We start from the raw sequence: 72089 nt of genomic DNA, 5'->3' as shown, positions 1-72089 counted from the left end.
GGTATTCGGGCACTCGTCATCAATTTATCCTCTGTTTTGGCACCTCCTTTAGTGCAGGGCTGACAATCCTCCTTGCACACGTCGCGCTCATCAGCTAGTAACTCATCACACATGTAGAACATGTGCTCATCCTCCGCCTCAAAGTGCGATGAAGACGCCATAGGAGCTGCCGAAGTAGAGTCAATGGGAGGATCACCATGTGGTGCACCCAGATCGCCCAGTCGCTCTTGCCTCTGCTGTTCGGCCTTGCGCACCGGTGCACCACCACCGAACACTGACCAATGGGGCACCTCCTCAAGCGACGGGTGAGTTACGCTCTCATCTCTCCGAGTGCTTTTTCGAGGATGCCAAAGCCCTTCATTCTCCACGTGCTCCAAGGCAATGCGTCTCAAGCGAGGGATTGCCCTTTTGCACTTGGCGCAAGGACAAGGGAGTTTTTCCTTGAGCCAACGATCGCGCTCAGGGCCTCCAGGGAGACCACAATCATCACAATCAATATCTTGCACACTCGAAATGTTGTTTATTTAGTCACATGTCCTAAAAAAGAAATAATTAAAAAAACCCTGAATTCCATTAAAAAAATTATATAAAGTTAAGTTCCAAGAAAATAAATGACAATGAGTGCTAAGTGTATTTATAACTAAAAGAGAACTTAAAAAATGCAATTAATAAACATTTAAAAGTACTAGAAAATAAAGTATCTATAAAAAATTAAAATTTTTCATCAAAAAACTCAAAAGGCTAAAAAATGTAATAATGGATAACTAAGGTTAGAGGGGGTGGTTTGTACCCCCCCTCTCTGCAACCTCGGATTCACATGTATCAGTTTGAAATGACCGGACACGATAATAGACGTGGTAATATCCGCGGTAATGCCTGGCGCCTAAAATAGTCAAGAAGGCAGAGGATGCCGTGTTTTTGCTGCATACTTTGCCTTCTTCCTCTCCACCATTGCTCCCAAGCTTCCCCCCCCTTCCCCTTCCCCTCCCCTCCCCCACCCCCCCTCTCCCTTCCCTCTCTCTCCTTCTCCAAGCTCCCCCCCCCTTCCCCCTCTCTCCTTCTCCAAGCTTCCCAAGTTTCGTTGAAGGGGGTTTCCGCCATCATCTTTGGAAGCACAATATCGAAGGGGGTTTCGTCGAAGGGGGTTTTCCGCCATCGTCTTTGGAAGCTCAACCTAGCCGAAGCTCAACCGCGCTACAAGGAAAGAGGTAAACACAAAACAAAACGAATCCCCCCTCTTGCCCTATTATTTTCTACTACTACTACTACTACACACACACACACACACACACACACACACACACACACACACACACACAAATCATAAAAATAAATAAATATAGAATACATAACATACCTCGTTCATTTGAAAATGGTTGCTTGGATTGGCTTGTTTGGAAATGGTTGCTTTGCTAAGCTTGTTTGGAAATGATTGCTTTGCTCGGCTGTTTGGATAGAAATGTTAGATACAAATGTTAAGTTTGTTAGATAGAAATAGAGAGAGAGAGAGATAAATGAAGAAAGAGAGAGAGAGAAATAAATAGAGAGAGAGAGAGAGAGAGAGAGAGAGAGAGAGAGAGAGACAAAGAGATATACATTTAAAGAGAGGGAGATAAATGGAGAGGGATAAATAGAGAGAGAGAGATAGATGGAGAGGAGAAGGGAAATAAATAGAGAGGGAGAGAAAGAGAAAGAGAGAGAGATAGATAAAGAGAGTGAGAGAGAAAGAGAGAGATAAGTAAAGAGAGGGAGATAAATAGAGAGAGAGAGAGAGAGAGAGAGAGAGAGAGAGAGAGAGAGAGAGAGGGAGGGAGGGAGGGAAAGAGAAAGAGAAAGAGAAAGAGGGATAGATAGATAGATAGAGAGAGAGAGATAGATAGAGAAAGAGAGATAGTGAAAGAGAGAAAGAGGTAAAGAGGGAGAGAGAGACTAGATAGAGAGGGAGAGAAATAGAGAAATAGAGAGAGAGAGAGAGAGAGAGAGAGAGAGAGAGAGAGAGAGAGAGAGGGATATAGAAAGAGGAAAAGAGAGGAATAGAGAGAGAGAGAGAGAGAGAGAGAGAGAGAGAGAGAGAGAGAACAGAGAGGAGGAGAGAAACAGAAAGAGGAAAAGAAATTGAAAAAGGGAGAGAGAGAGAGAGAGAGAAAGAGAATGAGAGAGAGATAGAGAGAGGGAGATAGAAAGAGAAAGAGAGAGAGGGAAAGAGAGGAATAGATTGAGAGAGTGAGAGAGAGAGATAGAGGGGGAGAGAAATAGAAAGAGGGAGAGAAAGAGAGAGAGAGAGAGAGAGAGAGAGAGAGAGAGAGAAGAGAGGAAAGAGGGAGAGAGAGAGAGAAAGAGGGGAAAGAGGGAGAGATAGAGAAAGAGAGATAGGGATAGAGAGAGAGAGAGAGAGGGAGAGAGAAGAGAGGAGAGAGTGAGAGAGAAAGAGGGAGGGAGAGGAGAGAGAGGGAGATATAGAGAGATAATGAAAGAGGGAGGGAGAGGGAAAGAGAGGGAGAGAGAGAAATAGAGATATCTGTCAGCATAAAGAGATAGGTAGAGAAAGAACGATAAAGAAATAGGGAGATAAAGAGCAATGGCTGTAAACGGAGCAACCATTTTGTGGTGTGCATAGTGCGGGTATGCTCCTGCTTCTGTAGAGTGCTATGAAAAAGACCTTCTTTACGTGACATCGACAGACCCTTGGAAATTACTTTCTACTCACTTTTCCTTAACTTCTCTATCTTTCTCTCTATCTCTCTTCCTATCTTTTTCTCTCCACCAAATAGGCACTAGGTTGGATAGCTTTTAACGATATCGTACCTCAGAATGGAGGCAAAGTAATTCCTCGAATAAGGAGCTGCTGTGAAGAGACGCTGCGCAAGAAGCACAATAAAGAAGCTCTTTTTCATAGCACTCTCCAAAAGCAAGAGCACTCTCACACTACGCACAACACAAAATGATGGTTACATTTACAATCATAACTCTTTATCTCTACTCAAAACGATGGTTACATTACGTATATGTATATATATTTATGTGTACATATATTTGTTCATGCATGTATGTAGGCACTAACTAATGGGAGCATAACACACGAAGGTTAGACGCTTCCTCTTGGGTATAGTCCTTTTTTAATCGTGGCGTTGTGATCATTGATCCACTCATGCATGGATTACCGTGTTTTACCATGGTTGAGACTGTTATGATATCTAAAGAGGTGCACTTGACCTTTGGCACTTCTAGCTTCTACTTAGGTCTACTAGTATATATATATATCTACGTGTTTGTCTGCTAATATACTTGTGTACGTATTTATAAATGAGTGAGTAGGGTGGAAAGCTTAATCTTATATTGCTCTTTATAATGTAGATGTTAGACGAGAGACCAACTGGTGGAGAGCAGCCAACTAGCTCTTATTTTGGTTGGTTCACATCCGAGGTGGGCTCCCACCCCTTGTGCACATCGCCTCCAGTGGACCCAAGTCTTGAGTCGGTGAGAACAAGCAAAGAAATAAAGAATGTTTTTGGCTAGTTAACCCTAAACCATAAGTGTCATAGGTTTATTTTTGTTATTTGCAGGCATGGCCATCCTACACCTACTCTTCTCAGGTTCCTCCATCGATCGTAGATCCAGACCTACAGCGGGCTCTCTCTTTACGAGACTAGTATCTCTGAGAGAGAGAATTTGTTTGGTCGTTACACTCCGTAGCAGCTTGCGACCTACGATATGTCTCCGCAAACTACACCATGGGGGAGTCAGGGAGAGACTCCTGTCCACAAATCCTCGCACTGACGGCACCTCAATGTACAGTTCCTTCTTATCGTCCTACTCCCATTCCATTGCAGGGTCCCACTTCCATGGCATCACAGGGTCCTACGCCACTCCATTCCACTCCTGCTTCGCCAGAACACCGTCGACGAACTTCCTCTAGCAGTGCGCGTCGACGTTCGTCTTAGGACAGCAAGCGCCGTGAGAGATAAGGCGGAGAGGGATCTTGTGGTTTTGCCTGTTTTTGTGGTGACGGGGGAACGGAGTTCCCACTTTCAGAGCGTGCCGTCCCTAATGCAGAGGACGAGGATACTGACGCACCCGTACCAGACACGCATGGACGCTACTACAGGGTTAAATATGGCGGGGAGGTGGACTTCGGCATAGCACAGGACAGAGCATGTCGACGCTATCTACAAATTCTTATACATTCAACGTATAAGAACTGTTTTATAAAGTTTAGAGATCAACTGCTCGATCATGCATGGTACATTGAGAACTCTCTATTAGCTAGATTTCCAAATACCCCCGATCAACGTTTTTCACAATAGTGGTTGGAGGGCTACATAAAGACATTTTTGAAAACAAGCAGTTCAGTGTGCGGCACGCAGCAGCCAACCAGGTCAGAGATCCAGACAGGAGTTATCGCGGTGGCAACATGGCAGATGCGGAGTGGGAGTGGGCAATTTAAGAAAAGAGCGATCAAGCTGCGACGGGCTCATCATACAGACAACGACACGAGGCTCGCACAAGATAAACTCCCACGCACTATGGCTCAGGAGACAAGGGAGCTTGGAAGGACAAATATGTAAGATTGATTAAATTATAACATCGATCTGTGATTATAAAGATTGTAGTTGATAATTTGGTATTGTTATTGCTAACTTAAAAAAATATCACTCTCTCTCGACCAACCAGAGAGATGGTCAAGTATCAGGAGTGACATACGGAATTTGATACTTAATGATGGTTGTTCCAAAACAACCACATCTCTCGTGAGCAATTCGACGCGGCGGTTGGATCACTACAAGCGGTAAGTTTAAACAAGTAATTTTGTATCGATTGTTTTGAGCTGTTGATAATTGTTTGATTTGGTTTGGGCTTATGTAGAGTCAAAGTGATCAAACATACGTACCTCTGAACGAACGACGACGAGATGGAGGAGGATTAGATAGAAAAATATTTTGTCCAAACTTTCGTAAAGTCCCAATGTGGCACAATGTATACATTAGGAAATTTCAGAGGTCATTTGGAGGGCCATATGAAGAGAGAGAAAAATAGAGCGCGTCCAATGAGCACGAAGGCTACGTTACGTAGGAAAGTACGTGGAAAGACTCAAAAAATAAGAAAATAACATAAAACTTTCACGAATCTAGGATTGTAGCATCGTAATTTCCTTCCTTTTACCGAGCTTTTAGGTGCTTGCATGTGGTCCCACTTCTGATGTTCTCTTATGGTCATTAACGTACTGGAGGGTGACCATTAAGCCCGCACAAGATATTGGAATTCTAAAACACTTTCCCTCCATTAGAATGCTTTCAAAGTGAATCTCCCTCCACTAAAGCTTTTCTCTGAGAGCTATGGCTTCCACCTGTTCTTGCCCAAGAAGCTCCAGGTGTTTACTGTCTCTCACACCAACAACCAACATCTGCACTTTGCCTAGAAGGCCAAGTAGTAGCATATCCTCAATTACAATATCAACTTCAATAAGTGCAGAGAACCAATGGGTTGGAAAAAGGATAAACAAAGGTTCATGGGTCCTCATGCAACCAAGAAGACCCAAGAGGTCTAGTGGTATCAATGTTTACCGCTCAGCATGGAAGGCCAGAGTGTTGGATTTCAAAGTTGAAATCGGCAAAAGATCTGTAAAGGAAGTTCTTGTTCAGTATGTGTTTACCCATCCAGAGGTGATAGCAAACGGTGAAAATGTATCAGATATACATCAACCACGTTGCAATTGTAAGTACTCTTGACATGTGAACTTACTGATACTCTCATTATAACTTTTCTTATATATTTTGCAATGTTTCTCCCGCTTCTTATGAGCAATGTCTCCATTCTTCATAGCTCAATTACATTAGATTTGTCATTTTTACTTATTGATACTCTTAGTTTAACTCTTCTTATATATATTGCAGATGTTTATCCCTCTTCTTATGAGCAATGGGAGCCTGTGGAGTGCATAATAGGCCTTTTCCATGTTGCTCATGCCCACATTGGTTCTCTACAGTATTCAAGGAGGAGTAGCAAAAGCCTGGCTGATGAGGGAATATTTTTTTATGACCACTTCTACCAACTCAGCTCAGGGAATAAGAATGGCATGTTGGTGAAAGTGCCTCTACCAACCGATTGGAACACTGTGGACTGGCCAGTTCCCGAGGAAACAATGGTGGAGGCAATGCGAAGTAAGCTCTACAAGGATATACAGAGGTCTCTACGTAGCTCTATTCCCACCAAACTGGTTAGAATTGCAAACTTTTGTCCTGTTGCACTCTTCATAGAGTTGTTTCATAGCTACAACATCCGTGTTACGAAAACTATGTTCATGTGCAAGTCATTTCAACAGTCATCCTGTGACAAACTTCTTGACAGAGGATGGTATGTAAAGGAAGAGATTGGTTTACAGTGCGAGGTCGCGCTTGATACTCTAGTTGTCAAGTACATGATTGCAAGCCAATCACTGTTACTCTCGTTTTGGTATATGCAATTACAAATGCTCAATGGTAAGTACATTCCTATGGACCAGGTTTCTACAGGTTTGGAAGATAATCCTGCTGTGGATGTGGAAGTGATTGATAAAGAGCATGGCCTACTGTTGGTGGTTACAATAAGGGAGCTATGTAGTCTTCAGTATTTGCGGCATGACATAATTGAAGAGTCAATGGACAAGGACCTATCAGATTTTTCCTTTTTCCTAGCTGGCCGTAAGGTGATGCGGCGAAGGGAAAAAGATATTTTGTGCAAAGAGTTGGATGGTCGGGTTGAAGTAGTGTCAATGTAACATATATTCTTGTGAACCCAAGTGTATACAAATGACTTTCAATACATGAAGTTTATTGAGCTCATTTGTCAATTGTGCCCTGTGAAAAAGTGTGCTTGAAATACATTTCTTTACCATGTCAAATCTCTCTCTCTCTCTCTCTCTCTCTCTCTCTCTCAATGCTAGACAAGACAAAGACATGATAGAAGAGTCATCTTAATTCATTAGAAAGTACAAACTCGTCCGTGAACAATGGACTGAGATACGATTTCTGTAAGTATGGAATCAGAATGTCTTCAAGGTAAAAATCGAAGGAATGCCCCTCGAAAGAAGGTGGTGAGATAGTTGTTCCCGATGGATTTAGTTCTCCCTTTTCAGGAGTATCATCAATCAGTAGTGTATTAGTTGCATCAAAGGGTACACCGATTTGGCTAAACGGTTTGTACAAAAGAGGTAAGTGTGGTTTTTTAGGGTGGTAGTGGCCCTCAACGGTAACACATTTTCTTTGATCATACAAAAAGGCAAAATCTGACGTGTGAGCGCCACATACACTGCAAACTATTGTAACTAGTGGCGACAAGTTTTGCCTTTGCATTGAAGACCATATGGCAACTCTGAAGCGCGGAAGAAGAAACTGAATAAATTCCTTGGTTCCTGGACAAACCACGACTCGACAAGTTCCCATCCGAAACGTTTGCAAATCCTCAAAGGGTTCTGTGTCACCGAGAGGCACGCGCATTAGCAGCAATCCATTGACGTCCAAGATAATCAACCTCTGTAAAAGTTGACAAGTACATATAAGTAGATAGAAGCTGAACATATTTTTCCATACTTGAATAGACATTACCGGAACAACCGTATCTACAGGTAGCAAGGGTCCATACTGGATCTCTGTAGTGTTGATGTCGTTGTTGCTCTCCTCTGCTTTAGTTCCATCATTCACATCTTCATAGTCATCATTCACAGCTTCATCAGGGTCTCCCCCATGGCTCTTTCTACCTCATTCAAGGTTTCCTCCAAGGTCTTTTCCTCTCCCTCGGTTGACCGGCTTGCCTCATACATCCTTGCCTGATCCATATCAGTTTGCTCATCCCTAGGCCTGCTTTCCTCATCCATATCCTTTTGCTCATCTATAGGCCTGCTTTCCTCATCTTGGGTTTCATCCATAGGCTCTTTTGGCTCATCCACTGGCTGACTTGGCTCTTTCATTGTCTCCTCTGGTTGTACACTAGCACCTTCCATATGCTCATTTGACCTTTCCTCATCCTCGGCTCTTTCATCTTCTGCTGATATGACCCCCTCGGCCCGTTGTGATTCCACTGTATCGGATGCAGGGGTTTGTCGTGGTGGCACGTCATGTATTGTCATATCAATAGTGCGGTCATCCAAGCCACTATCTGTTGAAGATGATGAAACAGGAAACAGAAGGAAGACAGCAACTCAGAGTAGGAAGAAGATGGAGAAGGAGAAGACACAGAGCTTGTGTACGAGATCTCTGTAGTCTGTCTCTCTGTATTGGAATAATTGTATATACAAACTCAGAGCTACAAAGCTTATATGAAACCCTAAGAGATAAGGTGTCCTTTCACACCGGATGTCCAGGGGGAAAAACCCAGTGGGAGAAAAGTGCCCCTGGTGAAGCGCGTATACACACTAACACTACTACATGTCTACAAATCCCCCCTGTAGTGATAGTGTGAATCCGTACAAGGTAGCAGATCATCATGTGTATGAGAGTAAGCCCAAAGCTTTTCGGAAAGCTTCAAACTTTTCTCGTGATAACGCCTTCGTAAATAGATCTGCAATGTTATCCTGTGTAGGACAGTAAGTTAGTGTGATCTCCCCTGCATGTAGCCTTTCCCTGACATAGTGGTAGTGAACCTCTATGTGCTTTGTTCTTGCATGAAATACTGGATTCCTTGCAACTGCCATATCACTCTGACTGTCAGTGAAAATGGTAGTGGGTGCCTGTTGACACTCACAAAGATCTGCCAATAACCTGCGTATCCATACACAATCAACTGTTGCCGTGAAAGCTGCCCTGTACTCAGCTTCACAAGTTGATGTAGCCACTGTGGGTTGCTTCTTGCTTAGCCAAGATATACATGCATTTCCCAAGAAAAAACAATTGCCACTTGTGGAATGTCGTGTGTTAAAATCACCAGCTCAATCTGAATCGCTGTAACCAAGAAGCTGCATAGAACTGTGCTTTCCATACATATCCCCCCTTGGAAAGAACATGGCAAGATTAGGGGTACCTGAAAGGTAACGAAGTATGCGCTTCACAGCTTGCCAATGATGCATACCTGGGCTGTGCATAAATCTGCTTGCATTCTATGTTTAACCCAAAGTTTGACATTGAAGACAAAAAGCAATGGAGGAGATACCTCCCTTGGAGTTTTACAGACAAAAAGCAATGGAGGAGATACCTCCCTTGGAGTTTCTGCAAACCCCACCAACAAAAGGTGACCTCTCACTCTTTCTCTTTGTATTTCCAACAGTTGGTACAAATTGTGTGTGTGTGTGTGTGTGTGTGTAAACAAAGAAAAACCCATACTGTTGTTCAACACACACACACCTCAACACATACTTCCATAGACAGAGACACACACACACAAACACACACACACACACACATACACACACAGAGAGACATACACACTCTCTTTCTCCCTCCCCTCTCTCTCCCCGTTACTAATGGCACGCAGAGCCAACCAAACACTGGCTGCAGCTCTCTCCGTGCGCCTATAGTATAGTTATGACTCTCTCTCTCTCTCTCTCTCTCTCTCTCTCTCTCTCTCTCTCTCTCAATTGTTATTAAGGTGCGCGTAGAGAGTTGCAAAAAGTATGTTGTCGTCCTTGCGCGCCTTTAGTACAAAGAGACACATACACACACACAGAGAGAGAGAGAGAGAGAGAGAGAGAGAGAGAGAGAGAGAGAGAGAGAGAGAGTCTATGTGTATTTTTTAAATGTTCTTTGGAGAGAGAGAGAGAGAGAGAGAGAGAGAGAGAGAGAGAGAGAGAGAGAGAGAGAGACTTGTCATGTTTTCTGATGAATAGGATTAAGGTCCAGTAGGCAGAAGAGGCTGAAACCAGACCCAGAGCTTGTGCCAGGATTTCAACCTTTGCAGGCTCAGTTGCTTAATGTTTCTGCCAAAAGAACTGTTGACTTTTGTCAGCTTATATCTGAAGAAGAGTCAATTGGTGAAGATCAATCAGAGAGGTCACCAGGCCAAGAGGATCCCTCACCCTACAAGGCTCTCTCACCCTGTACAGTACTTGTCAAGAAAAATACAAGAAAGAGGAATATAGACTTCTCAGATGATGCAGATGTGCCAGAAAGTAGTCCCTGTGCAACTAAAGGTAAAGCCAAAGAGGATGTGTCTTCTCTGGAAGACCCACCTGCAACTGATGAGAGGCTGTTTGATTTTGCAGCATCTTGTGGTGCTGGGGACAAGTTTGATCTAGTTCATTCTATGTTTAACCCAAAGTTTGACATTGAAGACCTGTTAGCTCAGCACAGTAATTTCTTGCAGTCCTACAGAGATAAGTTTGAAGTGATGATGCAGGTAGGGAGGGTTGTTCTGCCCACTATGACTCTTGTGCATTTAAATGACTGTGGTGGAAAGGGACAGGGACTGAAGAAGTATAGGTAATTACCACCTTCTTGCCGACATTCAGCCTGCCCTTTGTACCAAAAAGAATGCAAACTCATTCAGGAAGCCTTTGGCTTTATGATTTACCTGAACAGCCTGTTTGGATTCCTCATGCAGAATCCTGATGAGGTGTTAGAGGAGCAAGATGCAGCACCAGATGAAGAATGTGAGGAGACAACTCATATACAAGAAGTCGAGGAGGTTGAAGATATAGTCGACCTTGAGGTTGAGGCAATTGAAGTACAAAGAAGTAAGATGCTCTCTGTGAAAACCACAGAAATCAAACTTCCATTGGATGTCAGTAACTTCATTGAGAAGCATGCTCAGATGATGTTGCCTGTTGTGCCTGACTTCAGGATTGGAGACAGGACCTATATCTTCTTACATGATGTGCAAAGCATCTTTTATTTAAGGGAGGATTTCTCCCTGGCTATTATTTCCAGAGTCCAAGAGGAGAGGAGTGGATTTGTTTCAGAGGATAGTAGTGATGATGAGGCAATGGAAACATCCAGCAATCCAATGGAATGCCTCCAAAGATGCTTTGAGAAAGCTGAAAAATACAAGGAGACACTACCTGATGAAGCCACCTTCCAAGCAATAAGACAAAGCCTAAGACCATCAACAAGTAACAAAGAAGTGGAGGATTGGTTTAACCATTCAGGTCAGGGGTCAACTACATCTGTAGACCTGTGGTAGGAAAACCTCTTTCTGCAGGATGAGAGCTTCATGGTAACTCTCTCTCTCTCTCTCTCTCTCTCTCTCTCTCTCTCTCTCTCTCTCTCTCTCTCTCTCTCTCTCTCTCTCTCTTTGTGTCACTTCTGACATGATATGTGCAGTCTTGGATTGCTGACAAGGATGACTTCCTTCGACGGCGGACTCGAGAGTATCGTGGAAGGGATGCGGCCCTAGCGCAGTACCTTTCAAAGCTTTGCGAGTCGCCGATAGTAGTTTTTCACAATTCCATGTCACAAGAGGGTTCAATAGCAACTTACACATTCAAGACACTATCACGCTTCTTGGGTGGACCCGTGCTGCCCAAAAGTGCAGATAAAATCATTCTTGTGGACAAAGTGTTTGCTAGAGATTGTTTTGGTTACTGCCCGGGCTATACACGTGGTCGGGCAGCGTATTACTACACCTACACAGCAATGGCACTAGCTCTTGGTAGACAAAACCCAGATGAACTTTTAGAGTATGGCAAACATCTCATGATTCGTTACAAGGGTGACGTGCCAAAAAACAAAATTGAACCTTCAAAATCTTGATACACTTCAAGTAGCAATTGTATAAGATCATGTATTACATAAATTTTGTACAATGTCATCCACTCAGAGTATCTTTCTCCACTTGTGATTCACATACACCATTGTCTCTCTCCACCTTTGTTGACTTTCACGAGCTCCGGAGTTGTTGTATGCCATTGATCTTTTAAATTTTTGTTGTTGTAAATGTCTGATGGCTTGTGCTGTTGCTGAATTTGCCAAGACTTCTTTTGCCCGCATTCGATGAATGATTCTACGATAGAACCATTCAAATAGTTCTCTCAAAATGTTAGCCTTGATTCGAGAGCCACCATGTCGTGTGTGCCTGAAATAAACATTTCTCGCCATGTAATGAGACTTTTCCATCCCTTGGGTATTCCATATTGCCGGGTTTCCATACTTTTGTATAAAATATGGTAAATGATTGAAGATGATGTGCTGGATATGAAAACAAATTAGTTAGAATGTTTTACACTCACATATTTGCACATAAGAGAGAATGAAATACACGATAATACCATGTAGTGAGTAATCTGGGTGTCTGTCCATGTTGTCTTGAATGATTTTTTCAGAAGGTTGAGATTCTCCTTGAACTTGTTCATATCACCTTGTGACCAGTCATCTTTGTTGCACATCAAAAATAGGATGTCTATTGATCGCCAAACCTCAGCCTTCGTGTTACGAGTAGTTGGTTCTTGGTCTTGCCTGTAATATGTAGCTTTTTCCAGCTCTAATAGTCTACCTTGCTAACATAAGATGTGTTATATATTTTTCCATGTTTTGTTAGCTTCGGATCTCTTGTACCTTGGGGTTTAGATAAAAACCTCCGTGCCTTCACCCCACCGATGGATGGTTTGCATGGGACATCCTTCTCAGTAGTTGATCTCTTTTCATCCCGCTGGATTTTCACATTGCCACCATGAAGCCCCATATCCGACAGTACCATTTCTAAGCACTGCAGGGCTACTTGTCGTTCTGCCGAGTTCTTAATATTCCAAGCAAACCCGATATATAAGTAGACCAATTTCTCCACAATTCTACAAAGGGCATGCATTGTACAAATGTGGACATTCACAAGTGGTATTTTCAAAACCGGTCGAAAAGCAGGATCCTCAATGTGACGTGTTGGAGCTTTTCTCCACCACTTTGGGTCCATGACCTTTGCAGGCTCCATGCAGAACAAACACGGCGACTTTGCCATTGCACCCATTCCACAATTATACATGCACTTTAATGTTTTGAGGTCACCTGCAAGATGCCACTGAACTTGAAAGTCTCCCCTTCCATCTAAACGTAGTACCTCTCCCTGGTTAGTCTGTCGATCAATCACCTCCGGAATATTAGTTCGATGGAACACCCAATATAGAATCTCATGATCTTCTTTCTTTACCTGCAACACAAAATAAATGAGACTTAAGTAGATGTGAACATTTGAGCTTACCTGAGAATCTCGCTTACCTCAAACGCACCAAGCCACCATATGTTAGATTCTGATTGAACACTAAAATATAAAGGATCATCACTGGGACACTTTGAGAGGGATCTATTCATTAAAGTAATAGTAACACGCTCTAGCTTTTTCTCTTTAACAAGCTCACACTCATCCAGTTTTAACACAAAATGTAATACCCCTCGTGACTCTTCAAATGTGATGTTGTAAAACTCCACCATTCTCTTCTGTAATATCCGCAGGTCCATAAAAATATTATTGAACTCATCATATGCCATGTTTGCTCCATGGCCACTGTAAGTTGCTTTAATATGAAAGGGCTGTCCAAGATAGTCTCCCTGTGCCTCGTTAAGCTGAAGCCTCTCTTTCCAAACACTTGAGGTTGATGGTAGAAGTTTGGATTTTATACCCTTCTTAACAAAGATGGATGAGACAGACTTTTGGATAGCCAAATATCCTCTTTTGCTTACACCAAGTGAATCAAGTGTGCCTTGTATCTCTTTTGCAGGCATTGAGTTCTCTGAAATAAAGCGGTCCACTACATTTCGTTGTAGGACCTTAAACTTCTTGTCATGTACTATATCTGCTGCCAGGCTTCTACTTATAAGTGGCTTCAATCTCTTTCCTATATTGGCTTTGGGGTCAATGTTTTCCTTGTCAGGATAGATTGAATCTCTACATGAAGGCAATGCATAAGTAAATAACACAAAATTTGCTTCACTAACACTATTTAGGGACATGAAAACAATGCATAACAAGAAAAAACAAAAAGATTACTTAACTAAGACAATGTAGCCAACCAAGAATCATCACCTTAATGCTCGGATTCTTTTCTTGAGACCTCCTGATGAAACCTGCAATGTTTCAAGATTGCGCAATTTCTTCTTTCGGATACGACCACCCAAGATGGTGTCCTTCATTTGACAACTTCGCACCTTTCCTTTCAGTTCTTGTACCTCTGTTTTATGTTGCAAAATGGTAACCTGATCTGTAGAATGTAAATGTGAAAGGCGAACAATCTCACATTGTTGAGCTTGGAGAATGCCCTTGTAAGTTTTAGCTTCTCTTGTAAGAGATTTACAATAACCCAGAAGGCCCTTTTCTCCATCACCAACAAAGGTCAATAAGCTTGTAGGATTGACAAACGGTGGAGACGCATTAGTCATTGGATTCTTAGGGTAGAGAGAGCCTCTCGTCCAGATATCTATGTGTTTAGCTCCCTGAGCTCTGAGCGTGTCTATAGAAGCGGGAGGTATATGTGTGTTTGTTTTACTACGCTTAATCAATGGTTGGTACTCATTGTCCAAATCAATGTGAAGGTGATATTTGGCTCGTTTCTGGGTAACATTTGTGCCATTTGAGGAGTGCATCATTAGCCAAATGTGCAGGTTTAATGGAAAGTGAATAGCGGCTGCGCCTTCGTCCCTCCATGTTAGCCTCATTCCCTCCATATTGACGAGGTTCATTCAATGCAACTGAAAAGAGGATTATCCCTCAATCACTACGAACGAATGTTCAGAAGAGTAAGGAATCTACTTAAAGTACATTTTTTGAACTTTTACTATGAAAGACCCAGCTCCATTATTTGCCATTTTTTCCTAGAGAGAGAGTGCAAAAAATACATTTTCTTAGAAGGCCCTCCAAATGACCTCTGAAGTTCCCTAATGTACAACTATTTACTTTTTATTGTAACTTTTTTAAATAGTTGATCTTCTACATATTAAATTGTCAAGGTGAAGTAAATTCAATTTCAATTTTTTGGTATTTATACTCTTTCAAAAAAAAATGACGTTTCATTGCTTGCATGCATGTTGGCTAGGGTAGCAGATAGAAGGCTGTCATACAGGATGCAAGAGTTCCAGTTTTTGAAGTTTTACTCCGCTAGCAAAGCCAAGGAAGTGGACGAATCCCAATAGATTTCGAGCAATAAAAGTATGTATACAATTCTTGAAAATAAAAAGAATGAACAAAACTTGTTAAGAGGAGCCGTAGGTCTTACAATTTTATTTTAGAGGAGCCATGGGTCTTACAAAAGTTAACAACAAAAAGAAAGAATGTAGCTTTGATATTAACAAAATTAATTTTGGCTTATTTCAACAAAATAACAAAATAAACCTTGATATTATTTGATATTAACAAGCTTATCCGAACTTATCGTTACCCTAACTTTTAGCTCTTGTTTGGCGACTTCGAAGCAGATCAACCGCATGCCGCCCATCGGTTCTAGAGAGCTCTTGACGTCGCACCCCCTCCCCAAGCGCAGTAGCACCTTGGCATCACCGTCAACGTATAGGGGCCATCATTGGCAATTTTGGCACCCACACAGAGTTGGCAGTGGTGTCATTGCACTGCAGAATCAGAGGACGCACTTGTTGCGAGAGAGAGAGAGAGAGAGAGAGAGAGAGAGAGAGAGAGAGATGTATCTGTATGTGTGAGGGATAGAGAGAGAGCAAGAGGAGGAGAGAGGCGCACCTATTGTGCCAAAAAAGTCAACTTGCCATTGAAAGATTGGCTCTTTTGGCATAATAGGTGCATCTCTCTCTCCCTCTCTCTCTCTCTCTCTCTCTCTCTCTCTCTCTCTCTCACTCTCTCTCTCTCTCTCTCACACACACACACACACACACACACACACACACACACACACACACACACACAGAGTGCACACCCGTTGAAAAATTATAGATAGGCTAATCCATCGAACATTTTTCCTAACCAATCAAAGTAAGGGGAAACTTGAAAGTTTCCCGATTTCCAGGTCAAAATTTGAAGCTTTTGCTAGTAACTACACCATAACTTGTGTACAATTTTTGGCTTTCTTAAAGGCAATCACAAAACCTAACCGTGATTTATGAAATACTTGCTATCCTTGCTCAAAGATGGAATTTCAATGTGGATATTGATGATGAGCCAATGAAATATATAGACTTTGTGGAGCAAGAACCTACATTACAACCACTCGAAACATTTTTCGACTCATTATACAATAGCTCTTACAACATGTTTTGATAAGGCTGTGGAACATTGTGAAGTCCTACTAAAAAAGAGATTCTTTTAGCAAAACAAACTATTAAGGACCCTCACTTTCTAAATGAAAAAGACAACGATGCAGAGACAAGTACGTTCCAAGATACTGTTCCAATTGTAGAAGAGCCACTAAACCATGAGAAGATTTAAGGTTCCATCAACATTTGGAATGAAAAACAACTAATCCATGATGAGAAGATCAGTACTGTAAATCTTTTTCACCTATTTTGTGGTATTTTTTTTGAGCTATTTGTCATATCTTAGTTTTATTTATGTTTCGAAGGTACAAAGCACACAAAGATGACTTTTTGAAGAGACCAAGAGGATCAAGGGCACATGACTTTAGTAGAGATGGAGCTTTAATTTCAAGTTTTATGTAAGAGAAATAACGAGTCCGTATCTTTTCATATTCCATTCAAAGTGTTCTGTGTGGATGCATACATATCAATTTTTGCTTTGAAAACATTGTCAAGAAATTTGGGTGGCTATAAAGTTCTTACAAATAGCAACAATCATTTTTCTTGAAAGGAATACTACAATTGATACTTTTGGGTATGCTCATGGTCTCCAAGGATCCTTAGCTGGACATTATCTACTAACATACACAGGATATGCGCTTTCCATTCAAGAAAAAGATCCAAGAAGGCTAACACGTGGTGGTAAAAGACATTTGCTATGACATTGTGAGTTTGAAAGATTTCAAGACCAACAAAATACCGATTCAAAGAATGCTTTGGAAGAAGATGAAGACATGAAAGTACTTTAAAAGATTCTGTAGAAAGCAATAAGTGAAAGTATATAGTGCATGTACATGCTTACACCATTTTTCTGTTAGCTGATCATTAAGAGCTCAAACTTTGCAATCTCTAGTTCTAGTTGATCTCCATAAATCTAACTTCTATCGTGCACTATAATTCTCCCAATGTTATCGTCTTTGAATTTGCTGAGATATTTTGATTGTCTGTGCTTGTCTTCTTTCTTTTAATACTTTGTTTTCTTGTTTTTGAAGGATAATCCTTCTATAAAACCAATACATAACCTCTTCATAAATAGATAACCTCTTCATAACTGTTGGCTCTAGTGGTTCCACCACCATGTCGTGTATAGCAAAAATAAGCTCCTTATGCTTGATAATGTGACTTTTCCATTCCTTGTGTGCTCCATATTGCAAAACATCCATATGTTTGCAAACCAATCTCACTAGGACTAGTGTTTGCATACACAATTATCGGTGCAAGACCCATGCGATAGTCAAGAGAGAATTCTTCTAACAAACTTCGTTGGAGGATGTCCAAAACTTTGTATTGCAATGCAACGAAGTTCCAATTTAACAAACATGAACATCTCAAGATTGGGAGGTTTTCTCCATCCATTGGATATTCTTGAAAGCATTCATTACCACTTTACTTGATTGAAGGGATAATTTGATGTGGTAGAAAAGGTGACCAAAATGGCAAACTCTAATGGCACAAAAGAAAGATACGACACACCAAATATAGCAAATATTGATTGAGCAACCAATTTGAAAAAAGTTTTCAAAAAGTTGGATGCCAAATGTTCAGTTGCTACAGCCCAACATCATCTCCAAATGACAATATACCAATTTGATCCTCCATGGCAAGCATCTTCAGTGTGTGTGTGTGTGTGTGTGTGTGTGTGTGTGTGTGTGTGTGAGAGAGAGAGAGAGAGAGAGAGAGAGAGAGAGAGAGAGAGAGAGAGAGAGACTCTTTTAGCTCAGCTTACTACGATTAGAATCTCCATAGAGAGAGAGAGAGAGAGAGAGAGAGAGAGAGAGAGAGAGAGAGACTCTTTTAGCTCAGCTTACTACGATTAGAATCTTTATTCCCATCTCATTCAATAGAGCCACTCTAGTCACCAAAAGCTTCAAGAGGATATGTTGCAGATATGTTGGACAAATGCTTGAAGTTGTCGGTTGGAAAAACCGGCAGCTTGCACGCTGGAGAGTGCAGATTGGCGGAGCAAAGCGGAGTGCTTGCACAAAACAAGTCCCTTTTCCCCTTCCATGAGAGCACGCACCACGCTCTCAACTTCTCGGCTATCTACGATACCTCCTTTGCTTGATGGGGCTTCAAATCTTAGTCCAACCTTCCAGACCTCAACAATGAATTTGGCATCTGTGTGCTGGTCACAAAGATAAGGCCAACAAAGCATAGGTACACCAGCTGCAATCGCCTCTATTGTTGAATTCCATCCGCAGTGTGTAAGGAAGCCTCTGACAGAGGAGTGATCCAGCACATGCACCTGCGGGGCCCATTCAACAAAGCACGAGCGGTCTCTTGTAGCTTCGACAAACTCTTGCGGCAGCATGTTCTCAATAGCCTCGTCTGTTGCATGTCCCTCTACCAGATCAGGTCTTAAAGCCCATAAGAATCTATGCCCACTGGCCTGCAGCCCGTTCAAAATTGCGACAAACTGCTGCGACGACAGCAGCATAATGCTTCCAAAGGAGATATAGAGCACCGATTGTGCGGGCTGTGCATCAAGCCATTGTAGACAATGGCTTTCTTCCTTCCACAGGTTAGTGATGCCCTCCTCTTCCAACACCTCCACCAGCGGACCTATTCCAAAGATAGGAGGCGTGATTAGCTGCTCTGCCATCGCCCACATCGCCTCCCCCTCAATTTCCTCAAAGGTGTTCACCAGAATTGCACTTGCCTTCTCATTTGAGATCCTCGACAAGTCTACCATGAGCGGAATGAGGCGAGGGCTCTCTTCCACCACATGCTTGTAGGAGGGCATATCCCTGTTGTAAAGGGGTGGCAACCCAGGAAGATCCTCTTTGAACAGTTCCATCGGCTTATCACGATCCATACTCATATGAATGGCTGCAAAAAACAGAGCAAAGGATCAGATTGTGGAGCTCACATACACACACATGCATGCTACAACAAGCACAAGAAGCTTTCTAACATTTTCCCGTGCGGGTTCACTTCACATGATTTGACCCTGTAGAGAACAACGACATGGGCTACTGCTCACGACAGACTGCATACCTGGCCAGGTATGGTTGGGGGCATTGACACACGGCCCCAACCCAGGCTGGTAATCCCCTACCCCCAACCACACCAAGCTCGGTACATAGTCCCTCCGTCATAATTCAAGCCGTCGGCATCATACAGGATGTCATAATGCGCATGTGTGTAATTAAAGCTTCTTGCGAAGGCAGCATGTGCAACAAAACACAGGTGTTCCTTGGTTAAAGGCTTTAACTTACCATCTTCAAGAGGTACACGTCCTGTGTGGGTGTAGAAACAGAAGATTCATGCTCTGGCTACAGGGGAAGTAGCTTACCCAGGGTATGCCTAGCTTCTCTGCCACATTCTGCACAGCACCAGACATGAAATTGTCGGAGATTAAGCAGGTGACTGGAGGGAAGCCGCAACCCTCTTCACCAATGCTCTGCAAGAAGCTCTCAAGGGGCTTGCTAAGGGATCGGGTAGCAATGAGAAAGTCTACAAAGGAAAGGCGGAAATCGTTCTCGAGGTCGAGGCCATTGATGGGGAGACTCACTCTGCGAATACGTAAAGGGGGGCTGCGCACGGGATGCCCATCTACAAAAGAAAAAATATCAGCAGATGCACCACAACTGCACATACATAGGTGCACGCAGAAGGGCATGAAATTAAGCAATTACTGGAAAGAAAAAGTGTCCTGTTACCTGCAGCATCTGGTCCTGTAGGGTTTTGCATGCAGTCCAAAATGCGATCGTGAATGGGCTGGATGTTGACGAAGGTGATGAGGAAGCCATGGCGGGAAGCAAGGGCTCTGCAGAGGCGCATGAGAGGATTGAGATGGCCTTGTGCAGGTAAGGGGATGGCGACTGCATGCAGTGGCCTCGCTGCTGCTGCTGATGCTAGGTGCTCTCCGAGTTCCATCGCTGTGTACGCGTGTCCCCAGGAAAAATGGTGTCGTGTTCGAAGAGAGGCAGTGTCCTCCTTATTACGAAGCTCTCGGTGCCGTCCTTCACCTAAGTTTCCTCGTACACGTTCAGTGGGTTGAATTGGAACCAGAGGAAATTCGAACCACGAATCGTGTTAGGATTTGAAGGGCCACCTATTCTTTCAAAAGATGGGTTGTAGAAAAATGCACCCTTCCTTATAGAAGGGTCTATTTTCAGTTTGTCCTTCCAATGAAAAAATTTCATATAATTTACAAGGCAAGATACTATATTTTGTCAATGAGTATAACCAATATACATATAGATATTGTAAATGAGCATTAATATATATAAAATGTTTTTTAATTAGCCCTTTCATTGACATGTATTCTATTTTTTCACCCTTCTCTATAGAAGGATAATTTTTGAACAAGCCCTTCCTATGACAGACTCAAAAAAACTTTGACCTTCATACGACCGACAAAATGCCTTAAGAAGGACAGATGGGCGTCAAATCCTATCACGGTCCACGATAATATTATCCGCGATAATTTTTTAAGTGGAAATAAAGTCCTCCCACCCCCCTCTCTCTTCTTTGACGAGCCCATTTTAGACTCTCTCTCTACAACCATGGTAAACGTTGTCAAATTTTCACAATGTCAAAGGGTGAAGCCATGATGATATGATTTGCGCGACTAGGTGTGTACTGAAGTCCAGGGTGGTCAGGTACAAACACAGGGCGCAATTGTTTTGCAGATTGGGTTAGTGTGTGTTCGTTCACTAGGGGATAGGTGGCTATGGACATGCATTTGGGTTGTGTGTTGGGTGTGTTCCCATTTCCTCTTTCCAGCGTCTAAAAGCTTTGTAGCTTAGCCTACTTATGGAAGTTGCTTCTCAAGCATGGAGTCTCAAGGCGCTTCAAGATACACACCTAGGATCTCTAGGGTGGTAGCATTTGCAGAGGCAAACCACAATCTGTTGTTGTTGTTGATAGGGCATCTCAAAATGCCACCTGACCACCACTTGTCAAGACGGTTGAATTCTGAGTGCTCTATATCTCAAAATGGTGTAGTAGTCGGTGCTGCCATTCATGAGTCGCACCAATGGCTGTGTTTTAAGATGCAATGCCTAAGGTGGCATAAGATGCCACCGGTGAAGTACCCTCCCCACCTAGCCGCCTAGAACATCGCGATTCACTGGTGAAGTCTCCTCTTGGTAGCATGTTTAAAAACACTACAGGACCAAAAAGTCAATCTATCTTTGCCTGTAAAGAACCTGCACTGCCACACGAACTCTTCTCAAGGCATGTTACCACGACCGCGTTGATACCATGTGTAACATTTAATGGCCTAAAAACTTGTGTGTAGCGGAAATTAGCTTGAACATAGTGGGCATTTCATTAGAATAGATTCCTAATGAGAATTACAAGAGTGCTTGGGTGGAGAGAGCAACAAAAAGCATAACACCTAGTTAGATAGCATGAACAATACTTTCAAAAGAGAGAGAAATTAAGCTATTGACAACAGTTGAGGACCGGATTTGCATGGAGCCGGTCCCCCCTCCAAAAGGCTTTGTATTATGGTTTCTCCCATTAAGAGAGACATTGTACAATACAATTCTTTGTGTTCCTTCAAGACTAGCTAGTGCAATGAAGATGAAAGCTTCATGCACTAAGCAAAACACTTAGCAAACACAACATTAATTATCCCTGTTCTCAGACCCAAGACCTCACACACCTTCGAAGATGGTGAGAGCTAGCAGGGTATGAGAGTAGATTGAGAGGAAGAAGGAGTATCTTACGAGAAAGATGTACATCTCCTCACATAATCACTCATATTAGCATAGCTTAGCTTAGTAATTAGCATGGTAGAGGAGATGAGCATGCATTGAAGCTTGGCTCTTGGTTGGATTTGCATCACAAAGCCAAGAGTTGTTGGTGTAGGCCTCCCTTCTCACAAGCTTGGAGTAGGTGGTAAGCTTTCCATTAAAGCTTGAGAAGGAGAGAGAGTCTTCTTTTCTTCACACATGAGATTGTGTGTGTGTGTGTGTGATAATCCCTTGCAAAAATCAGCCCCCTCTCTCTCTTGGGCGAGCCCCCTTGCTATTTGCTCTTGCTGTCCTCCCATTGGACCTCCCTAGGTCAAGCCAATGACTATTAAGCAGCATAAGTGATAGCCTTCTGACATGTGTCCCCCTTTCCCCTTTTGTGAGAGCTTAAGGTAATTTAATAATTCAACTAAACTCTCATTGGACCCCTTGGCCTCCTGGCCAATAGGAATCAGGCAAGCCATTGGGCTGCTGAATGCTCATTGGACCACTTGGGAGACTGTCCAATAGTCTTCTAGAGGACTTAATTCTCATTGGTTCTTTTATTAAGTGTTCTATAGTCGACACATAGTCGATACGTGCCGTCTTTCTTTTGCACTAATAGCACAGGTGAGCAAAATGGAGATGAGCTAGGCCTAACCATGCCCTTCTCAACTAACTCATGCACTTGTCGCATAATCTCCTCTTGTTGAGCTTGAGAAACTCTATAAGGAGGTTTGTTAGGCGGTGAACTTCCTGGAAGAAGTTCAATTGCATGGTCATCATTACCTCGTTTAGGAGGTATCTCACAAGGGATGTCGTCAATAAAAACATCTTGAAACCCCTTGAGAAAATTGGATAACTCTAATTCCTTTTGGTTGCTTTTATTTTCTTTTGCTAAAGCATTAGGTTCATTTTGAGAATCTTTAACTAAAATCATGTACACGGAAATAGAGCTCTTTATTGACTTGTTGAAAGCTGGTGTATGTACAATGGGGATAGTGTTACCCATTTCCTTAGCATCTATATACATGTCTTTTTCACTGAACTTAAAGGAGATTCTCCTTTCAGGAAATTTAACATTGGAAGCCAGGCGGTCAAACCATGGTGCCCCTAGGATTACATCCTCATGCTTGAGAGGAGAGATAAAGAAGTCCTCTTTGTCCACATAGCCTTGGACATGAAGCCTCAATTTCCCGATTAAGGGAGTGACTGAAGCTTCTTGCCCCTTGAAGGCACTGTCTGCGGGTAGGACATCTCCCATCTCGTAAGCTTGTATGCCTAGCTTGGTGGCCAACTCTATAGATATAAAATTGTGAGTAGAACCAGGGTCAAAGAGAATAAAAGCATCATGTTCTCTTACCTTTCCCCAAGCATGGCATAGAGGAGATCCTTTGTGGTGAGTTTGGTGAGTCTCCTCCTCTTGGATTTCAACCAAGGAAGCTCTAGGAGGATCTTGGCGGTTGTTCTTTTGGGGACACGCGCAATACGCATGCCCTTGTTCGCCTCACTTGAAACACTGGTTATCCTTGCGATAACGCTCAAGCTCTTCAGGAGAGAGTTTGTTTTTACCTTTGTAAACTCCTTTCTCTTTAGCTTTGTTGGAGTTGCCCTTAGGAGACTTTTGGACATTGTCCTTCCCCTTAGGCTCGTTGGAACCCTTGTTTTCCGTGGGCTTATTATTTCTTTTAGCCCCCGTTTGTAAATTGATTCGAGAGGCCACCATAGTATGGTGTATTACCGCCGATATGGTACGTGGCCTTTGGGAGTTGACATACTCCGCCATTTCTTCGGTTAAGCCCGCACAAAATTATTGCTTTTGCTCTCCAAAATCCAACTTTTTGAAGACAGTGGCTTTGAGTTGTAGGTCCCAAAACTTGTCTACATATTTGTGGATGGATTCATAGGGAGAGAGCTTTAAGCTTCGCCATTCGGTGAGTACTTTGTCTTTGGCATCGGTGGCCAAAAACTGCTTCATAATGGAAGCTCTTAAAGCTTTCCATGTTCGTGGAGCTTCACTGTTGGCTCGTAGGCTAGACCACCATTGCATGGCGGACTTTTGAAAGTGCATAGCTACATGGCGTAGCTTAGAGGACTCCGTGAAGCCCTCATCTCCAAACGCCGCATCAAACTGTTGGATAAAGGACAAGAATTTGTCCGTAGCACCAAAGGTGCCATCATAGGTAAGTAAAGAGATGCTTTTCCCTCCCTCTTTGAACTTCTTCAGCTTGGATGAACTCTTCCATGCGGCATATGATTTCCTATGGCCTCTTCTTTTTGATGGTTCAAAGGTTGCGCCATCACTTTCTTCAGAAGGTGAAGAATTTGAAGAAGGTGGAGAAGAGGGTGACCTCTTTCTCGCCTTTTTCTTGTCTTGATCTTCGTCGTCTTCACCATCACTTTCATAAGAGGAAGAGGATGAAGAAGATGGAGAAGAGGGTGTCCTCTTTCTCGCCTTTTTCTTCTCTTGCTTTTTATCATCCCTCTTTGAATTATGGTGTGGAGAAGAGTGTGATGGTCTTCTCCGCTTTGGTGGTGATGGAGAGCGTTTAGCCCGCCGTCTTCATGGAGCCATCTCCACCGAGGTGGCGGGAGACTCACTTCTTTTTCATTTCTTCGGTGGAGGCTCTTGAGTTCTCCTTTGGGAAGGAGATGCATCATCAAGAAGTAAGTTCTTGAGCCCTTCGTATGGATTCTCTTCTTCTTCCCGAATCGGAGAGAGACCTCTTTTGGGAGTCTCACAAGGAGGCTTCCTAGGTGTTCTCTCGTCATGGTGGTGAGCTTGGAGAATCCCGTGAGCATGGAGCTGCCGTTGCACTTCACTCTGGAGAGATGGATTGCCCATGGCTTGTTGAAGCCTAGAAACAAGATAGCTAACAAGCATCCGAGCATCATTAGTAGCTTGCTCATTAGCAAAATCAAAGTTATCAACATTAATTTCACTCTCTTTACTATTGTCAGCCATTCTAACAACTTTTAGGTGTAAACTTTTTAGGTGTACTTTGGCACTTCAAGCCCTAGTTGCTACTCCTCTTTACCCCTTAGAACAAGCACTCAAGTTACTGTACCCGTGGCTCGAATACCATTAATTGCAAGGAATAGAAGAGAGGGTCTTTCGACACCAAAACAACACCGGCTCCTGTCAAGCTTCTAATAGTTCAATAGTGGTTAAGCCGTAGGCAAGCCCCGTAGGACTCCACTATTACGACCATAGCTCTCGACGGTGATGCCCCGTTAACTGCACGAAGGCAGGCGCACTGCAAGGCTGAAAAATCCCTATTCTACTTACTCACATGCAATTAATAATACCAACCATTTATAGCTAGCTTGAGGACCTCCCTTCTTGAGCAAGAAAAGAGAAACCTTATGCTCTGATACCATGTGTAACATTTAATGGCCTAAAAACTTGTGTGTAGCGGAAATTAGCTTGAACATAGTGGGCATTTCATTAGAATAGATTCCTAATGAGAATTACAAGAGTGCTTGGGTGGAGAGAGCAACAAAAAGCATAACACCTAGTTAGATAGCATGAACAATACTTTCAAAAGAGAGAGAAATTAAGCTATTGACAACAGTTGAGGACCGGATTTGCATGGAGCCGGTCCCCCCTCCAAAAGGCTTTGTATTATGGTTTCTCCCATCAAGAGAGACATTGTACAATACAATTCTTTGTGTTCCTTCAAGACTAGCTAGTGCAATGAAGATGAAATCTTCATGCACTAAGCAAAACACTTAGCAAACACAACATTAATTATCCCCGTTCTCAGACCCAAGACCTCACACACCTTCGAAGATGGTGAGAGCTAGCAAGGTATGAGAGTAGATTGAGAGGAAGAAGGAGTATCTTACGAGAAAGATGTACATCTCCTCACATAATCACTCATATTAGCATAGCTTAGCTTAGTAATTAGCATGGTAGAGGAGATGAGCATGCATTGAAGCTTGGATCTCTGTTGGATTTGCATCACAAAGCCAAGAGTTGTTGGTGTTCGCCTCCCTTCTCACAAGCTTGGAGTAGGTGGTAAGCTTTCCATTAAAGCTTGAGAAGGAGAGAGAGTCTTCTTTTCTTCACACATGAGATTGTGTGTGTGTGTGTGTGTGTGTGTGTGATAATGCGTTGCAAAAATAAGCCCCCTCTCTCTCTCGGGCAAGCCCTCTTGCTATTTGCTCTTGCTTTACCCTTATTGGACCTCCCCAGGCCTAGCGAATGGTAATTAAGCAGCATAAGTGATAGCCTTCTGACATGTGTCCCCCTTTCCCCTTTTGTGAGAGCTTAAGGTAATTTAATAATTCAATTAAACTCTCATTGGACCCCTTTGCCTCCTGGCCAATAGGAGTCAGGCAAGCCATTGGGCTACTGAATGCTCATTGGACCCCTTGGGAGACTGTCCAATAGTCTTCTAGAGGACTTAATTCTCATTGGTTCTTTTATTAAGTGTTTTTAAAATAATTAAACTAGATTTACTCTAGCCTAATTCTCATTGGTCCACCTCCAAGGCCATCCAATAGGAATTGGGTACACCTTGTGGGCATCTGGGCTAGGGAGCTGACATGTGTCCCTCATTCCGTTTGTGTAAAGGGAGCTTGTGTGTGTGTGTGTGTGTGTGTGTGTGTGTGTGTGTGTGTGTGTGTGTGTGTGTGTGTGTGTGTGTGTGTGGATTTCTCTCTCATCCCCTACATGCAAGGCTCGCCCCCTCCTATGTAGGGATGTGCAAAGACTTTTTTGGACACACACAAAGCATCCAATTCCCCTATGGTTGACCTTTGGACACAACCTTTGAATTTTGGAACCTTACCATTTTGGAAGTCTTAATGGGCTGATGAACCTTAGGGTCTTTTTAGCCCATTGTTGCACATGGATCTTTTGCAGATGGCCCCCCCTTTGGATCCCTATTTTCCCTCCTTTGGATCCCTACTGTGGCCGGTCTGCTAGCTTAACCAATATTCTAGCTTTTTCTCCCTTGGCAATTCCCCATATTAAATGATCAGTTTAACATGATAAAATCATTCAGGAGAATTAGATATTGATTATTATGACACCATGTCAAAGTCGACGATGCGTAGGGGAGGTGTAGGGCGAGAGAGAGAGAGAGAGAGAGAGAGAGAGAGAGAGAGAGAGAGAGAGAGAGAGAGAGAGAGAGAGAGAGAGAGAGAGAGAGAGAGAGAGAGAGAGCTAAACCAACCAATTGGGCAAGCATACATGAATTGAATGATAATAGTACAATGGGGGCTGGGTGCTTCTTTTATATTTCTTAGCTTGGGAGCATGATAGCCTAACATGAATGACTTCATTAGAATCACTTCCTTATTATTCTGTGAAGAATTTGATCAAGCATCATGGTATGCTCTCGAAAGCAGCTCCTTCGAGAGATCCTTCAATTTGGCTCGAATAGCTCCGTTGCTGAACTCATTTATCGCATTGAGCTTGTGGCAAGCCTTATTATAGGTACTTGAGGAACCCAAAATGCTCCTTAAGCAGAAGACAGCAGGCTTCACACCATCTTCATTCATTAACATGTCAGCCAAAACCTCCACAGCACCGGCTCTCACAGCCTCGGCCTTTACATTGGCATTATGATTATGAGAATAATAAACTAGTCTTGCTTGGTGGGCCTTTGCCGTACATAATCTGATAAATTTTGGAGCGCAACTGGTTACTTGGTTAGTTGGTTGTGATTGTTGTTGCCTTGGGTTTTGTTGTGGTGACATAACAAAATGAGTAGAACCTATTGATAGGCACCAATAATAGCTCAGCTTGGGAAGAAGCAAGTTGTGTCCCAGAGTGCTCCATATACGACAAAGAGCTACGAAAGAGGGTAATTGAATCGAGCAAAAGGGTTGCAACTTAACCTACTTTGTAGTTATTTGCAGATTGCACCAAACAACCTAGTATTATCGACCATTTAGTCTCTAAATCGTGGAACCATCTTTGAGACACCCATCTTATTCTCAATCAAGCATAGTCAATTAACAAACTATAAGAAATGAACTACACTACCGACCTGATAATTGTGTACGAATGTCATCCAATTGTGCAAGCCAACGAACAATGTTTGAGTCAAGCTACAAAAAAGCAATGTGAATAGTTAAATATATCGTCTTGCAATGAAATGTCACAGAGTGAAACTGCAAAGTATACAATGCACGTCATGCAGAGGTGCCATACAAAAGTATGGTGGAGAGATGCCACTGTGGTCTCTCTAAAAATTATAAGAAACGAAAGCCGTGCCCTACCCCATAGTGTTTATGTGTTGTGCCAAGCAAACACATAGTCATGGGGTGCTGGATGCAGATAACAAACCTTGTAGTGTTGTCGAGTTAAAGTCGCGCCTGTGCAATTGAAACATCCACTGTCATTAGGAAATTTCCGAGGCCATTTGGAGGGCCTTCTAAGAAAAATAGAATTCTGAATTTCTCTCTCTAAAAAATAGGTGTGGTAAAAGCAAATGTGAAGTTGGAATAACCATTCGAAAAGTGTACTTACAAGTAGATTCTTGCCACAGTGTCATAACGGCCGTGATGATTGAAGAATAAATCGTTTTCAGTTGCATTTAGTAAATGTCCTAGAATTGGAGGGAATTTCCTGTACATGGAATGCATGAGTAAAGGAAATAGGACGTATCCTTCTAAACCTGCTCTCTCCTTACTCTCTCACTGTTTGTGCGCTGACCTTAAAAAAATCCTCTCTTTCTTGCCTTGTTGCACACATGGCTTCTTCTTCCACCCCGACAAAATGTCCTCCTTAAAAGACCCTTCTATCATCTACACATTGACCTGGATCCCCAATATACGCCACTGTGTAAGCGAGGAAAAACTAACATCAAAGTGACACCGATCATGACAGAGAGACTCATAGCAGAGGGAGCAAAACACTTAGATATTTGGACAAAAGGCTCACTCTATCCATTGAATCCCATGACAAATGCTTTCCCAGCATTCTCAAATCCCAATAACTTATTGAGCTTTGCAGATAATGGAGAGAATGGATTGCTTGGCTACTGTAAATCTCTAAACAACAAATCAAAAACTTATAAAGACATGGTGAAGCACCAAGAAAATGAGATTCAAAGACTTTCAAACTTGCATCATGAGGACCAAAAGATTGTAATGCAGCGCACACAAGAATCATAGGTCTTGCGAACAAAGGTAAGGTCATCACAAAACAAGAGACAATGTTAGGCACTCGTGTGGGAAAGAAGAAACTACAGAATCTTGAAACGTTGAAGGTAGGCTCTGATAGCCTTAAGAAAAGAATCCAAGCATTGAGATGAGCATTGTAAACTGTCTAATTTATTTAAATTAATCTAAGTGTTTGTTTATGTTAGATACGCTTTCTTTGTAGAGATTCCATCTATCTAAACAAAGAAAACATAGACCCGAAGGCCAATGTAGGAAAGCACTTAAAGCCACTGATAACTAGTGGTCTTGCAAAGGATATCATGCATGACAAAAAGTTTAAGGTTTTGCAACGAGATGTCGTTGACAGATTCATTTCAAAGAATGGAGTGCCTGCCAAGCATTTACAGGGTACATTGAACTCCCTTGGAGTTAGTAAAAGAGGTTACTCAGCTATTCAACAATCTATCTCTTCCATGTTTGTGAAGAAGGGAATAAAGTCTAAGCTTTTACCAATAGCTGCAAGTGTTTGGAAGGAAAGACTACAACTCAATAATGAACAGACAAACTTCATTAGATGTCCATTTCTTATTCAAGATATTTATAGCTCACAGGGAACTACTGAACTTATGATGAGTACAACAATATCTTCATGGACCTCACTTTGCTGCAAACTAGAATGGTAGAGTTCTACAATATCACATTCGAAGAGACATGTGGCGTTCTGCATTGTGTTTTGAAGCTAAATGAGTGTGAGATTCTTAAAGAAAAGAAGCTAGAGCGAGTTACAATCACATTAATGAATAGGGCCCTTTCCAAATGTCCCACTGATGACCCTTCATATTTCAGTGTTCAATCAGAAACAAACATATGGTGGCTTGGTGCATTTCAGGTAATCCAGTTATCTCCAATTTTGCAGCTCTAGCAAGCCCTCCATTGTACCTAAATTTTAGATTTAATTTTTGTATCTCATAAGGATTGATATTGCAGGTAAAGAAAGAAGAACATGACATTTTATTTTGGGTGTTCCATCAAACCCCTATTCTAGATATCATTGATAGGCAAACGAATCGAGGAGAGGTATTGGTTGTAGATGGGAGAGGAGACTTTCAAGTTCAGTGGCATCTTGCAAGTGACCTCAAAACACTGAAGTGTATGTAGAATTGTGGAACGGGTGCCATGGCAAAGTCTCCATGCTTGTATTGCATGGAACCTGCAAAAGTGATGGACCCAAAGTGGTGACGGAAGGCTCCTACTCATCATAATCAAGACTCTAATTTCCGACCAGTTCTGAATATACCACTTGTTAATGCCCATATTTGTACAATGCATGCTCTCTGCCGAATTGTAGAGAATTTGGTATATTTGTACATTGGGTTTGCTTGGAAAATAAAAAAGTCATCTGAACAACAAGTCTCTCTAGAGGCTTTGGAACTAGTTTTGTCAGATATTGGTCTACATGGGGGCAATGTGAAAATACAGCGGGACGAAAAAAGGTCAACCAATGAGAAAGATGTATCCTGCAAACCATCCATAGGTGGGGTCGAGGCACGCTGTTTTCTATCTAAACCTCAAGCTATGAAAGATGTGAAGCTAACAAAGCGAGGGAGAGTATATCACTCTACCTTGGCATTAGCAAAGTTGAATATATGCACTGGGAAAAACTTCATTTAGTAGTGAAAGACAAAGAGCCAACATCTCGCAATGCAAAGGATGATGTGTGGCATTCCATTGACATATTATTTCAAATGTGTGAGAATGATGATTGGTCATAGGATAATCTCAGCAAGTTTAAACAAAACCTTCAGCTATACTGAAAAAATTCTTCAAGACAGCATGGACTGATAGTCAAATCACTCATTACATGGTAAATTCAAAGCGCTTCATATAGTCTTAGTACTAAGTGTGTGTTTAAATTTCTAAATAAATTTCTTCTTTTGCAGCACATTATTTTTAATCATTTGCCATACTTCGTCCAAAAGTATGGGAATCCAGGTATATGGAACACCCAAGGCCTGGAGAAGTCTCATTACATGGCTAGAAATGCCTACTTTAGACACACACAACATGGAGGCTCTTGAAATAAGGCAAACAGTCTAAAGGAGTTATTTCAGTTATTTCAGTGGTTTTATCGCAGAATCATTCATCGCATGCAACAAAAGCAAGTATTGGCCTCTTCAGCAAACCGTACAGGCAATCAAACATTTGCAAATTTAGAAAAGAAAGCGAGTAGATGCATTCAACAACTCAAGTGCTCTTGAAAGTCAAATCAAGTGGAGAGAGACAATGCAATATGCCAATCATCGGTGGAACAAGAGAGTTAGAGTTTAGACGATCGATGTACCCCAAATGCCTGCAGAATTAAATTCAATATGTACCACAACTATTTCAACATTTTGATGATTTGCAAATATCATTTGGAACCTCGTCCTTGTATCTCATCATTAAATGTTTGCCATACTGTAAGAGTTCAATAGGGTTTTCTTTCTCTAAAGATAATGCCATTGCTGTATATGTGTAGTAATATGCTGCGCGGCCCCCAGTATATCCTGGCGAGTAACCAAAACATTCTCTCCCAAAAACTTTGTCGACAAGGATTGCTTTGTCAGCATTTTGTGGCAGCATTGGACCACCTAAGAAACGAGATAATGGCTTGAAAGCATAGATTGCAGTATTCCCCTCTTGTGACATTCCGTTGTGGAAGATTAGGATGGGTGCCTTGCATAAACTAGGACGATATTGTCCTAGAGCTGCATCCATACCACGAAATTGTCTTCTTCGATGATGAAGAAATTCATCCTTTTCAGCAATCCATGATTGTAAACAAAAGAAGTGTTTGCGTATGTGTGAGAGAGAGAGACAGACAGAGGGGGGGGGGGGGGGGGGGGGGGGGGGGGGGGGGGGGGGGGGGGGGGCAGGAATTTATACCATGAAACTCTCATCTTGCAAAAGAAGCTCATCCTTCCATAGGTTAACTGATCCGGTTGACTCCTGTGCTGGTCGCTTAAACCAATCCTCCATATCCTGTTTACTAGTTGATGGCTTAAGATTATTTCAAATAGCTTGAAATGTGGCTTTATCAGGAAGACTTTCTTTATACTTTTCTGCCTTTTCAAAGCAGTGTTTAAGGCAGTCCAGTGGGTTACTGGAGATCTCCATTGCCTCGTCATCACTACTGTCATCTGAAACAAATCCATTCCTCTCCTCCTGATACTTGGAGATAATGGCCAGTGCAAATTCCTCCCGCAAACAAAAGATACTTTGTATATCATGGAGGAAAATGTACGACTTATCTCTAAATTTAAACTCTGGCACTCCTGGTAGCATTAAGGTGGCTTGCCACTCATTGAAACCTGACACATCTAGAGGTAGCTTGATATATGAGGTTTTCACTCAGAGAAGATTGCTTCCTTTCACCTCTTTTGCTTCTTCTTCAAGATCAATGGACTCCTCTATCTCTGTCACTTCAATATATTCCTCATTCTTTTCCTCTTTTTCATGTGCTGGTAAATCTTGTTCCTCCATGACCTCCTTAGGATCTTTCATAAGACTTGTAAATAATCCATTTAAAAATATTAGAAATCCAAAGGACTCTTGAATCAGCTTGCACTCCCGATCATGTAAGCCGCACCAATGGGGCTTGTACATAAGAGGCAGCTGATTATACTTCTTGTAAGACTGTCACTTTAGGATCACAGTCTTTTAAATGGACTACCACCATTTCACCAACATTAACCCTACCCTCTTGAGTTTGAAGATCAAACTTCTCTCTTTCCAGTTTCAAGTGTTCACTTTGTTCAGCTATAAACACATCAAGATTAAATGGAGCATTAAAAATGCAGGAGACCAAATAGAACTTATCACCAGCCCCAGAAGAAACTGCAAAATCTAAAAGCCTTTCATCAATCACTGTAGGGTCTTCATAAATAACTGTCTCTTTTTTCTTTTGGATTGTTGCAATATACTGGGCACTCTGCAAAGTAGGTGTTGAAAAATCCACTTCTCTCTTAAGTGAGTTGGGTACATAAAATTTTGGAGTAGAATGGGATTCCATTTCTACAGATGGGTCAGTATCAGGCTCCTCCAACCTACTGGCGGGCTTTGCAATAGTTATATCAATGGGTTCCATGAAGTCTACATTCCTCTTCCTTGATGCTTTTAACAGCTTCGGCAGTCTTCTTTCAAAAGGTTTCCTTGGCCAACAATGCGCTCATGATCTATTTTCTGCCTCTTCCTCCTATGTGATCTAAACCTGCCATTTATTTCATACTCACAAATATAAGTTTCACTGAGTATATATAAAAAGAAGAGCACCAAATGATCATATAAGTTTTGAACCAACTATAATTAGGTATCTCACAATTGTTACCAACTAATCATATAGTCAATAAAATAAGATGATTTGTAACATTTAATGGCCTAAAAACTTGTGTGTAGCGGAAATTAGCATGAACATAGTGGGAATTTCATTATAATAGATTCCTAATTAGAATTACAAGAGTGCTTGGGTGGAGAGAGCGACAAAAAGCATAACACCTAGTTAGATAGCATGAACAATACTTTCAAAAGAGAGAGAAATTAACCTATTGACAACAGTTGAGGACCGGATTTGCATGGAGCCGGTCCCCCCTCCAAAAGGCTTTGTATTATGGTTTCTCCCATCAAGAGAGACATTGTACAATACAATTCTTTGTGTTCCTTCAAGACTAGCTAGTGCAATGAAGATGAAAGCTTCATGCACTAAGCAAAACACTTAGCAAACACAAAATTAATTATCCCCGTTCTCAGACCCAAGACCTCACACACCTTCGAAGATGGTGAGAGCTAGCAAGGTATGAGAGTAGATTGAGAGGAAGAAGGAGTATCTTACGAGAAAGATGTACATCTCCTCACATAATCACTCATATTAGCATAGCTTAGCTTAGTAATTAGCATGGTAGAGGAGATGAGCATGCATTGAAGCTTGGCTCTTGGTTGGATTTGCATCACAAAGCCAAGAGTTGTTGGTGTAGGCCTCCCTTCTCACAAGCTTGGAGTAGGTGGTAAGCTTTCCATTAAAGCTTGAGAAGGAGAGAGAGTCTTCTTTTCTTCACACATGAGATTGTGTGTGTGTGTGTGATAATGCCTTGCAAAAATCAGCCCCCTCTCTCTCTTGGGCGAGCCCTCTTGCTATTTGCTCTTGCTTTACCCTCATTGGACCTCCCCAGGCCTAGCGAATGGTAATTAAGCAGCATAAGTGATAGCCTTCTGACATGTGTCCCCCTTTCCCCTTTTGTGAGAGCTTTAGGTAATTTAATAATTCAATTAAACTCTCATTGGACCCCTTTGCCTCCTGGCCAATAGGAATCAGGCAAGCCATTGCAATGGCTGCTGAATGCTCATTGGACCCCTTGGGAGATGTCCAATAGTCTTCTAGAGGACTTAATTCTCATTGGTTCTTTTATTAAGTGTTTTTAAATTAATTAAACTAGATTTACTCTAGCCTAATTCTCATTGGTCCACCTCCAAGGCCATCCAATAGGAATTGGGTACACCTTGTGGGCATCTGGGCTAGGGAGCTGACATGTGTCCCTCATTCCGTTTGTGTAAAGGGAGCTTGTGTGTGTGTGTGTGTGTGGCTTTCTCTCTCATCCCCTACAATAAAGGCTCGCCCCCTTCTAAGTAGGGTTTGCAAAAGACTTTTTTGTACACACACAAAGCATCCAATTCCCCTAGGGTTGACCTTTGGACACAACCTTTGAATTTTGGAACCTTAGCATTTTGGAAGTCTTAATGGGCTGATGAACCTTAGGGTCTTTTTAGCCCATTGTTGCACATGGATCTTTTGCATATGGCCCCCCTTTTGGATCCCTATTTTCCCTCCTTTGGATCCCTACAGTGGCCGGTCTGCTAGCTTAACCAATATTCTAGCTTTTTCTCCCCTGGCACTCCCCACATTAAATGATCAGTTTAATATGAGAAAATCATTTAGGAGAATTAGATATTGATTATTATGACATGATTACTATGGATTAAATGCAAAACTGGGCAAAGCTGGGTTATATATGTGAGGAGTAAAAGCCATACAAGTGGATAATGACGCGAAGAATACATAAAAACATATCCATACAACTATAGGCGCGTCGTGATCCACTTAGTGGGCTTTCAGATAATAGAATAGCTACCAATACATCAAAGCAATTGTACTTTCAGAAAAAACGTTTGTACAAAAACAAAAGAGGATCACGGCGTGTGGAGTATGTAAATTAATGTTAAAAACACTGCTGGCGCGCCGTGATCCACTTTGCAGGCTTTCACGCATTGAAATACCTACAATATTATTATACAAAAAATCCCGTTGTGAATATTAGAAGAGGATAACGACGCGCGAAGTATGTAAACGAATCTTCATAACATAACTGGCGCGCCGTGATCCAAATATGGAATTTGAAAGGTGAAATGATCGTTTACATTTTGAAGCACACTCACAAAACACAACTAAACTAAGAACATTTACAACTAAAGAGATTGGCTTTACCTTTGCCAGGACTAGACATTGTTGTTGGAGTAGAGGTTTTGGACTGGGAATGTAGTTTTGAGTCTTCAAGCTTCTCATTTCTGCACCTTGAAGGAGGCGAAGGCCTTCTTAGGTGTATCTTTCCACCTTCCTCACTTTCTCTCTCTGTCTCTCAAGGCTTTATCTCCGTCTCTTTCGAGGTCTGTAATTAGCTTGACCACACCAGTTAATCTCTCTCTCTCTCTCTCTCTCTCTCTCTCTCTCTCTCTCTCCCCCCCCCCCTTTTCATGCAATAATAAATATTACCGTTGGCGTTTTTTACGATGCGAGCCACATATATTGAATGCGTGTTACAAGGACATGCATTTAATAAGCGGTACGACCAAAAAAGTGATTTTTAACAACCCAAAAATACGTGTACATTTATACTAACAAATGCACACTTGATTTCATGATAAGAGAGAGAGAGAGAGAGAGAGAGAGAGAGTGAGAGAGAGTGAGAGAGAGATATATATATAGAGTGAAATACAAAGAGAGAGAGGGAGAGAGAGAGAAAGTCTGCATAGACGACCTCTGCGAGAAGGAGAGGGAGATAGCCAATGAAAAAGACGACCTCTGCGAGAGATAGAGAGAGATAGACAGACACCTATAGCCGAGACATGCAACAGAGACGCAAGGCTCCTACACGCGTTTTCTTCCATTTGAATTCCACATAGAGAGGTATTTCCATAGTGATTTTTATAGATAAAGAGTCAAAAAGAGAGAGAGAGAGAGAGAGAGAGAGAGAGAGAGAGAGAGAGAGAGAGAGAGAGAGAGAGAGAGAGAGAGAGAGAGTGAGTGAGAGCTAGAGTTGCTGATAGTCTGTCAGGTTTGGAAGCTAAAGACAAAGAGAGATCGATGGAGAGAGAGTGAGAGATAGTATTTTTGAAACTTTGCTTGGTTTGAAAGAAGAAGAGACAGAGACAGAGAAATACAAAGAGAGGGATGTCATAAAATGGATCACGACGTGCGGTAGAGTGTTCTCTTTGCTTGGTTTTGTGTCCGCGCGCCCGTGATCCATACAGAGAGAGAGAGAGAGAGAGAGAGAGAGAGAGAGAGTATCAACCTACAAAACTGTTGAGGCTTGTTGCTTACAAGGCATGATATAGATTACAAACTTTTCTCGATCCTCTTGTGGATCACGACGCGCGGACAACAACTAGCCTGGATTAAAGATGAACCCGCGCTCTGTGATCCACAAAAAACGGGGTGGATGGGTGGGGTGTTAGGGCGGTAGAAGGTGACCTCCTCGTACTGTGGGACCAGCAGTGTGCTTGCTAGGCTTTTGGCTGGAGAACAAACACTACAAGAGGTTGTGTGCTCTTGTGACGCTATTAGCGACGGAAATACATTGGGTTTTTATAACCCCCGGCGTCGCTAAAACCGTCGCTATGAGCGTCGCTACGAGAGCGTCGCTATAGACGTCGCTATAGGCGTCGCTATATGCGTCGCTATAAGCGTCGCTATATAGCGACGCCTATAGCGACGTTTACACAGAAGACTATAGCGACGCTCATAGCGACGCTACAGAGCCATAAATAGCGACGCTCATAGCGACGCCCGAGAGAGTATTTTTTTGGTGGCAGGGCATTCACCCATCAACCATATTGTACTTGATTCACTTTTTAAAAAAAGTGCAAAGGTAGATAATAGACCCAAAATAGTCACTTACAAGACGCATTGTTTGCAAAATTGACAATTGTACATATCATAGGCAAAATGAATTGATTGGCAAATGTAATAATGACAATTGTACAACATCATAGGCATAAAGAATTGATTGGCAAAAGGAACTGCGGTGACAAATGTAATAATATACATGGTTCAAAAAGACGTATAAAATCCGTCTCATGATACATAAGCTATGAGAAACCCTAAACTAATGCTATCTAGCTACGGCTAAACTGACGTTGTCTAGTCAGACGTCTCATCGCGTCCAAGCGGCGTATCTGTTGGATTCTGCAAAAAAAGACAATAAGACAGCTTTCAGTAAGTATAAACATATAACGACATTTATAAAACAATACAAAAAATAAAAAAGAGTAAACCCTAATACTAACCATGCCGCCGCGAGAACTGAGAATGTCCATCAGGGCGTTTAAGCCCTTCCTGCCTGCGTACTCGTGCTCGTACGGTGTGGGATCACGTCCTGTCATCGACCACTGTCAAAACATACAAAGATTTCATTATGTTAGAACTAAAAAACTCATAAACCCTAAACTATCGAACATGCATAAAGAGCAATGTGAAAAGACTTACAAAATCGGCCAGAAATGATGCCCATCCACCGCTCCCCAAGTGGTGCGAGCTCCCTGCCTCTACTCGCGCTCTGGCTGCATCCTTTTGTTGCTTCCACTTGTCGGGATTCTCGCGCGCTGCTTTCTTCGCATTCTTCCAATCTTCTTTGGCCAGCCAATTTGGCCTGTTCCACCCATTCTTGATTGCTTTTTGCACTTCGGAACGCTTGTGTTTGCAGTATTCGCGCATTCGAATCTTCATCAGGTCTTCATTGAAGCGATGATCCCGTGTTGGAACGGGAAACTCATCATGAAGTATGCTGATGACTCTGTTTTTTAAATCACTTGGTACTTCACTCCATTTGTTTAGTATGTAGTGTCTAAACAGCTGAGAGCAAAGACCACGCATACGCGAGATCACCTTCTTGCCGTCATCATCCATGATGATGCCGCCGCTAATGTCGACGGAGTAAGCCAAGCCCTCTGGCCGGTGACGCGTGAACCTGGGTGTCCCGGCAGGGGTCTCTAGCGGCGTGTCGATGGGGGTACGACGTCAGGTGTCTCCACCGGCGTCTGGGCCCCGAAGCGAGGCGTGTCGAGTGGGGTGGCTCCTGGCGGAGTAGGTAGAGGTGTGTAGCTTCTAGGAACAGTCAGCCGTGCAAAACCTGGCGTAGATGGCGATGCTGTGGCTGGTGTGGGGGCGGGCAAAGAAGGGGAGGGTAAAGAGCCTCGTCGAACACGAGGCGGTGTGGAGGCATCGGTGGCGGAATCCCCACAACAACCGCCACCGCCACCACTAGAGCGGCGGTGTCTAGACGAGTGTGAAGCTCGTCTCGTCGACGTCGAAGCTTCGGAGCGCGCCGAATGCTCCGAAAGAGAGGGAGATGCGGATGGTGTAGGAACGCGCGATGATGCGCCAGAGCGATGACGCTCCACGTACCACTGTCTCTGCTGCGGTGACAAAGAAGAAAGAAACTCCTCATCATCCATACCTGCATTAAACACACGAATATTTAAACTTTATATTGAATGAATGGAGTAGACAATGACGCAAAGACCATTAAATACAATGACGTAATGACGCATATAAATACAATGACGCAATGAATCGAGTGATAGAAGAGGCAAGTCGAAAACTCAGAATTTTCAATCAAAAGATGTGAGCGCGAGTAGAAAAGAGCGTTATACACCATGGAAAGTACTTAGAGAGCCAGAGCTTTTACAACACGGAGCAAAATTGTTCAAATACAATATTTGTGGCTTTAAGAGATCTCTCTCTCATCCTCGCATAACTCAGCATAACTTCCTATATCTATATAGAGCTCTCCGTTTAAACACATATCCTCTGTTTCATTTTGTAGCTCCTCTGCATGCACCCCATATAGAGTAGTAGCATCTTGATGCTCGTCTAGCACCACCGCAGCGGCTTCTGATTGAGCATCTTCTCTGATCTCCTCCATTGATGTTGTTGTGATTGGCACATGGTAGCCTTCATACGTCCTTGCACTACGAGGGGCTACCTCTATGACGTACCACCAGTTTGATGTAGACTTTGTAGGATGAAATATTACCTGCCAGAGCCACATAACTTACATGAGAGCTTTCAAGCACATAACTTGTAAAAGGGGGATGTTAACTATTTACATACTTACTTGTTCACAATGCTCGGGTAGTACGAAAGTGTCTCTTAGGTCAATCCATTTCTTAGTAGAATCCAAGTCAAGAAAACCAGACTCTCCTCTACGCACAGTAGCGTTGCGACCCTCCATGATTATCTTGAACCATTGCACGTCGAACAAGTCGACAAAAAATCCTCTGTAATCGATCCTCAAAATCTCTTGCAGCGTGCCGAAGTAAGCGAGTTCCGTCACCACAGGATCTGCATCAGAGGAACGTCGTCGACTAGACTGTTCAAATTTTGCCATGATTCCACAATCTTGAGGAAAACGCTTTTTGTCGATTCGTTCCACCCTAAAATGTCGACCTTTACACCATGCTGCCGTGTATGACTTATACTACAACGAACAAAGATTATGAGTGGCCGTTCAAACGTTTATAAATAAAGTCACTTGCTAGTCGTACATTGCAAACTTACCTTGGTCGCACAACCCCGAGAGTACTCCCACTCTTCTTCAGTCACTTCGTCACCGCATTGTTGTGCGCTTTTCAATTGGTTGTGCAACCATCTTAAGCTCATGAAGGTTGGTAGGCTCTCCAGAACCGCTGGATAGTGCATCGGTGGTCGTCTTCCCCGTCTCCACTCGATTCGTGCCCTTTGTCGTTCTTGCTTTGCATCCTCATATTGTGAAATCCACTTTTGTATCACTGGATTGTGAAGCATGCAAAACCGGTTGATTTTAGCCTCTAGATCTTCCGTCATCTTCTTCTCAACACCGAGATTGCACATGACAATCCCAGATATGCGCTCATCATCTATGGTTCGCCATAGCGTGTGCCGGGATTTATCAAATCCGTCTAGCCACTCTCCAATGTACACTAGGGACTCTGATACCAACCAACCTTCTGCCATGCTACCCTCCGGACGTGCCTTTTGACGCACATATCCCTTAAGCGTTTTCATGAAACGCTCTAAGAAGAACATCCATCTGGAATGAACTGTGCCAGCTATTTCCACCTCATCAACTATGTGAACAAGAAGATGCACCTGAATGGTTAGCATTGTAGTAGGAAAATGTTTCTCAAACATGCACACAAGCTCCGCAGCATTTAGTTTGGCGAATGGTATGGAGTCTACGTTGATCTCCTTTTGTGAGATCCATTGCACCAGCTTTGCAAGTTTGTAGATTGTGTTACGGATGTCGAGAGACAAACATCCCTCAATGGCAACCGGTAAAATAAACTGTAAAGTATGTGCAGCAATGATATTAAAGTCCACATTTTATGCAATGATATTAAAGTCCACTATGAACGTACCTGACACATTTTATGCCAATCGTGTGACTTCAAACCGGTAAGCTTTCCTTCTTTAGTAAAACACGTTCGGAGCGAGTGCATTACACCAGTGGGGGTCCGCAAAGATCGAATGGCCTCTTTTACTTTGCGTTCTTGGGCTCCTGTGAAAATCCATGGTGCTTTAGGGAGTTTTATCGATCCATCAGACGCTGTTTGCGGCCAATATTGCTCCATACGATCCACATTTCTAAGGTCAACTCTGGCTCCCAAAGTATCTTTCTTGCCGGTCAAATGGTCCCATAGTAGATTACCCACATTCTTGAATATGTGCATTGGATCGAGCAAGTGATTGATCATGAGTCGGGGCCATATGGTAACTCGTACCATAGAGATAGTCTCTTCATCCCTGGAGGCAATCCGTCATCGCACATCTCCTTCTGCTCTAACCATGCTTGTGCAGACATCCTTGGTGGCTCTCTTCCCAAAAAGCCGTCGCGTAACACATGATTCTTTGGAAGATACGCTTGATGACCTTCGTAGATTTGCTTCTTCAGTGAGGGTGCCCTACGTGCATTCAGTCTAGGTCCACATGTGACACATGCTCTGTATCCGCTTGTTTGAAGCCCTGCATGTATACACATGATAATAGATCAACTATGGGAAAAAACAAGATTTACAGTGTCTGAGTGAGGAGTGTCAATAGATCACCTGAGCATTCTGTTAGCCCGGGATAGTCATGCATGGTCCACATTAGAATGCTTCTGATCAAAGCATTCCGTCGTCCTGTGTGTCGGCTCATATCCACCACCTCTATGCCAATCCACAATTGTTGTAGCTCTTCCAATAGTGGACGAAGATACACATCCATATTCCCCACTTTATATCGCCCTGGCACAATCAAGCTTAGCCATAGGTGCCCCTTCTTCGTAGTCAACCACGGGGGAATGTTGTAGTTGACGATGACAACGGGCCATACACTGTAAGATGTTGATCTTTGACCAAATGGATTTACGCCATCCATAGCCAGGCCTAAGCGCAAATTTCGAGCTTCCCTGGCAAAATCCGACCATGTTCCATCTATATGTTTCCACGCTACGCAATCTGCAGGAATTCGTAGCACACCATCCGAAGATTTATTCTCCTCATGCCATGATGCTAGGGCGGCCATGGACTTACATTCGAAGAAATGCTTGATGCGAGGAAGCAGAGGAAATGTCGCAAAACCTTTTGTGGAATTTTTGTCCCGTGGAGATCTACTCGATATCTTTCGGAATCACATTTCGGACACTTCTCCATGTCTATGTATTCCCCTCTGAAAAGAATGCAGTCATTAGGACAAGCGTGGATAGAATTGTAATCCATCCCCAAGTTTCGAAAAATCTTTCTTGCTTCATCTCGGGAATCTGGCATCACATTGTCAGCTGGTAGTATGTGCTCTTTCAGCAATCTACACAACATAAAAATATGATACAGTCGTGTAAAAATCTATCAGATCATTGTACATTTAGAGTTCTATTAAAGTAAACTAATTGTAATAGATCACCTGAAAAGCGCTGTGACGCTAGTGTCACTCCATCCAAACTTTGCCTGCATGTTGAGAAGAACCAGGAGTGCTTTCAATCTAGACATACGTGCTCCATTATACAATGGCGTATCGGCTTCACTTTTCATATCATCATAGATAAGCCTTTCTGAATCCATGATCGTCTCGATCATTTCATCCATCTCGGGCTCAAACATTGTCTCGTTGGGAATGTGCTCTGCATGATCATCCCCCGAGTTGTCAGAGGCTACATCTTCTGGCCTCACATATGCTGCTTGACCAAAGCGCTTGCGAACACGTCTATTGGGTTGCAAGATTGCTGCTTGTTGGCCAGCGTCAGAGTCCGACGAGTTATAATTGGCAACAACTCGATCTATAATAGATGGATCGAACTCGCCAAATTCGCGAACGTGCTGCAAAAAAACACGTCTTGTCCGTCGCACAGCATGCTTGCATTGATTACAAGGACATAAGACCCTCGTTGATCGGATAGGTGTTTCGGTTGGACGGTCCCACATCCTTGTCGCTACTCATAATGAGGATAAGAAACTTATAACCTGGACAACAAATTTAATATTCTATTGGCATTCTTCGTCTTATCTCTCTCTCTGTCTCTCTCTCTCTCTCTCTCTCTCTTTACCTCACATTCTCTAGTCATGTCCAATCCCCGCACACCTCGGTCTAGAGGTGCACGGAGATCAGAACCACCGGGTTATAATCTCGTCTTTATTGGTCAATACCTATATTTGTGGGTACAAGAAATCTACACACCCACGTCTACATGATACTGCATGTAGTGGACAAAACCCCTTTGCCTCTTCTCTAGCTGTAGCACTTCACTTCATCTTAACATCTTTTCACAGTAGATCTTTTCACTGTTCGTCTAACTCTAAACCCTAAACCGTAAGTAATTCTTGCGTGGACTCGATCTAACGTAAATAAGCGTAAATCTAAATAAACGTAAATCTAACTAAAAATAAAGCTAAATCTAATTTAACGTAAGTCTAATGACTAGAGGTTGTCTAGATGGTCATTGTGTCGGGGATGTAGTGACTCTTGCCGCCCTGAAGATCCACCTTCTTCCCTATCTTCTGAAGACATTTCACCAGTACTTTTGGATCGACGGAGCCCACCATGAGTGAAGGCAACAATACCCTATATTCCATTGAGGGCTTTCTTCACCTGCTTCATGCAGGCATCGCAGTCTATGGAGACCTAAATCTAATCTAATATAACGTAAATCTAAATCTAGCTTAAATAAACGTAAATCTAGTTAAAAATAAACCTAAATCTAATTTAATGTAAGTCTACATATAACCTAATCTTTAACGTCTTTTAAGATAGTTTCCTACGACGTTATAACTCTCTTCTTCTTGTGTGTGTGCGCGTGTGTGCCAATAAAAAGAGATAAATGGTATAACCTTTCTATCACCCATGCCAAGTATGATAGATTGATTATGCCATTTCCCTCTTGAATAATAGGTCTTGAGTTCAACTCCTCGTCGGCTAGATCTTTAGGTCTTTTAATTTTAATTAGTTTCCTACGACGTTAAATTAGTTTCTCTCTCTTTCTCTCTCAATGTGTGCGTTTTTTTGGATTGTATGCATGTTTTCTCTCTCTTTTCCTCTCTCAATGTGTGCGTTTTTTGTTTATGCATGTTCTCTCTCTCTTTTCCTCTCTCAATGCGTGCGTTTTTTGCTTATGCATGCTCTCTCTCTCTTTTTCTCTCTCAATGTGTGTGTGCATTCTTTGTTTATGTATGTGTGTGTGCGTTTTTGTTTTTGTTTGTACTCTCTCTCTCTCTCTCTCTCTCTCTCTCTCAAAAACACTATGTGTGTGTGTATGTGTGTGTGTGTGAGAGAGAGAGAGGGAGAGAGAAAGAGGGGAAGGGAACATGAGAATGAGGAGAGGGAAGGAGCATACCTGGCTCTCCTTCCTCTCCTCGTGTGTGTATGTGTGTGTGTGTGTGTGTGTGTGTGTGTGGAGAAGAAAAAGAGAGAGAGAGAGAGAGAGAGAGAGAGAGAGAGAGTGAGGGAGAGCGTTACCTGCTCCTTGCTTGAGGGCGCCGAAAAACTCAGATCTGAGATCTGAGTTTTTGGGCGCGCTCGGTTATTTTTTTACCCCAGCCGGCGTCGCTATGAGCGTCGCAAATTTATTTTGTAAATTTGCGACGCTGATAGCGACGCTTATAGCGACGCTCATAGCGACGCCGGGAAATTTTTTTTGGAGCGTCGCTGTGTGAGCGTCGCTAATATGAAGAACCTCTTGTAGTGAAATACAACCTTCAAGAGAATTATAGCGCTTCAACAAGGTCTCCTATGTCAAATTCGCAGTGGTGATGGAGCAAGGGGGCATCATCATGTATGCCTCCACACTGTTCCCTTGTCTTACAAGGTGGTGGGCTTCTCATCCATAGACGATAACAACATGGCAATTGTCTCTGTCCACTACCCTTCTCGCTGCACTAGCATCACCTTGACATACAACAATGAAGGGGGAGTTGTGATCTTTCAATAGACGCGCATCAGAAGAAGCATGAATGCTACAACTCCTTCAACATTTCTGTAGGATCCAATGACAACAACATTGACATTTTCTTCAGGTTCGATTAGGATAGGAACTTTTGCCGTCTGCATTGCCAACAGTCTCATAGCATCGGCAAAAACATGTGGTGAACGGACCTGCGAAGGCAATGAGTTTTGGTGATTCGACTCCACATTAGGCCAAATGATCATCAATTGAAATCTGATATCTTCTGTCTCAGTAGCAGTAGAACAGACCTCTGCCATGGGTAGACCACACGAAATATATGATCTTTGAGAGTGCTCACAAGCATCCGAAGTACCTTCCAGCTTGATGATTTGCGAAATATAAGTAGGGTTTGAAAGGTCTTCGGTACTCTTTTCCGTTTCTGCTCGGCTTGTTGTTGCTGCACTGGCAAACTGCTTGGAAAAGAATTGGTGTGAATCTTGATTTGAATAAGGCATGGGGACCTACTGAATATCATTTCCATGAACATTGAAGGATGGTCGAGGACACAGGATTGTTGAATCTGCATGAGCTATACTTGGAGTGGCATAATGCTGGCCATAACTAGTTGCGCCTGCAAAGACGAGCTGAGTAAGGTAGTTGAAGCTGGACATACTGTTTAGCTAGCCACTGGGTCTTGTTGCACATAAAGCTACTTAACATTGCTACTCGGGGAAGGCACAGGTAGGCTTATAATAAGGTATTGACACTTCACTACAAAAGAAGGCCACAAACAAACCTACATAAAAAGCACCGAGCTGCTTCGGGGAACCTGCGAACTGCTTGTGGAGAGCAATCAAGCAACACAGATTGCTTTTTTTTATTTTATTCACTTGGTAGCTTTTCACGCGCAGTTTTTTTTTATTTAGAACTTTTCATTGCAACGATGTTTTTTTTAAACTTTAAATCTACTACCACGTGGTGGCTTCTGCGTTCAGATACTGGTGAAAGAGCCTTGGGCTCACCAAGTAAATAGATGGTCAAGTGCCCATCCTGCACACTTTATCACAGGGTTATCTGTCTCATGCAGGATCTTCAAATGTGCCACCAGATATGGTATAACAATCCATTTCAAAAGAAGAGCTGCATTATTTTCCATGTGTTCAGCCGTATGGTTCTTAGTAGTGAGTTCCTCATCGATATCTTCGCATGCCCATCCAAGATTCTGTCTATCGACTCTCTCTTTCAACACTTGCGCAACCTGCACTTAAACACCCTTATGTCAGCCATAAGGGAAGCAAATACTTGTGGGGTTGCTAATGTGATTACGTAGTAGGCCTAGCTAGTGATCCTAGAGCAGACTTTGAAAAGAGGTGATATTGGGTCAATGTAATTAGTCGGTACCAGCAAGAGGCGAATGTCCGACAGAAGCCGATGTTGGAGTTCACATCACCAATGCTACTTGCAATTTCATGACCACTCTTTGACCTGATATCATCTAAGGCAGTGATCCATCTAATGGAGGTTTTATCGGTGAGGTGGGGATGCAGTTGCCTCCATTCTGCAACTCTGGCATCACTGTTGTGCGCGGCGAGCTTCACATCGTAGAACACCGGCAGAATGATTGCGCGAGTCTCCTGGAAGGCGCTGATCAGTTCTTGCATGGGTCACCAACGACGAAGAAAGCTCTCGGAGATGAGCACCACCGCTATGCGGGATCATTTGATGGCGTTGTCGATGTTGGGGGGGAAGTTTTGGCCTGCAGGCAGGCTGTTGTGTTTTGTATCCAGGAAGTTGTTGAATCCAGCCTTCCATGAGCGGCGCCGATTGCAGAGACGGCTGTCGAGCTCTATGACGAAGTCTTTCTGTTTGCCACTGGGAGACCAGAACACATCGAACTCATACTCACCCCTGCGTGCAATTATAAACCGATTAACCTGGAAGAGAATTATACAGCTAAAGACATTTGATTAGTGGGGAATGTGGATTGAGTCACTGAGTTAGATACTTATGCAGGTTAATTAATACTTGCCTGTTGGTCATTCGCGATAGAACTCACAGCCAGTCTGATCAACGATCGTAGCCCCTTGTCTGAACGCTCTGCTGTACTACAGCAGCCAGCTGCGACAGTTGTGGTGACTGTGTGTGTGTGTGTGTGTGTGTGTGTGAGAGAGAGAGAGAGAGAGAGAGAGAGAGACTCGGTAGTCGGAGATATATATATATTATAGAGGGAAAATTACCAAAATACCCCTCTAATTTGTCGAAATACCCCTCAAATTTCAAAATTCCCAAAATACCCTTGTATCTATTTTGTCCCGATTGTTCACGATTTCCTAATCTTTATTCTTTTTTGACAATGTATATCCGTTTTTTAGTGCTTAGCATGTAATTTGTCACAAATTACCTCCCAAAAAAAGATAATTATGTCTAAAAATAATGAAGCAATTCATCTCCAAAGCTTACATAACCAACTCAAATTCTAGTTTTAGTATTTTGTATTCATAGACAATCAGTCTTCTTATGAAAAGCTACAATTTTAATCTTTGGATAAATTTACTCTCACAACCCGGGGTATATTTTCGGAATTTTGGAAAATTTGAAGGGCATTTTGGGAATTTATGACAAAATATGAGGGATATGTTGAGAATTTTTGAAGCTTGAAGAGTATTTTGGGAATTTCCACAAATTAGAGGGGTATTTTGGTAATTTTTCCTATTATATATATATATATATATATAGATAGATATAGATATATAGAACTTAAAGATAGGATATAGCTGTTGAACTGCTCATCTCTCATATGACTAGGTCGCACACGGCAAGTGGGTCCCTATTACTTCTGGTAGGCTCTGACTGCCATAAGGACCCATAACCAAGGCTCAACTTACAAGATTCACGCCAACAAAATAAAGCTGCCAGCTGCATCGCTTGCAGTAAAATAGAAGACTCAACCACACCCACACAAGAAAAGAGAACAAGTGAAAGGGTCACGATGTCAGAAGATATGTGTTCGAAACGTGAGCCGGGCAGACGTCGGGTCTCTGGCTGTGGGAGGTGTGAAAGAGAACAAGGAACACAGACGCATATGGCTTTGGCAATCACCGTAGTCTTCAATTAATCAATTCAAACTCTGAGTACAATGTAATTGGTAGCCAAGGCGGGTAGTTAGCAGCACCGTCACTCGGATCAGCTGAAAATTAAGAGTTTAAGCTCTCTTTCTACAAAATTAACCGGGCCGTTAATGACACCGGGGCTTAAGATGGTGATTAATCAACCTTCGGAGTGATGTCGGCTCGGGGGGTTCACTATGTGTAAAACTACCATATCACGTGCGTTCAAGACATGTTTGTAAAACCCTTCGTCTGTGAATTTTGTGAAGAATATAATGTACACTTTTCTTTTAAAATCTGTAAGTTTTTTTCAAACTTGAAAAAATAATTCCCTTATGTATATATATTTATGTAAGTTTCCAGAACTTTAAATACCCTTCTGTTAAACTCACATGATAGGTTACATTTTTATTAGGTGACCTCCCCGAGGATGTCTGTGATGAAAATTTCCTCCTATCGCTTTATCTACCTCATCTACACTCAAGATTCTCCAAACTTTATTTAAGTTCACTGTGTCAGTCATCATGCTTCAATTATTGCCAACTGTCTTGCAGCTTCTTCGTTTGTGTGCTTTGCACTGGCTTAATTGTCATTCTCTATTTTAGCTTCCTCCTACTCTTCAATTGCTATCTGAAGCTTTATCCCTTGCTTGGCCGCTACACTTGCTTGGCCTGCCTTGTGTTTTCCTCTTCCAAGCTGATCCCACCTTCATGCAACAACTCCGAGATCCTCTCCTTCTCAAGCACGAGAGAGAGAGAGAGAGAGAGAGAGAGAGAGAGAGAGAGAGAGAGACTTCGTTTTCCTTTGTTAGCCGAGGACGAGAGAGAGAGCGGGCTTGCCCTTCGACTCCTTGCTCGTCTCTCCCCTTTGCCAAGGCCTTGCTTTGCTTCTCTAACCCAAGACAGAGAGAGAATACTCCTTGCTTTGCCCTTGAGAGAGAGAGAGAGAGAGAGAGAGAGAGAGAGAGAGAGAACGCTCCTTGTGCAAGCGGGGTGCAAGCTCCTTATGCTTCACAGCTCCAACCTCCATTCTCTCCGTTCCCCACAATCAATAACCTCCTCTTTGCATGCCCTAAAAGCCTCTATTAATAGCCTTTTTGCCTCCCTTAGCAACGAGGCGCAGTAGTTGCTAGGGAGCGCAAAAACGGACCCTTATGACATGGCGGGCTGTTGGCGGACCTTCCGCAAATCAGTCGAGCGCGGTGCAGAATAGGCTCGCCATGGCAAGCTGACCATTTTCCGCTTCAGGCGCGCTCTCATACGGGATTTCCACAGCTGGGCGCGAGCCCTTTTCCTCTCTCTGTGCCTCAGCTCGCTGATCCGCCTCCATGCCTCCTATTTTCTTTTCTTTATTCACACTCAAGCTCTCTAATTTTACCTATGGGCGGCCTTTTTACTTGATTGGGCGGCCTTATGCCTTGTAAGGGCACCACATTCGGGCATACATGCCGACTAAAGCATCGGCAAGCACATCATTTTTCTCCAGCAGTCCTTGACGAACAATATCATCATGAATTTTACTACCCATAGCGTCTCATTTCACTCGGTTGTTAATTGCTTGTATCAGCTTCTCAGATGATAATGCCAAAATTATCCAGCTTAGCAGTGCGGCAACTGTCACCTGGCCTCAAGCTGTATTATCTGATCAAGCCGGACTCTGCTTGACGAGCCGTAAATCCCTATAGACCTCTCAAGATGCATATAATACATACAAACCGTATTGAGGAGGCCAAAATTCCCTGTTGGCACTCCGACAGAGCAGTCCGGACTTGTACGGAACTGGTCCCCGGTGACTCTTTAACGGTCAATATCTTGGCAACCGGGACTTTGATCGCTGATCTGAAAAGACCAATGCGCTCCACAAAGTGAGCACTTCAAGCGCATGCATTCATTTCAATTTGTCCTCTCAGCTATGCAGTTGCCCAATCCGGTACGGATTTGCAATCGACTTAAACTTCAAACTGCCATAACTTTTGCACCATAGCTCCAATCGACGAGCCGTAAAGACAGACCAGTAGAGCACCTCAAGCACTGCAGTTCTAAATCATAATCTCTTATCTGTGCTCACTTCAAGCATACTCATTTTTGGCATCATTAAGGCATTTATTGGCCCTTTTAAGCCGCATTTGACATACATTAATCATTAAACTTGGCCTGTTTTATCAAGCCCTGATCACTGCTCAGTAAATATGTAGGCTTCAAAGAAGCTTGGCTCGCATTTCTCTGCTCTTTTTTCCATCACGAAAGCGGAGCTGCACGACATCCACCCCCTCTGAACCTGCACAGCCTCCAGTTTGTGCCAACTGCACTTCAATCTGCATCTGCTATAGGTACCTTAAGCTCTTTTCCATCATCAGACTCACATAAGTGGTAAAAATATGAAAAATAAAGTAAGGCTTACATCCTATCATCAATGTTCTAACTTAATCATTAGGTAGATGTCCCATCAGAAATCTTTGAATCGTATCTGCCGTATCTCCAAAGCACTCAATTATGGAAACTTGTTTAGTGAACCCCGACAAACTCAAGTGCTCCAGTTAATGATGCACACGGATTGACCATTAAGCTAGCTTTAGGGAACCCTGTCAAGCTTAAGTATGCCTTACTCTATCTGCACACGGAATGGCCATCAAGTCCTTTACTTTAAGTTTTGGTAGCAGAACCAACTCAAAAGATGTAAGATACATCCAAAGAAGTCAACTAGAAGCCAGCCATGTAATCTTATTGAACGCATAATTAAAAACTCTTCAGACTTAGCATAATTCTAGAAAGAAAAACATTGTACCATGCAACCTGTTACAATGGATAACTGATACTCTTCAAATCTGCAACTTGCACTTTAGCAGCCCCCGGGATCAAACGAGAAACCAATCATTTGCCCCACTGTGAGTATTCCCTTTAAAACAAATTGGCACCATCCTCCAGGATCATAGGGAAATACAAGAATTTCCAATTTGTAGAGCACAAACATAAATTACCCACAAATCTTCATGCAAACCGCCTGAATCATATGGCATATAAATCAATTGCCTTCGACGATGCATATATCTGTAACCTTCTGGGTCAAAAGCTAGCTCAAAATCCCCTACATCATAGGGTAACATCAGATTCCATATAGCATCAGGTAGCACTAGATACTGCCATATCCCCTGTGCAGCTGGCTCATCCAATCGTCGATCATCAATCACAGGTAAAAGAATTGGCAATGCACCTTCACTCTCACTAGTATTGGCATCCCAATCATGCATATCTGAATACATCAGGTCTCTGGCAAAACTCTCTTTTTTAGGCTTGCAAGATGCATCAGAAGACAATTCTCTATCTTGTAGAGGCTCAAAATCAAGCAAAGCATCATCCAACAACTGCATAAGTTCATCATCTGCTGCATCTGAACAAACTTGCTCATGCATGAATCTGGCTTGATTGGTATCCTTAGCATCTGTATTTGAGAACCCTTCCAAAGCGTTTCGTCCAATAAGCACATAAGATCTAGGTCCATCGCTTCAGAAGATTCCTCCATCTTGCACATCTCAGGCTGCTGTAAACTAAGATTTCCACATATGACATGCATACTAAACGCATGCTGTAGACTGCTCTGTATGTCTTTCATCCTTATCCAAATATCTTTGCACTTCTGTAGCACAAAGTTCAGCATGCACATTGAAAATTTCATCTACTGTCTCTTCTGTATCATCAGCACAATGAAACCAATCATATTCAACACCAAGAGATTGCACTTCACTATGCCCTGATCACTGCTCAGTAAATGTGTAGGTTTCAAAGAAGCTTAGCTCGCATTTCTCTGCTCTTTTTTCCATCATGGAAGCGAAGCTGCACGACAATGACGACTTTCAAAAACAATAAGAAAGTGATAAAATTGTTAGGTTGAATTAAACTGGTATTAGGGTTTGGGAAAGGATTGCCTCAGCTTAGTCTTGAGCCGATTGAAAATCGAAACTAGCTATCTGTAAACCATGGTAAACGAAAGAAAAAACAATGAAATATATAAGAAAGTCGTTCGAAATTTTTGCAAATCTGAAAATTTCTACTAGTATTTTCAGTTTTCTTCTTTGTGAGGATAAAACTTGATCAGTAGCCGCTTAATAAGAGAGACCTGCTTTAACGTTAACACAAACTAGAATCAAACTATAAAATACAAGAAATATAAAGCCATGAGAAATTGTGAAATGAAAGATGAAATAAAAAGAACTAATTAATATATGTGTCCATTGTGTATAGAATTTATTAGAATCATGGAAGGTGAAGCTTCACTTTAGCATTCTAAAACAATAGAATGCAAAAAAACATATATATGTGTGTAAAATTTATTAAAATTATGCAGGGTGAAGATTCACTTTAGCATTCTCAAACAATAGAATCCAATAAAAGTAAAGAGATCTTTTGATCTCAAAAAGAAAGGTAAGTCTTCATCATTCACCCAAAATAATGAAACTCTCCTTAACCCAACGAACACTAAGAATTTCTTTTAGAAAGCCAAAAAAAGAAGAAGAGATTCCTTTGGGGGCTTGTGAGAGAGAAGAGGGAGATGAGGTTCCATATGTGATTTTCCTGCTGCTTAATAGAGCATGCTGTGAGCATTGTTTCATCGAGAGCATTGTGTGTGTGTGTGTTCTTTATTGAATAGAGAGAGAGAGAGAGAGAGAGAGAGAGAGAGAGAGAGACTCTTTGTTTGTTGAATTTAAAAGAGAAAGATAAGGAGAGAGAGAAAGGGGCTTTGCCCTGCTTCAAGTCAAAAGCTGAGAGAGGAAGGCTTCTGTAGGTTACCAAAAACAGAGAGAGAGTTAGAGAGAGAGACACTCTGTATTCAATCAAAGGGAGAGAGAAATCATCTCGCTGTATTGGAAAAAGAACGAGAGTGAGAGGGCCCTTGCTGTAAACGAGGGAGAAAGAGTCATAGCCAAGAGAGAGAAAGGGAGAGGGAAAGCTTATGCTTCTTGCCTTAGCAAGAGAGACAAGGGCTTAGCCTTGCTATGAACGAGTAGAAAAAGAGAAGGGCTTTGCCCTGTGAGCCATAGCCGAGGGAGAAAGGAGGCTCCTCTGTGTGCTGCCGAGAGTCAGAGAGAGAGAGAAAGAGGGGCTGCCAAGAAACGAGGAGAGAGAGATAGTATCTCCCGGTGAAATTGAGCGAGGGAGAGGAAAGATAGCCTGTAGCTCTCTGCAACATACAAGGAGAGAAAGAGCGAATCCTTGTGGGCTGCAGCAAATCGAAAGGAAGACGGAAAGCGGTCTCCCTGTGTTGACAAAGAGAGAGAGAGAAGGTGCTCTCTGTTTCTGTAGACTCAATTTGTTTCAAAAAGAGAACCAATAACTTGATTTATTAAACCCCCCTCAAGGAGAGTCCCCACAGAAAATAGAAAGAGACAGATAGAGTCTCCATAAGGGCTTAAAAGAGAGATTGGAAGAGAGAGATAGAGGGCTTTGCCTCGAGCACATATAAGCGAGGAGAGAGAGAGAAAAGTTCTCTCAGTGTCGAGTCCGAGAGTAGAGAGAGAAGTTGAGAGAGAGCGTTAAAGCGCAAAGCGTGAGTGAGAGAGCAAGGTTGCATCCAAATTAAAGGGGAGAGAATGGCTCACCGTCAAACGGTGAGAGGTTCTCTCTCACTAGTTTTTTATTTCACTCGCAGATTTCAAATATTATTACAAAAGCGTCCATCGAAGCCTGGACTACCAACAAACCGCACAAGCGATGGGGCGACAACAACATTAAAGGTCGTGAGAATCGCTCTGAGCCTTGTCATCAAGTTTCAACATGCAGTGCCTTCGAGCTAAGTTTTCTCTCTCTTGTTCCATTTTGATATAAAAACAAAGCAATCATTTGTAACAGCGACTCGCACGCATATATCATAATACAAACGTAAATTTGTGTCTATTCTCATTGTTTCGGCTCGTGTAAGCATTCTCTACATCATTTTGTAACCAATCATCACCATATTTGCACTCACGCCGTGTTTCTCATTTGCAAGTGTTTCTTTATACCCTAGCCACTCCAACGCTCCCTTGCAGCAGCGGGACATCTAGCACACTATATTTTCTCTAAATTCCCTCTGTTTTTCTCATTGGGCTTTAAGGGGTTCATATTGCACTTATCCCACTATCTTTGTTGGGTATCTAGTGGGGACTTTTGGTCTTTGTCCTCTTTGCCTTGCTCGTCCAGATATTTACCAGACAGTGGCACGCCCGGTGGGACCAGCTTGCAGCATATATGTGTTCTAGTGAAGAGCATGCATCCTAAGGGGGGGGTCTTTTGGTCTCTGTCCTCTTTGCCTTGCTCGTCCAGATATTTACCAGACAGTGGCACACCCGGTGGGACCAGCTTGCAGCATATATGTGCTCTAGTGAAGAGCCCGCATCCTAAATGGAGTTTTTTTTAACAAAAAAAAAAAACAAACCCGCATTTTTTTAATACAACGTTTTGTGCGATTTTGCTTGTTCGAAATATGGCACTTCTCATTGCCACCACCCTAGTATGTGCATGTAAAAATGGACCCAAGTGCCTATAAATCCCTCTATAAACTCCCATACACCTGAGTGTTTTAGGTCATTGAGAGGGCCCCACTTGAGGTCATTGAGGAGTCATCAAGGATCATTAGGAGTGTCAAGTCAAGTCATTAATACAAGGCTATGGGATGTTTACCAATTTACATCTTTCTATGATTGCATAGTGTTTGCCTTTTGGTTGCTCATAATTTTTAACATGCATCATTTATTTCCCAATGGATAAGGCACCGGTCTAACCCGGAATCATGGGCTCAACACTAGCAAGCTAGTTTTCCATGCAAGACGCCACTGTTGCACTTTTTTCTGGCCAGGAGCACGGAAATTTTGACCAAGAAAGAGAGCATCTTGAGCATTTAAGGGAGATTGAAGTATTGTTTTATTATGAATAATTATGATGATGATCTCCTTTGACCTGCCTTGAGAGTTGTTTTGATAGCTTTAACGTGCTTGGAAATATTGTTATGAGGCCCTCGAGTATGACGACTAGACATTGATATTCACCACTGTTAGTGGTGTACCATGGCGGCCAGACGAGAGTTTGAAGAGGATGGCTACCATTGGCCGTTTATGGCTGCACATTTCATCTATGACTTCATCGTACAATGCATATGCGTATTGTGTGTGTCTGCGCACATACTGAGGGTGTGAATGGGGACTTGAAGGAAGTTTTGTTAAATGGAAAAAGGAGTGTTTTAGTTTTTTTTACGAAGCTTACGAGAAGGTGGCAAGCAGTAAGGGCATCGATTGGAGGGAGGCCGCACCATAGTATGCACCATCCGAGAGGAGTGGAAAAAAGAAGGATGAGAGAGATGCCGACAGGGAGGGGGAGGATGGGCGGTTTTTGCTGGCGAGTCCGAGCAGACCATGAGGGTATGAAGGCAACACCAAAAGGGACGAGCCTCTGCAGGCTAGGCCGAGCATGAGGATGAGGAGAAGAGAGGCCTCCATGAGTTGCTGGCTTTGTTCAAGAGAAGAGAGAAAAGCTGTGAGTGTTATTGAGTAGGATGATAGGAAGCAGGCCATCATGAGGAGCCGCTTGTGGAAATGAGAGGCGAGGATGCGCTGCCAGTTTTGCAGGCCATGCGAGTGAAGGGCGCACTAGTTGTGAAGGTCGTGCAAGGGAGGTAAAGCTTGCTGAGTATGACTGAGAACAGAGACGAGGCCATAGCCGTGGGCATGAGAGGAGTCACTGTGGAGAGTGGCCATTGGAGATCAGCGTCAACGAGAAGCAAGGTCACCATGAGCGTGAGGAGAATGAGAATTCTTCATTAAGGGGGGGGGGGGGAGAGAGAGAGAGAGAGAGAGAGAGAGAGAGACTCTCTCTCTCTCCTCTCGTTGTTTGGATGTGGATGCTGAAACTCTGCGGGAGATAGAGAGAGGTGAGAGTAAGCGACGCACTTTATGGGCTACCGGCCTGCACAATCGAGAAGGGGAGAGAAAGAGAGAAGCTATGAATAGAATTTGAGCAAAGGAGAGTATTCCACCGAGACTGCGATGATAAGCAACATCGGTTTGATGCATGTATAAAGAAAAATTTTGGCAACATTCAGAGTTGAAGTCTGAGCTATGGATAAGACTCTCTGCCATATTTTTGTAAACATGAATGAAAATTTGATGATAGTAAAAAACATAAATCACACATTTGCAATGTCTCTCTCTACAAGTTGATAATAAACACATAAGCATCTTCATGATTATGTCTTTGAGTCTCTATGAATATATGTAGCCCGAGCACTTTTTGTGGGTTTTAGGGGGACTTTCTGACATCAGGTTTGGCAGATGATTTAGCCGCACTTACATCTTTTGGACTCTTTGTTTTTGCAGTGAGCGTAGCAAATAGCTAGATCAAGCTCTTTGATGTTTGTTGGGTTTTTCTTGTCTGGGTCTACTGCATGGCCCAAGCCTAGAAAAATATCCATCAGTTAGACATACTTTCAATGTTTTTAGTGATGATTGAGACTTACCTTAAATGATATTTTGATTTTAAAATATTGAATATATATTTTAATTTCACCTTTCATTTCACATCCTCACTTCGCTTTCTAAAAAAGCCTTAGTGGACAGTTGAGCTATGCGTACTTTTAATGTTTTCAGTGTGATGATCGATCGAGGCTTACCTTATATTTGATTTTGGTTTTAAAATACTAAATAAATCTTTTTATTTCACCTTTCATTTCACATCCTCACATGGCTTGACTTCTCTTGCATTCTATTCTTTTAGAATGCTAAAGTGAAGCTTTAGCTTGCATAATTTTAGTCAATTCTACACACACACACACACACACATATGTATGTATATGTATATATATATATATATATATATATATATATATATATGGCCTATGAACTTTGAGAACAACGGAATTAAGAAAATTAAAGTGAGCATTTTTGTGAGATCACTTTGAGAACATAGAGGTTGAACTTAATTGATGATAGCACCATAAACTTAGTACTTAATTAACTTATCATGAACAATACTTTTGCAAGAGAGAGAGTATTAGAGAACATGACAATAGTTGAGGACCAATTTACTTGCAGCCGGTCCCCCCTCCAAAAGGCGTTTGTATTATAGATTCTCCCATCAAGGGAGACATGGTACAATACAATCTTTGTGTTCCTTGTGACCTTGGTGATGCTATGGAGATGAAAAGCTTCATAGATCACGAGCATAACAAAAAGTTTGTAAAAAGCATTAACTATCTCAAGCCTCGGTCCCAAGGCCTCAAACAACTTTGAAGGTGGAGAGAGCTAGTGGGGAATGAGGGTAGGGAAGATGAAGAAGAATCATCCATAGGAGAAAGAAATAGTTTCTCACTTATCATCACTCTTCTTGCTTAGCACAACATAATAGCATAGTAATGAAGATGTCAAGCTTAAGCATTCACTACAAGAGGTTGTGTGCTCTTGTGACGCTGTTAGCGACGGAAATACATTGGGTTTTTATAACCCCCGGCGTCGCTAAAACCGTCGCTACGAGCGTCGCTATAGGCGTCGCTATATGCGTCGCTATATAGCGACGCATATAGCGACGCCTATAGCGACGTTTACACAGAAGACTATAGCGACGCGCATAGCGACGCTACAGAGCCATAAATAGCGACGCTTATAGCGACGCCTGAGAGAATTTTTTTTTGGTGGCAGGGCATTCACCCATCAACCATATTGTACTTGATTCACTTTTTTAAAAACGTGCAAAGGTAGATAATAGACCCAAAATAGTCACCCACAAGACGCATTGTTTGCAAAATTGACAATTGTACACATCATAGGCAAAATGAATTGATTGGCAAATGTAATAATGACAATTGTACAACATCATAGGCATAAAGAATTGATTGGCAAAAGGAACTGCGGTGACAAATGTAATAATATACATGGTTCAAAAAGACGTATAAAATCCGTCTCATGATACATAAGCTATGAGAAACCCTAAACTAATGCTATCTAGCTACGGCTAAACTGACGTCGTCTAGTCAGACGTCTCATCACGTCCAAGCGGCGTATCTGTCGGATTCTGCAAAAAAAGACAATAAGACAGCTTTCAGTAAGTATAAACATATAACGACATTTATAAAACAATACAAAAAATAAAAAAGAGTAAACCCTAATACTAACCATGCCGCCGCGAGAACTGAGAATGTCCATCAGGGCGTTTAAGCCCTTCCTGCCTGCGTACTCGCGCTCGTACGGTGTGGGATCACGTCCTGTCATCGACCACTGTCAAAACATACAAAGATTTCATTATGTTAGAACTAAAAAACTCATAAACCCTAAACTATCGAACATGCATAAAGAGCAATGTGAAAACACTTACAAAATCGGCCTCAAATGATGCCCATCCACCGCTCCCCAAGTGGTACGAGCTCCCTGCCTCTACTCGCGCTCTGGCTGCATCCTTTTGTTGCTTCCACTTGTCGGGATTCTCGCGCACTGCTTTCTTCGCATTCTTCCAATCTTCTTTGGCCAGCCAATCTGTCCTGTTCCACCCATTCTTAATTGCTTTTTGCACTTCGGAACGCTTGTGTTTGCAGTATTCGCGCATTCGAATCTTCATCAGGTCTTTATTGAAGCGCTGATACCGTGTTGGAACGGGAAACTCATCATGAAGTATGCTGATGACTCTGTTTTTTAAATCACTTGGTACTTCACTCCATTTGTTTAGTATGTAGTGTCTAAACAGCTGAGAGCAAAGACCACGCATGCGCGAGATCACCTTCTTGCCGTCATCATCCATGATGATGCCGCCGCTGATGTCGACGGAGTAAGGCAAGCCCTCTGGCCGGTGACGCGTGAACCTGGGTGTCCCGGCAGGGGTCTCTAGCGGCGTGTCGATGGGGGTACGAACGTCAGGTGTCTCCACCGGCGTCTGGGCCCCGAAGCGAGGAGTGTCGAGTGGGGTGGCTCCTGGCGGAGTAGGTAGAGGTGTGTAGCTTCTAGGAACAGTCAGCCGTGCAAAACCTGGCGTAGATGGCGATGCTGTGGCTGGTGTGGGGGCGGGCAAAGAAGGGGAGGGTAAAGAGACTCGTCGAACACGAGGCGGTGTGGAGGCATCGGTGGCGGAATCCCACAACAACCGCCACCGCCACCACTAGAGCGCCGGTGTCTAGACGAGTGTGAAGCTCGTCTCGTCGACGCCGAAGCTTCGGAGCGCGCCGAATGCTCCGAAAGAGAGGGAGATGCGGATGGAGTAGGAACGCGCGATGATGCGCCAGAGCGATGACGCTCCACGTACCACTGTCTTTGCTGCGGTGACAAAGAAGAAAGAAACTCCTCATCATCCATACCTGCATTAAACACACCAATATTTAAACTTAATATTGAATGAATAGAGTAGACAATGACGCAAAGATCATTAAATACAATGACGTAATGACGCATATAAATACAATGACGCAATGAATCGAGGGATAGAAGAGGCAAGTCGAAAACTCAGAATTTTCAATCAAAAGATGGGAGCGCGAGTAGAAAAGAGCGTTATACACCATGGAAGGTACTTAGAGAGCAAGAGCTTTTACAACACGGAGCAAAATTGTTCAAGTACAATATTTGTGGCTTTAAGAGATCTCTCTCTCATCCTCGCATAACTCAGCATAACTTCCTATATCTATACAGAGCTCTCCGTTTAAACACATATCCTCTGTTTCATTTTGTAGCTCCTCTGCATGCACCCCATATAGAGTAGTAGCATCTTGATGCTCGTCTGGCACCACCGCAGCGGCTTCTGATTGAGCATCTTCTCTGATCTCCTCCATTGATGTCGTTGTGATTGGCACATGGTAGCCTTCATACGTCCTTGCACTACGAGGGGCTACCTCTATGACGTACCACCAGTTTGATGTAGACTTTGTAGGATGAAATATTACTTGCCAGAGCCACATAACTTACATGAGAGCTTTCAAGCACATAACTTGTAAAAGGGGGATGTTAACTATTTACATACTTACTTGTTCACAATGCTCGGGTAGTACGAAAGTGTCTCTTAGGTCAGTCCATTTCTTAGTAGAATCCACCTCAAGAAAACCAGACTCTCCTCTACGCACAGTAGCGTTGCGACCCTCCATGATTATCTTGAACCATTGCACGTCGAACAAGTCGACAAAAAATCCTCTGTAATCGATCCTCAAAATCTCTTGCAGCGTGCCGAAGTAAGTGAGTTCCGCCACCACAGGATCTGCATCAGAGGAACGTCGTCGACTAGACTGTTCAAATTTTGCCATGATTCCACAATCTTGAGTAAAACGCTTTTTGTCGATTCGTTCCACCCTAAAATGTCGACCTTTACACCATGCTGCTGTGTATGACTTATACTACAACGAACAAAGATTATGAGTGGCCGTTCAAACGTTTATAAATAAAGTCACTTGCTAGTCGTACATTGCAAACTTACCTTGGTCGCGCAACCCCGAGAGTACTCCCACTCTTCTTCAGTCACTTCGTCACCGCATTGTTGTGCGCTTTTCAATTGGTTGTGCAACCATCTTAAGCTCATGAAGGTTGGTAGGCTCTCCAGAACCGCTGGATAGTGCATCGGTGGTCGTCTTCCCCGTCTCCACTCGATTCGTGCCCTTTGTCGCTCTTGCTTTGCATCCTCATATTGTGAAATCCACTTTTGCATCACTGGATTGTGAAGCATGCAAAATCGGTTGATTTTAGCCTCTAGATCTTCCGTCATCTTCTTCTCAACACCGAGATTGCACATGACAATCCCAGATATGCGCTCATCATCTATGGTTCGCCATAGCGTGTGCCGGGATTTATCAAATCCGTCTAGCCACTCTCCAATGTACACTAGGGACTCTGATACCAACCAACCTTCTGCCATGCTACCCTCCGGACGTGCCTTTTGACGCACATATCCCTTAAGCGTTTTCATGAAACGCTCTAAGAAGAACATCCATCTGGAATGAACTGTGCCAGCTATTTCCACCTCATCAACTATGTGAACAAGAAGATGCACCTGAATGGTTAGCATTGTAGTAGGAAAATGTTTCTCAAACATGCACACAAGCTCCGCAGCATTTAGTTTGGCGAATGGTATGGAGTCTACGTTGATCTCCTTTTGTGAGATCCATTGCACCAGCTTTGCAAGTTTGTAGATTGTGTTACGGATGTCGAGAGACAAACATCCCTCAATGGCAACCGGTAAAATAAACTGTAAAGTATGTGCAACAATGATATTAAAGTCCACATTTTATGCAATGATATTAAAGTCCACTATGAACGTACCTGACACATTTTATGCCAATCGTGTGACTTCAAACCGGTAAGCTTTCCTTCTTTAGTAAAACACGTTCGGAGCGAGTGCATTACACCAGTGGGGGTCCGCAAAGATCGAATGGTCTCTTTTGCTTTTCGTTCTTGGGCTCCTGTGAAAATCCATGGTGCTTTAGGGAGTTTTATCGATCCATCAGACGCTGTTTGCGGCCAATATTGCTCCATACGATCCACATTTCTAAGGTCAACTCTGGCTCCCAAAGTATCTTTCTTGCCGGTCAAATGGTCCCATAGTAGATTACCCACATTCTTGAATATGTGCATTGGATCGAGCAAGTGATTGATCATGAGTCGGGGCCAGTATGGTAACTCGTACCATAGAGATAGTCTCTTCATCGCTGGAGGCAATCCGTCATCGCACATGTCCTTCTACTCTAACCATGCTTGTGCAGACATCCTTGGTGGCTCTCTTCCCAAAAAGACGTCGCGTAACACATGATTCTCTTGATGACCTTCGTAGATTTGCTTCTTCAGTGAGGGTGCCCTACGTGCATTCAGTCTAGGTCCACATGTGACACATGCTCTGTATCCGCTTGTTTGAAGCCCTGCATGTATACACATGATAATAGATCAACTATGGGAAAAAACAAGATTTACAGTGTCTGAGTGAGGAGTGTCAATAGATCACCTGAGCATTCTGTTAGCCCGGGATAGTCATGCATGGTCCACATTAGAATGCTTCTGATCAAAGCATTCCGTCGTCCTGTGTGTCGGCTCATATCCACCACCTCTATGCCAATCCACAATTGTTGTAGCTCTTCCAATAGTGGACGAAGATACACATCCATATTCCCCACTTTATATCGCCCTGGCACAATCAAGCTTAGCCATAGGTGCCCCTTCTTCGTAGTCAACCACGGGGGAATGTTGTAGTTGACGATGACAACGGGCCATACACTGTAAGATGTTGATCTTTGACCAAATGGATTTACGCCATCCATAGCCAGGCCTAAGCGCAAATTTCGAGCTTCCCTGGCAAAATCCGACCATGTTCCATCTATATGTTTCCACGCTACGCAATCTGCAGGAATTCGTAGCACACCATCCGAAGATTTATTCTCCTCATGCCATGATGCTAGGGCGGCCATGGACTTACATTCGAAGAAATGCTTGATGCGAGGAAGCAGAGGGAAATGTCGCAAAACCTTTTGTGGAATTTTTGTCCCGTGGAGATCTACTCGATATCTTTCGGAATCATATTTCGGACACTTCTCCATGTCTATGTATTCCCCTCTGAAAAGAATGCAGTCATTAGGACAAGCGTGGATAGAATTGTAATCCATCCCCAAGTTTCACAAAATCTTTCTTGCTTCATATCGGGAATCTGGCATCACATTGTCAGCTGGTAGTATGTGCTCTTTCAGCAATCTACACAACATAAAAATATGATACAGTCGTGTAAAAATCTATCAGATCATTATACATTTAGAGTTCTATTAAAGTAAACTAATTGTAATAGATCACCTGAAAAGCGCTGTGACGCTAGTGTCACTCCATCCAAACTTTGCCTGCATGTTGAGAAGAACCAGGAGTGCTTTCAATCTAGACATACGTGCTCCATTATACAATGGCGTATCGGCTTCACTTTTCATATCATCATAGATAAGCCTTTCTGAATCCATGATCGTCTCGATCATTTCATCGATCTCGGGCTCAAACATTGCCTCGTTGAGAATGTGCTCTGCATGATCATCCCCCGAGCTGTCAGAGGCTACATCTTGTGGCCTCACATATGCTGCTTGACCAAAGCGCTTGCGAACACGTCTATTGGGTTGCAAGATTGCTGCTTGTTGGCTCGCGTCAGAGTCCGACGAGTTATAATTGGCAACAACTCGATCTATAATAGATGGATCGAACTCGCCAAATTCGCGAACGTGCTGCAAAAAAACACGTCTTGTCCGTCGCACATCATGCTTGCATTGATTACAAGGACATAAGACCCTCGTTGAGAGATAGGTGTTTCGGTTGGACGGTCCCACATCCTCGTCGCTACTCAAAATGAGGATAAAAAACTTATAACCTGGACAACAAATTTAATATTCTATTGGCATTCTTCGTCTTATCTCTCTCTCTCTCTCTCTCTCTCTCTCTCTCTCTCTCTCTCTCTTTACCTCACATTCTCTAGTCATGTCCAATCCCCGCACACCTCGGTCTAGAGGTGCACGGAGATCAGAACCACCGGGTTATAATCTCGTCTTTATTGGTCAATACCTATATTTGTGGGTACAAGAAATCTACACACCCACGTCTACATGATACTGCATGTAGTGGACAAAACCCCTTTGCCTCTTCTCTAGCTGTAGCACTTCACTTCATCTTAACATCTTTTCACAGTAGATCTTTTCACTGTTCGTCTAACTCTAAACCCTAAACCGTAAGTAATTCTTGCGTGGACTAGCTCGATCTAACGTAAATAAGCGTAAATCTAAATAAACATAAATCTAACTAAAAATAAAGCTAAATCTAATTTAACGTAAGTCTAATGACTAGAGGTTGTCTAGATGGTCATTGTGTCGGGGATGTAGTGACTCTTGCCGCCGTGAAGATCCACCTTCTTCCCTATCTTCTGAAGACATTTCACCAGTACTTTTGGATCGACGGAGCCCACCATGAGTGAAGGAAACAATATCCTATATTCCATTGAGGGCTTTCTTCACCCGCTTCATGTAGCCATCGCAGTCTATGGAGACCTAAAGCTAATCTAATATAATGTAAATCTAAATCTAGCTTAAATAAACGTAAATCTAGTTAAAAATAAACCTAAATCTAATTTAATATAAGTCTACATATAACCTAATCTTTAACGTCTTTTAAGATAGTTTCCTACGACGTTATAACTCTCTTCTTCTTGTGTGTGTGCGCGTGTGTGGATGTGTGTGCCAATAAAAAGAGATAAATGGTATAACCTTTCTATCACCCATGCCAAGTATGATAGATTGATTATGCCATTTCCCTCTTGAATAATAGGTCTTGAGTTCAACTCCTCGTCGGCTAGATCTTTAGGTCTTTTAATTTTAATTAGTTTCCTACGACGTTAAATTAGTTTCTCTCTCTTTCTCTCTCAATGTCTGTGCGTTTTTTTGGATCGTATGCACGTTTTCTCTCTCTTTTCCTCTCTCAATGTGTGCGTTTTTTGTTTATGCATGTTCTCTCTCTCTTTTCCTCTCTCAATGCGTGCGTTTTTTGTTTATGCATGCTCTCTCTCTCTCTTTTTCTCTCTCAATGTGTGTGTGCATTCTTTGTTTATGTATGTGTGTGTGCGTTTTTGTTTTTGTTTGTACTCTCTCTCTCTCTCTCTCTCTCTCTCTCAAAAACACTTTGTGTGTGTGTATGTGTGTGTGTGAGAGAGAGAGAGAGAGGGAGAGAGAAAAAGGGGAAGGGAACATGAGAATGAGGAGAGGGAAGGAGCATACCTGGCTCTCCTTCCTCTCCTCGTGTGTGTGTGTGTGTGTGTGTGGAGAAGAAAAAGAGAGAGAGAGAGAGAGAGAGAGAGAGAGAGTGAGGGAGAGCGTTACCTGCTCCTTGCTTGAGGGCGCCGAAAAACTCAGATCTGAGATCTGAGTTTTTGGGCGCGCTCGGTTATTTTTTTACCCCAGCCGGCGTCGCTATGAGCGTCGCAAATTTCTTTGTAAATTTGCGACGTTTATAGCGACGCTCATAGCGACGCCGGGATTTTTTTTTTTGAGCGTCATTAATATGAAGAGCCTCTTGTAGTGATTGAAGCATGGCTCTTGGTTGGATTTGCATTCCATAGCCAAGAGACTTGGTGTAGGCTCTCCACTGTGCAATAGACTTGGAGAAGGAGATGGAGCTCTTGCACTTTACACTCCACACAATGTGAGAGAGAGAGAGAGAGAGAGAGAGAGAGAGAGAGAGAGAGAGAGAATACCCCCTCTCATGCTTGGTCCAACTCTCTCTCTCTCTCTCTCTCTCTCTCGTATTATATAATTATATCATTTGGACATGTGTCCTCTTTTTCTTCTTTGAGAGAAAGAGCTTAATTATTTATCTTCATGTATCTAAATTCTCATTGGACCCCTTTAAAGCCTATCCAATAGGATTCAAGTACATCATGAGGGCCACATTTGGAGGATTTTGACATGTGTCTTTTATGCTTCTTAAGTCACTTGGTTTGAATTGAACACTTCAAGCACTTAGTCAATTAAGCATGGAAACCGATTATGCCTCTTCAGAGTTTATGTTTGAGTTGGACACTTCCAGAACCTTAGTCATTTAAGCATGAGAACCACCTTAAGCTTGGGCAAGGTTCCCACAAACACTTTAAGTACTTTAGTTAGAAAGCTGACAAGCACCGCATGCTTGGGTAGAATTCCCATCCCCTAGCTTGCCTAAGGTTAAAGGACATTTTAACACTAACCTTTGGAGGTCTTTAATGAAGCTAACGCTAAGGTCTTTTAAGCTCCATTAGATGCATGTTGCTCTTTGGTAGACTACCTCCTTTTGGACCCCTATTGAGATGCAACCATCTCTCCTCTTGGTCCCTTGCTGAGATAAATTTAGAAGCATTTATTGCACATTGCTGTTTGGTAGACTGTCTCCTTTTGGACCCCAATTGAGATGCAACCATTTCTCCTTTGTTGACTAGAAGCACATATCTATAGCCTAACTCTTGTTCCCTTTTATCTTTCCATATTAAATTATTAGTTTAATATGAGAAAATCATTTGGTAAAGTTAGATATTATATTTTATGACATTACCTCTCTCTTGAAATCATAGTCGTCCTTGACTTTGAGGTAGAGAAGATAAAGACTAGTCATTAGTCCATGTTTAGTGGGTAGAGGATCCCTTTTTACCCTACAATATCATTCCAGAATGGATGACTAATCCATTTGGTGCTCGGGAGACAAAGCTACCTCAAGCATGTCTTCCAAATGGCAATAGGATATGTGTTACTCACCCATACAATAAGAAATTCATGTATGAATCCCATGCTTCTCAGGCAAAGAAGGATTCCATAATCTACTCTTGGAGGAGTAGAAATGTATTGCTATTGATCTACCATGAAAAGTAAGCATACAAGAGTATGTTTCAAAATGCGTGGTATACCAAAAATAAAAATTTGATCGAGGGAAGCAACTTGGATTGTTTCAGTCGAGAGGCTTAGCAAGAAAACACACTCTATGCCTGTCAAAAAGACTATTAACACTAGGTTGGTAACCTAACAGGACATAAAAGTGTCCTTTCAAGGTTTTGAAAAAAACCTCCAAAACCATAGTAGATCCACTCATTTTGTAAAATCCTTTCATGAGGTTATAGTTCAAGGCCTACTACACATGGAAGAAATAAGAAACTTGTAAAATTTCTCATCTTTTGGTCACACCAAGCCTCCAAAGTTGATGGACCAGTACATTTTCATCAAAACAGTCATTTCTTACGTTTTGTTGCATAAAAATAAGATTAGGGATTTTTGTAGGACTTGAGATAAATTCCCTAGTTAACTTCAATGGGTTGGTGATCAGAACATATGATTGCTTCTCACTCACTATTTTTTGTTTTGCCAAAAGAAATAGGTACAAAAAAGTTGAATTTTTACCATTTTGCAAACCTATCATCAAAGTTTCTATAGCCACGCTCAATACAAATAATATATGCATGTTTTCTTAGTTACCTATTGTCCTTTAGGTTCATAAGGATCCATGGAGCATGTCAAAAGAATAATACATCTCTTACTAAGAGGAATCTTGGGGACAAAGATGAAGTGCTAAATACAGCAAACATGAAAAAGCTGGATTCAACATTATGAGTTGTAGAATCCCATAGAAACTATTCAATATCTAGCCAAATTTGATCCTTACGACTAGATATGGTTATTACCTAAAAAATGCATGTAGTTGTCACAAGAAACTAACAATATTGAAAAAGCTATACTTGATATACTAGAATGTTTCGTTTTCTTCTATGATTGAAAAAATCAACCATCGTTGTCTACTATGCAAAATAGGGTATTAGGTGCCCCAAAACTCAAGGAATATTAGCTTTATGTTACAATATGCGACATAGAAAATCAAAACTGCATTTGGATATCATGAAAGCCACCCAAAAAATCATAGAAGAGCAAAAATTGGCTAAAAAACAGGATTTGACAATTTTTGTAATTTGGTCATAACTTACAACTTTAACATTTATTTCTCCCTAGAAGCATTTGGACATGTTGAGGACTACTAAAGATAGTTCTCTAGCATTGTAGACCTCACAAACATGAATTCTAGAGTGGTATAGTTGCAAAAAGTTGAAAAATTTCAAAAACAAGACCCGTTTTTTCACACAGTTTAGGTTGTGAAATGTTGTGCAAGGACAAGGTTAAAGATGGAATTGATATTCCAAAAAAATCTCAAGTTTTTTTCAGCTCATGAGACAACTTTCTAGACAGATAGCACCACCAAATCCATTTTGAAACTCTTGACATAATTCAAGGAAAATGGTCACTTCACAGGACATAAAAGTGTCCCATTACCAACCTAGTGTTTAAAGACACATCAAACGACAACCCTCTTTAGATCTCAAATTTTCAAGTATCATGGCTTGCCAACATCTATAGTGTCGGACAAAGATCCTAGAATGACCATTAATTTTTAAAAGGGTCTCTTTGAGAATGTAGGGAGTAGATTAAATTTCTGATTAGGTCTATCATCCACAAACGGATGACCAAAGTGAAATAAATAATCTAACGATTCTTGAATGTACTAAAAGCCTATGTCATGGAAGTAGAATAACGTTCTCAATGAGAGAAGTACCTACCTCTTATAGAGTATGCGTACAATGACATTGTACATACTTCTATGGGAAAATCAACTTTTGAGGTTAAAGAGAGAAGATCCAAAAGTCCCTTACTACGTAAAGTACATGGGAAGATCTTTGCTGCTGATGAATGTAGCCGAGATTCACAAGAATCTTTTCCAAAGATGAAAAAGGTTATATCCATCTCAAAGCAAAGGCAAAAAGGGTTGTTGCTAATAAGCACAAAAGAGCCTTAGCCTTTAACACTAGAATGGTAAAAGGACACTTTTATGTCCTTGGACACTTTTGTGTCGTGTTAAGTGACCATTTTGCTCGAATTATTTGAAGAGTATGAAAATGAATTTCTAGGTGCTATATATCCACAAAGTTTCCTTATGAGCTGAAACAAACTTAGCATTTTTTTTTGAGTATCGATCTCACCATTAACCTTACTCTTGCACAACATTTTTGAACCTAAACAGTGTGAAAAAACGGGTCCTGTTTTTGGCTTTTTTTCAATTTTTGGCAACTATACCACTCTAAACTTCATGTTTGTGAAGTTTAGATGGCTAGAGGTTAGGCCTTCATAGTTCTTAACATGTTTTGATGCTTGTAGGGAGAGCTAAGTGTTAAAATTGAAAGTTATGACCAATTTACAAGAATTGCATAATCCTGTTTTGGTCAAAATTAGCACTTTTATGATTTTTTTGGTGGCTTTCTTGATATCCAAATTCAATTTTGATTGTGTAAGTGTAATGTATGACATAAAGCTAATCTTCCTTGAGTTTTGGGGGACCTAATATGCTATATAGCATAGTATATGATGATGGTTGAGTATTTTGATTGCTGAAGAATACGATACATTTTAGAGTAGCAAGTATAACTTTCTCAATATTGCTAGTTTCTTAGGCCAATTGTGTGTATTTTGTAGGTAGGGACCATATCTAATCATAGACTACAAACTTGGGTAGATATTGAGTAGTTTCTATGGGTTTCTAGAGGTCATAATGCTAAACCCAGTTTTTTCATGTTTGCTGTATTTAGCACTTTATCATTGCCCCCAAGGTTCCAATTGTAAGAGATCCATTATCCTTTTGACATGCTCCATGGCTCCTTTTGAATCCAGAGGCCCAAAGGGAACTAAGAAAACATGTATATAGTATGTGTATTGAGCGTGACTATAGAAACTTTGATGATAGGTCCGCAGAATGGCAAAAATGCAACTTTTTGTACCTATTTTTTATGCCCAAAAAAAAATTAGTGAGGTAAAAGCAACCATATGTTTTGGTCACCAACCCATTGAACTTAACGGGGAATTTTATCTCATGTCCTACAAAAATATCCGCTCTTATTTATATGCAATCAATCGTAAGAAATTGTTGTTTTGGGAAAAATGCACTGGTCCATCATTTTTGGAGGCTTGTAGTGACCAAGGGATGAGAAAAATTACAAGTTTCTCATTTTTTCCATATGTAGTATTTATTGAACTATAAGCTCATGAAAGGATTTTTCAAAATGACTGGATCTACTATGGTTTTGGAATTTTTTCCCAAAACCCTGAAAGGACACTTTTATGTCATGTTAGGTTACCATTCTAGTGTTAAGAAAAATGATTGAGGCTTGCTAAAGTTTCTCGGCTTATTTAAGGCATACTACGGACAAAAATCCTACGAGCCACCAAGAGTATTATGCTAAACGAGCAAAAAGATACTATGGTCCTTTCTTTTAAAATTCTTAAGCTAATCAATGATATGGCTTATTAGTTAATGTTTCCCAACCATTGGGTTATTCACAATGCTAATCATGTGAGCCTACTCAAGCCTTACAAAGGAGAGACACCAAAAAGAACCAATAATGGAGGACCCGCCAGAGATCAAAGATCAAGAAGAGGTGTTGCATCCCAAATCGATTCTTCGACATGAAGACAAGGTACTAAGAAACGATAACATTATCCGATGATATCTTGTTAAGTTTAAGAATTATCCTTCAAGATACTAGATGGATGCAAGGATCCTAGCTTAAGGGTAATATGAACCTTGACAATGCTTACAATGCTACATTAGAGTAAGAAAATGAAAATGCATTTTAAATGAACAATGTTTTTGTCTTGTAAGACTCATTCTCTTTCTTTTATTTTGCACAAATTTTAAGAAGTATGCATGCTTAGGATTATGTTTGTGGTGACGACGTTTCCCAAACACCAAGTAGAACTTGTCACTCTACTTTGGAAGTATGATATGAACTAAAGAGCAGACATGCTTGCGGAAACTAATTCTCTCAAGCACTAAAAATGGATTAGTCATCCATTTTGGAATGATGTTGTAGGGTAAAAAGGGATCCTCTACCCGCTAAGAAACATGGACTAATGACTAGTCTTTATCTTCTCTACCTCACAGTCAAGGACGACTATGATTTCAAGAGAGAGGTAACGTCATAAAATATAATATCTAGCTTTACCAAATGATTTTCTCATATTAAACTAATCATTTAATATGGGAAGATAAAAGGGAAACAAGAGTTAGGATATAGATATGTGCTTCTAAACCTATCTCAATAGGGGAACAAAAGGAGAAATGGTTGCATCTCAATAGGGTTCCAAAAGAAGATCGGTCTACCAAAGAGCAATGTGCAATAAGTGCTTCTAGATTTATCTCAACAAGAGACCAAGTGGAGAGATGGTTACATCTCAATAGGGGTTCAAAAGGAGTTAGTCTACCAAAGAGCAACGTGCATCTAATGGATTCATTAATGACCTGTAAAGGTTAGTGTTAAAAAGTCCTTTGACCTTAGGAAAGCTAGGGCTAACCTTGGGGTGGGAATCCTACCCAAGCATGAGGTGCTTGTCGGCTTGCTAACTAAAGTGCTTAAAGTGTTTGTGGAAACCTTACCCAAGATTGAGGTGATTCTCATGTTTAAATGACTAAGGTTCTTGAAGTGTTCAATCCAACGATAAACTCTTAAGAGGCATAAACGGTTTCCATGCTTAATTGACTAAGTGCTTGAAGTGTTCAATTCAAACCAAATGACTTAAGAAGCATAAAAGACACATGTCAAAATCCTCCACATGTGGCCCTCATGATGTGCTTGAATCCAATTGGATAGGCTTTAAAGGGGTCCAATGAAAATTTAGATGCATGCAAATAAATAATTAAGCTCTTTCTCACAAAGAGGAAAGAGAGGACACATGTCCAAATGATATAAATAATATGAGAGAGAGAGAGAGAGAGAGAGAGAGAGAGAGGGAGAGAGGTGGACCAAGCATGAGAGGGGGGTATACTCTCCCACACACACACACACACACACACACTCATTGTGTGGAATGAAAAGTACAAGAGCTCCATCTCCTTCTCTAAGCTTGTTGAGAAGTGGAGAGCCTACACCAACACTCTTGGCTATGGAATGCAAATCCAACCAAGAGCCATTTAAGCTTGCCATCTTCTTCATCTTCATTACTATGCTAAACAAGAAGAGTGATGATAAGTGAGGAACTATTTCTTTCTCTTATGGATGATTCTTCTTCCTCTTCCCTACCCTCATTCCCCGCTAGCTCTCTCCAACTCCAAAGGTGTTTGAGGCCTTCAAACTGAGGCTTGGGATAGTTAATGCTTTTTGCAAATTTTATGTTATGCTCATGATGTATGAAGCTTTCCATCTTCATAGCATCACCAAGGTCACAAGGAACACAAAGATTGTATTGTACCAAGTCTCTCTTGATGGGAGAATCTATAATACAAATGGCTTTTGGAGGGGGGATCCGGTCCAAGTAAATCCGGTTCTCAACTATTGTCATGTTCTCTAATACTCTTTCTCTTGAAAAAGTATTGTTGATGCCAAGTTAATTAATTTATGTTTATGTTGCATCAATTAAGTTCAACCTCTATGTTCTCAAAGTGATCTCACAAAAATGCTCACTTTAATTTTCTTAATTCTGTTATTCTCAAAGTTCATAGGCCATTCCCTTTACATGAGGTAGGTACTTCTCTCATTGAGAACATTGATCTACTTCCATGACATAGGCTTTTAGTAGATTCAAGAATTGTTAGATTAGTTATTTCACTTTGGCCATCCATTTGTGGATGATAGACCGAAAGAGAAATTTAATCTACTTCTTAGATTCTCAAAAAGACCCTTCTAGAAATTACTGGTCATTCTAGGATCTTTGTTCGATACTATAGATGTTGGCAAGCCATGATACTTGAAAATTTGAGATCTAAAGAGGGTTGCCGTTTGATGTGCCTTAATAGTCCTTTTGATAGGCATAGAGTGTGTTTTCTTGCTAAGCCTATCAACTGATACAATCCAAGTT

The 72089-nt window shown here is 42.1% G+C and overlaps 3 pseudogenes across 1 annotated transcript; 1 reads left to right on the top strand and 2 right to left on the bottom strand.

Annotated features, from left to right (window-relative positions):
• The first annotated feature begins 15308 nt into the window (after positions 1-15308).
• On the top strand, positions 15309-17850 carry LOC147459404 (uncharacterized; annotated as a pseudogene).
• An 84-nt stretch (positions 17851-17934) lies between these two features.
• Positions 17935-20101, bottom strand: LOC147459403 (UDP-glycosyltransferase 85A1-like; annotated as a pseudogene). The gene is made up of 3 exons (XR_015187864.1): positions 19805-20101; positions 19361-19697; positions 17935-18971 (listed from the first exon to the last, which is right to left on the bottom strand). The product of XR_015187864.1 is annotated as a UDP-glycosyltransferase 85A1-like (transcript).
• A 7056-nt stretch (positions 20102-27157) lies between these two features.
• Positions 27158-46686, bottom strand: LOC147459402 (uncharacterized; annotated as a pseudogene).
• Between the last annotated feature and the right edge of the window lie 25403 nt (positions 46687-72089).

The sequence above is a fragment of the Adiantum capillus-veneris genome, chromosome 4, assembly GCF_014529385.1.
Source record: "Adiantum capillus-veneris isolate H3 chromosome 4, ASM1452938v2, whole genome shotgun sequence".
Taxonomy (NCBI): Eukaryota; Viridiplantae; Streptophyta; class Polypodiopsida; order Polypodiales; family Pteridaceae; genus Adiantum; species Adiantum capillus-veneris.
Note: the sequence above shows the minus strand (reverse complement) of the source record. Positions and strands in the feature narration are given on the sequence as shown.